Source organism: Ischnura elegans, chromosome 2 (genome assembly GCF_921293095.1).
Source record: "Ischnura elegans chromosome 2, ioIscEleg1.1, whole genome shotgun sequence".
NCBI classification, from domain to species: domain Eukaryota; kingdom Metazoa; phylum Arthropoda; class Insecta; order Odonata; family Coenagrionidae; genus Ischnura; species Ischnura elegans.
Genome location: NC_060247.1, coordinates 46,443,251 through 46,515,339, shown reverse-complemented (window position 1 = coordinate 46,515,339; position 72,089 = coordinate 46,443,251). Strand labels below are relative to the sequence as shown.

Below are 72,089 nucleotides of genomic sequence, written 5' to 3'. Positions count from 1 at the left end.
GATATTGAGATTCGATTTATCAGGGTTCTAATGTTGATCATATAACTCTTCTAAAATGCTTTAAAAAAACTTATAACTCACTACTTATAAAATTTACAGGGGCACAGGGATCCCCGGTTTGGGCCCCCCCAATACTTTTTGTGAGTCGGCATCCCTGAGAAGGAGGATATAGTACACGGAAAGTACAAAATGGTTGCATTCGCCATAGTTTCAATTCACGTTGACGGATGTGTATTTCAATCAGGACATCGCTTTCAATGCACCTGAATATTTCAAGTTTGCGTCTTACAACATAGTTTTTCTACGAATGCTACGCATGAGGAAGTTAATTTCATTCACTGGATCAATTATTCGCTTGCTGAAAAAATAAAGTAGAATTTTCAAGCTATTCATGCCGAATTAGAGAATAAATGCGATCCACGCAGCCATTTCATTCAAGGTCATTTAAAAACTCGAATCAGAAAAAGTTTACGCCGAATCCCTCGTTCCAGCATTCTGCTCTACTATTAGCCTCACGCAAGCTCCTTGCGTGTTTCTTGAGTCTTCTTGGTGTACATCGCGAAAATGCCTCACTAATGTTATTCCATTGTTAAGTGAGCAATCATAACAAGCCACTGACCGTTTGGGAAGCCCTGCGGCAGCGGTCCACGTAATCGCCGGCTCACACTTTCCTTCCAATTCTTCCACCTCCCACCCCGTTCACGTAACCTCGGAGGGGATCCAAAGATGGAAGATTTGATTTTTCGGGCTTTACATCTTCGTAATTCTGATACACGATGCAATTATAAGTCAGAATTAAGAAAAAACGTGATTAAACTTCAAAAGTATACATGAATCGACATGAGAAAAAATACCACTTTCTACAAAAACGCATTAGCTACTATCTTTTTCCCATACGTGAATTTTACCGCCGTTCACGCGGCAGAATTGAAATACGGGAAAGAAAGAGCACTCTTGAGCTCCCGCGCAGTGGAATTTTTTCAATAGTTGGTAACAATGCATGATAGTGGAGGTAGTCTCTGAACACAAAGGGCACCGGCGACCTTCGATAACACCGAACCTCGCGTCGTAGGGGCCGCTTCCGTGAAATACGTCGATAAGGAATCCCGCAAAGTGCGCGCTATCATGAGGTTCATTGCCGCGGAAGAAATTTTTAATTGGTTGGGTTGGGACATTTTAAACCACCCTGCTTACTCCCATGAATTGGAGCCATCAGATTTTCATCTTTTCACCCTCCTGGAGACTACTATGGGTAGAAAAAAATAATATCAACCGCTGTTGACGTGAAAAAAGAGGTCTATAAGTGGACGAAGAAGATGGCGAGAGAGTTCTATGAAGAGGGAATCAAAACATTTGCGCCAAATCTGCATAAAATGGCAAGGCTACTACATGGAAAAAGATGTAACACTATGGAAACATTTCAGACCCATGAATGGTGTCCGACGAATGAGCACCAAGGGACAAAGAGGACCACGTGAAATAAGAATTCAAGCCTAATGGCTATTCTGAATCATTCATCAATGGTCATTCAAGAATTTGGAAGAAATACCCAGCACAAGACTGCGCAGAGAAAGAGAGAGGACGACACCGAGCCAGTCGCCTACACTACCATACCATAAGTTTAGGGGACAATAGGGAAAATTTCTCGCGTGCTGTAGAAAGCAGGAATCGTGACGTGACATAGGGCGTTGAAGAAGATGAGATACCTGTTACCTTCGGCCAAGGACCGACTTAATCCCTTGAACTTAAAAGGTGCTTACAAAATCCCGTGCTCTTGCGAAAAACCCTACGTCGGGCAGACAGGGTTCTCTGTAACGCCCGATTACAAGAACATTAAGTGTATTACATCGAGACACATAGAAGTCAGCGTAAGCATACATTTTTGAAGAAGGACATTACTTTTCAACTGAAAAAACGCACGTATTTTCCCATGAAAAATTTAATTATCGACGACTAAATCGCAAGCCAAGTGAAATTGAAAAATGTACTCAGAATTTTAGCCGAGCGGACGGCGTTAAACTCAGCCAGACGTGGAAGAAAATCTTCCTGAAGCAGCAACGGCCTGGTTGTTTCCATAAATTTTCCAACCATAATTTGGTAATGAAAACTCATTCACTCGCCCGCAACACCACAAAGGGGGATAGTAACCGCTCAAGATTTGAGCAGAGAATTTATCTAATTCCAGGGTCACCCTTACCCCTACCACTTCGGCAGGATAAGGAGGGTTGACGAGCAGTGGCTTAACTAGGAATATTTTGGGGGGAGGTGGAATAGGGGACCCTCCCCAGGCAACGGGAAAATTTTGGAAAAATAACATGCCTGGAAATACATTTTATATCATTTTGGCCCTTAAAATCTAACTATGAGCAGATGCAGTTATTATACGTCAAACCTAGACAATAGTTTGAAAAACTTTGTAGCGCATTTTCTCATGCATGGGTAAAAAGGCGCCACGCATTCCTTTTGTTTAATGTCACGTCAATTTATAGAACACAATGCAATACATGCATGATTTCGATGGCATCTCTAGGTCTGGTATGGAATGCCATTTCCAAAAATATAAGATGATGCCTAGGTCTCAAATTGACGACCTATTCTGACACTATGTTCGATTAGACATGATGAGTTTTTTGCGATTTTCGCGTATTTTTTGCGAAGTAACTTCAGTAATTTTGATTTTTTCTGTTAATTTTAGCATTATACGTATCACAGCGTAATAAAACAATCGCAGCTTAATATACTAATCGCAGTTAAAATACTCATCTGTGCGAGAGAAAATGCTATGTTTGTCACTCCCGGCAGCGAGTACTGATTTTTTTTCTTTCTCTTACGCTTTTGGGCGGGGATATATCCCCTTAATACCCCCCATAGTTTCACCACTATTGACGAGCATTTATTATTGAATACACCTTCCAATTATCATTCATAGATTGATGATACGATCTGCAATGCCTGCTCGCTTGGTAAAGCACAATACGTACCAGCTCCCTAAAGCCTCCAATTCTTATGATTCTCGCTGCGAAAGCCTACGTTTCAAGTCTGATTCCAGTGCCCGTGCGACAATGATGGCATTCATGGGGACTGCACAATGCTATCCCTTAAAAGGCTGATTTCTATTGCCGCTTCGGTCGCATTTTAATCTGTTTTCAAAAATACCCACGGTGCACAGTGGGCTGAAATCGAAAAAAGCTGGCCAAAAATCATATCTTCCATATTTTTATAATAGGCTCGATAAAATTTTTCCTACCAACCTTGGTTAGGCTATATAACATGAATATAATGACATTTTTCCGAAAAATCTATCCGGGGAGTTTTCTTAAACAAATTCGAGGAGACGGAAAAAATCGACTATTTGGACCGCTTCAGTAGAGAGGGAGCATTTAATTGAAATTAATAGTTAGAATTAAAAAAATAAGTAGTTTAACATTAACTTTAATACTTTAAATAAAAATTTTCACATTAAATGCATAAAATTATTTTTTTAAACATTATTAATGATTTAGCCAATTAACTTTACGTCAACATTTTATCTGAGAGAACACACATAAGAGATCACCTAGCAAGCAATTTATACCATAAACCACAAAGCCACATAAAATAATTTATGTACCATAATAAATTAACAAAAACATATAAAATATAAGGGATAAATTAATCAGCCTACTACCAGTTTTCATCGGATTCCCAGCTGTCACTGTGTAGTAACCCGGAAATGTAAGATTTCCATTTCCGAAATATGTATAAATATGTTGCTGTGTGACGTCTCAGAATAGCCAGCTATGAAAAACCATGCCTCGGGATTTACACCTTTTCACTTTCTATAACGCCTAACCTTCCTCTTCCCCTTCCTTTCTCCTTCCTCTTGGACGAAAACATCCTGGTTCCACTTCCCTATATAATGGCACGGTGGAGATGCTATTGGCACTCACGGACTCTCGCACTCAGGGACGCAACCAGTAACACACAGGGCAGTCAGCAATGTAGCCGTCGGTTGGAGTCGAAGCGCGGGCCGTATGGCCCGTGCGACCTATGCACCTCGCTATCCACCCGTGCCATCACCAGCAGCTCCTCTCCTTCCCGAGACTTGGTAATATCTTAACTTTTGGCTATTCTGGACGCACGAATTCATCATTACTTTATGTATATTCATTGCATTGATTTGGATATTGGGTTTTTGAATGGAAATAAACTTTGGGGTAAAAACTTCAAATACTGGTGTGTGATTATTCGCTTCCCGACACCAAGGGCAAGAACACGCTCCCTTACAAATCTCTTTTCATTTTTCCACCCGGGATCGTATTCCTGTTCGTACCATATCAACGTTTGATTCCCCCAAAAATCAAGTGTAGGTTAACAACTCCCGAAAGGTTACGAGACAGTGCGTCTGCATTATAGTGTTTTTACAGGCATGTGTGGGATTTGGAAAATTGTACTCGCTCAATGGAAGGTACCCGCGCCTCACGCTTGCAGATCGGTACTTCAGCGAGAATATCAATTCCAATTTCAATTATCAGCTAACCCATTAAGCCTTTAAACTGAATATGCATCGAAATACTATATTTAGAACACTAGCAAGAGGCATTTTCCTTAGGTGGCGCCGTAGATTCACCTCGCCTTGTTTAATTGCCGGCTGTCGCAAGTGTCTGCATATGGCTTTTGGCATTCTAATGAACCAATACTTGCTTCTAAAGCATGGCTGATTTTAAATGTAGAAAAAAAAGGTTCAATGAAATTGAGGTACCGAAGTACAGGTCAATTACTCTAGAATTCCCTCAATTTCGCAAACGCAGCGACGACTAGCTTAGATCATCTCAATTGCAAACCTTTATTTAAAATAGGCTCAATTCCCGATATAACATTAATCGGAAACTATTATTAGAGTACCTACCCAGATTTCGCTCATTACACGAGCCCTATCTCTAACGGGTTCCAGTTTGACCAATTACTCAACTTGATGACGATTCCTATACTCCTCGGGACAAATAGGGGCTTCGAAATTATTAATACTAACTATCGACTAAGAAAATTCAGAAAACTAATATCTAATTACCGGCCAAGAAAATTCATAAAAAGGCATAGCAATCATTTCCTTGATTTTTTTTCTACTCAAAGTTCTTAGTAAGTCTCGTAATCACCAATGTCCTTTGTTGTCGGTGATGATCTTCCTTCATTCCGCCAACTGCTTAGACTGCTTCAGTTGGTGACTCCGCCGCTCTCGAGGCGAAGTGAAAGTACCCCGGCGACAGTTTGTCTCTGCGATGCCTCCGGCTCTGTAGGCGTTGGTCAGCGGTCGTTGTCCGTCTGGAAAGGTGCCTCCTCCGAAATACCGCATTGTTATGACAGGTATTTCGGTTTCAGCTCTCCCGGACTTCACCTTTACTCGCGAAATATGTTAGCGAGCAATTGCCACTCGCATCCACCGTTTAACACCAAGGTCTACTTCCCGAGAATGTGTTTCTTGACATATCAAATACAGTTTTTCTGGCAATTTAAAGTATTACACGGAATTTATTGCCCAAAAAATTAACTCTAGAGACGCAAAGATAGTAAAATGAGTGTGATTATCGTTCCGACGCGTGTAAGGTGATCATAAATGAGCCTTACACTACCTAAGCAGTAATCCCACAGTCTTTTGGGATGTAATTACCACTCCCTCCCACAGGGGGGGGGCTATGGTAAAACAATCCCACCGCTGCCACCATTGTAATGCGTGCGGGTTCTTGCCCTTGATGTCGGGAAGCGAATAATCACACACCAGTATTTGAAGTTTTTACCCAAAAGTTTATTTCCATTCAAAAACCCAATATCCAAATCAATGCAATGAATATACATAAAGTAATGATGAATTCGTGCGTCCAGAATAGCCAAAAGTTAAGATATTACCAAGTCTCGGGAAGGAGAGGAGCTGCTGGTGATGGCACGGGTGGATAGCGAGGCGCTTCGGTCGCACGGGCCATACGGCCCGCGCTTCGACTCCAACCGACGGCTACATTGCTGACTGCCCTGTGTGTTACTGGTTGCGTCCCTGAGTGCGAGAGTCCGTGAGTGCCAATAGCATCTCCACCGTGCCATTATATAGGGAAGTGGAACCAGGATGTTTTCGTCCAAGAGGAAGGGGAAGAGTAAGGTTAGGCGTTCTAAAAAGTGAAAAGGTGTAAATCCCGAGGCATAGTTTGTCATAGCTGGCTATTCTGAGACGTCCCAAAACAACATATTTATACATATTTCGGAAATGGAAATCTTCCATTTCCGGGTCACTACAACTGTCCTCATCAGAAGTTGGCTCTACCAATACAAGTAAGTTTCGTATATCCTTTGAAACATTTCTTTTAGCATTTATACAAATATAACTATTGCATATTAGAGGATCCGAATTAAGGAGGTGCCTTCGGAAAATATCTCCTATTTCAGCTAAGCGTGAAATTTTTCGCGTGTGGTGCGTTCGGAATCTTCTGATATCTTTGAGGTGAGATTGCAAAGCTTCCTCCGAAAGTTGGCCCATTGGAAGCACTGCTGCCTTGGCAATTGATGGTCCATGAAACATTACCTTGTGCACTGTGGGCGGCATGTAGTACCGCGGATACAAATCCACAAAAAAGGATGCAGTTTTGGAGCAGTACTCGCTGAAATTGGCGTAATCTATCTCAAGTCGAGATGTCAGAGCTTTAAAATTGAAGCAAACCTCGAGATGAGATCCTCGTTAATACCTATTTGAAGAGGAAAAAAAAGTCCTCACCAAATTCTTATTCCAAAAAAATTCTATATATTCATTACAAATTTTGGAAATAATAAATAAAAATGAAATATGAGTTTTTGATGGTAAATATACCGGTAACTTCTGATGTTAGCTTAGGATCTTAAAAAAATCAGCCAGTGCTCCCATCATTAGTTGTACCTGAGATATTTTACTTGGAAAACATACATTTTTATCGTTCCGAGATATCCTTCATTAGTGGTAGTTCCGCCCCAACGCTGAAATTTCACGATATAGGGAAAATAAATCCTGTTTCTTCGCTTCCGTAGCACAAGCACTGTGATCCTTTCGCACGCAAGAAGACAACCTGACTAATTTTCTCGGTAAAATCGTGAAAGAGAATATTTTTCAACCAATTGGAAATAAGCATTTGTGGAAAACCCAGTACGAGCTACTTCGTAGAAAACGTTTGCGCGGATGTCGAAGGGAAGCGATCCTCAACTGACCAAAAACCCCTTCATAGACCGAGGCAATAAAGAAATAAGCGGCATTCCGACATAAAAGAGACAGTTATGAATCGAGTGCAGAACTTCTTTAACACTAAATAAGAATCATAATACCGTGGTTGGGTTTTCGGGTACAATAGGGATTAACGCGGTCGGCAGGGTAGTGCCCGCCGCCACGCGGCGGTGCTCCGCCACACGTGTGCCCTTTCCAGTGTTTGAGCTGATGGGAGTTATAAAAGGCCTAGGAGGGCGTGGAGAGCAAAATATGCGAGTGCATATTGTTTAGAATAGGTTTTCCAAGAATTTATATACAATGCTTTGCAGCCGCCCGCTTCCGAAGACAAGAATTTGACTTGCCGGCGCAATCGTTAGCCCATTATGTCTTATGAAGGAAATCGTCATGTGCCCATAGAAAAATTGGAACAATAAGACTAATGTGGCATGCTAAATGTTAGAAGTGTATGTTTCTGTGGAAAACTGTGATTTCGTCTCACTTTTTGCGAATTATCCTCGACTACAGCCGAGTCTGAACAAATGTTCGCATCTAACCACCGTGTCGGGCGGTGGAACATTCACGCACATAACTTGAAAGAAGAGGCGGGGTGGCAAATTGGGGCAAGATTTTTCAATTGATAACTTAAGTTGACACTTTATTTTATGATGTGGTGCTAAACACTTCGTGAAGCAAAGTGAAAAACATAAAGTTTTTCTCTACATTAGGTTAAAAATACGTGAAAAATAGGACATTTTAATTGTTTAAATAAAAGTAATAAAAATTATCGCTAGAATAAAAACTTTCACTGCGACGGATTAAAAAGTGTTAATTTTTATTATGTAATGATTTAAAGTGAGGCATTTTAAAACATAACGTAAGAGTGGCAAAAAACTTGTCAATTTTTTCAAAAAAAGGGAAAAATATTTTGATATCTTTTTTCATTAAATTGACAGACATCTACCGCCTTGAAAAAATGTGTTATAAATAAAATAATTTCAGAAATTAGGTCACTGATAATTCTTTAATTTGAAAATATAATAGTTTTTTTCCAAATTAAAAAGTGAAAAGAATCATTTTTGGCCAGCTTTTTTCGATTTCAGCCCATTGTGCGCCGAGCCCATTTCAGCCCAAACACTTCCATCCATTATTTTGCTGTACAACGTTTGTCATTGCGAGGATTAGCATTGAAAAGTAATGAATTTGATAATCTCACTATCATATTTATAAATTCCGTTAAAATCGCTAATTTTACCTTATTTCCCCGTGTAACTTGGATCAATTTATCCGTCAGCGACGAGAAAGGCGACTTCTGTAAACCCTTTTTCAATGTGCTGTGGGTGACAACACTTTTAGAGGCCGCCTTCAGGGTCCTCTATTGTAATATTCGTGGCGTGAATATTTGGAACGCGCAGTTTCGTGTTCAACTTTTTTACGTGGTTTTCAACTGCATTTTCCTTAGATCTTACCGCTTTGATCATATAAACTACGGCCTAAGTCTAACCGTGCGCGAATATTACAAAACAACATCCTCAATTCGGTCTCTGAATGTATTGTGACCCACCGCGAATTTTACTGGGTTTACAAAAGTCGCCACTCGCGTCGGTGATGGACAAAGTGTTCCAAGTTTCACGGGAAAATAAGGTATAAATAGGGGTATTAACAGAAATTTTTATACATGATTATGTAATCTATAAAATTCATAACTTTTCAATGATACTCCTCGTAATTACAAACATAATGCTGCAGACTATTGGAAAAAAGGGGATCGCATTGCACTCATCACCGCGCCGCTGACATTTTTGAAAACCGATTGAATACATCTACATAATACCCTGCGAGCCACCTCTAGGGTGTTTGGCAGGGGGTGATCGATCACCAGAATGCAGCATGCATTTGGACTCCCGAATGCACACTACACCGTCCAAAAAACGTCCCGTGTACTAACAAACTATACTACTATATGCTGTTAGAAATAATAATAGAATTAAGAAACATGCATTAATTTTAACAAAGTTTTATGCAATCGAACTGGCAACAGAAATCAGCCTTATACAGGATAGAAGAGGACCTCCTCTGTGCACGTGGGCGTACCCAGCGGGGGGGAGGAGAGGACCGCTCCCCCCCCCCTAGAAGCAAAAGTAATTGTAGTTCAAAGCGGAAGTTTTGAACAAATTTTCATTAAATCCAAGAAAAGTGATATTAGTATGAAGCATGTAGTTAAAATAAAAATATTTGATTTTTGAGCAAACAATTTTAAAAACTTATAAAGCGCTTTTATAATTTTCTCCAAATTTTTGTTTCTTTCAACTTTCCTGTATTATAACTTGGACGACTACGGCTTGCCCCCCTCTACAAGAGGTACGCCCTTGTCTGTGCAGTCCCCGTTACCGTGGATCGCGGAAGAAGACACCACGGAATGAAAAATAACGCGGATACATTAGGGAATTGAGAAGTAAACACTGGAAAAGAAATCAATGCGGCTCAGAAGCAACTCAGCCCAATTTCAGTAACTAATTTTCGACCGTTTTCTGTTGTAGTTTCGGAAAAGAATCACAATTGACGCCCAGTGTGCGCTATTTTTTCTGCGAATTATGACGCTGTTACGCTAATTTACTCTTTAATGATAGTTTGAATTTGTTGTACATTTTTATCTGTTTAAAATAATTTATAACTATATTTAGGTAATGAGGAAGGAACGTAATGAGGAAAGGTCACTCGCACGATTTTCGCACAATTTGTGCATTTGCAGGTTACTCAGTAAAGTTTTCACCGTGGATATACCCAGTTACTTAAATTTGATTAAAGTAAACTCTATTCGGTATAGAGGAAGATGAAAATTATCAGACTTACATTCAGAAAGTGTGAATTGTGCGACGGATTAAAACTAAATGGTTACGAAGGAACTGATTTTTGTCGCAGAAAACGGGAGGACATGATGTACATCTTCCCACAATACGCTCAACATGTATTCGCATAGACCCCAATAGCGCTTTTTTGTTGATTTTCCTTTTTAAAAATTTAAATATGGCTGTTTGACGCGGTTCGTTCCATATCCACTCCTTCCACAGGATGTCAAAAACCGCGAGTAAGTTAAAAATGTTTCGTAGGCAGTGAAGGGAAAGGAGGATAATAGGATCTATAAATAAACTGAAAAGGAATAGGGATAGGATGAATTTCGCTATGATACGGCCATACATTAAACTCACGACAACGTCTCTTTTAGCGAGAAAAACTTGGATATTAAAAGTGAATGTTTAGTGTGGGAGAAGGTATCAACCTCGATAAAAGATCAATATTAAAGACCCATCATCGCATCAATAAGCATGATTGAACCACTACCATTATGAAAACGTATTTCATATCCAAAATGGGAAGCTGGGATTGCGTGTGTTAATAAATAAGCCACAAACACCAATGAGTAGTGTGCAGTTCCACGGAGATGTATTCTAAAACAAACTTACTGCGTTTCCATTAATAAAATATTTGAAAATGCCATTTAAAAAATATGAAATCACTTCACTTGGAAATCGTTTGCTTCAAGCGGAGGCGCGGCTTGAACGAGCATTAAAAATATCAGAGGAAGCGGTCGACGAAGACGTCAGCCGGACGCAACGCGTCAAACCACAGATATACTAGTATTCATTCGTAAAGGATATCGATAGTTCTCGCCTGGTTTTTGGTATTGATAAGAGAGGAGCAGGAAATTTTATCATTGTTAAAATATGTTACTAGTCACCAGCGCGGTTACACTATGGAGCTATTTGAGTTTGGGGAATATCCTTTGATGATGGTAATTACCGAAAATGACGATCAAAGGCATATTCTTTAGAGAAATCGTCAAAAGTGAGTTTATATCAGAATTTCAAACATATCAATCCTCTCCGTCCTGATAACCCCATTTTCTCCATCAACCTTGTGGCATATATGTAAAATAGCTCCTACCTGTTTTTTTACCCTCTTTAATGTAAAATAGTAAATAATTTGATGCAAGTTTTGAAACTAGTTTTAGTCCAGTGGTAACTCTAGATAACAATTACGATTCCACTGATTGTGGAAACAGCTAAATTTCCAAAATAGCCGGTCTGGTCCTATGCATTAGACAATTAAAGCAAATATACTTGTGTTTCATGTGTATTGAAAATGAGTATACACGGTAAATAGTTGAATAGATAAAATAATAAGCATCAATTATGACGACCTATTGGTTGCATAAACTCAATGAATGGAATAAAAATTTTAAATTCTTCAATCCTAAACTTGACTTGGACAAGTAAAAGCAGAATTCATTGTAATCCACGTTTTAAGAATTTCACAGGCACAGGGTATGGAGAGGATCCTTCCTATAGGCCACTTAAATGTTTAAAAGTTCTGTTTCCTTCAATTAATTTTCCATATTACAGGAATATCTCATTCCCTATTGAATATTTTACATACCCAGCGAGCACAAACCGGTCTTTTGCCAGTTCATTGTCGGCAAATGATATTCATTCATGAGCTAAGCCTTGGAAATTGACGTCAAATACTATAAAAGTACCATCATTTTTAGGGTATTTTTTTAAACAGAGCAAAAAATAGGAAGTAGAGGAGCCATCCATTCAATTTATAGCCCACCCACTCCCCATTCCCTATGGACACATCCCATCTATCCCATGATCATCGAAACAAACTCAGAAACTTACAATAATTATTTTTACTGCCACTGTATCAAAGGTACATTTCCACACAGCACAATAAAACACACAAGAAGGTCAGGAGTTAAATATACTCGGGGTCAATTAATGAAAACATCATTTGCAAAAATCCGAACTCATCATGCTTTTTGAACAGTCGTTGTTTTGCATGTCAATGGGGAGACGATCATAGTTTACTTAAAACCACAGCCAGTGAAAGACAAAAGGGCAGTTAACCAAAATTCTATGTTAGCTTTTCGTCTTGAAACCAAAAGTCAAATCAGTGTATTAAATAATAAATAATTGGATACCTTTCCCCTCTCTGGATCTGCCACCGGATTGTAGCATACGAAAAGCATGTAAAATAGGTAGAGATGTGCGAGTAGCACTTTTTGATCTCGAGTCGAGTTGAAAATTACTCGCGAGTATCGAGTCGAATATGATAATTTCTGAACCGCAGGCAATACAGCAATGCATACTTTAATATATTCTACTCCAATTTTCTATGATGAATTTCTAGGTTAATGTAAGAAGGAAAATATAATGAGGGTCGTTGATGGTTAATGTCAGAAGTAGGAGATGAATGAAAATTAATGTGCCTTCAATAGTCCCATAGGCACAATTGAAATTAATTTACCCCGTGTAATATGTCGACCATTTAAGTAATATATGTATCCAAACTACAAGGGAGAGCCCTGAGTAAAGCCATTTTCACAGCTATAATAAATATTACATACTACGTATATAAATCATGAAATATTTGGCTCTTTCAAATTCTCAAGCAGAAAAACCAAGTATTCAACATGCTCAGCCAGCAGGTTTTGACGTCTCCGTGTTACAGTATTACTGCCTGCAGAAAATTGCCTTTTGCTACACACGTGTGACTGGGCAAGTAATTTTCTACCAAGATTGCAAGATTTCGGGACTTTTGGAATTTTTATTAAAAATTATATGAACGATTTTTTATGGAACTTGGATCTTCATGGAATTCAAGTGGACGAAGTGAACGAACTACAGAACTTAGCTTCAGTCTTGTAGAGCCAAAATATTCTATACTTCTCATGTCGTTTAATCAACCTTAAAAACTCTTGTTTTTTTTAACTTCAAGAAAGAAACTTAACGCAACAAATGAATATCACAGCGAACGGACGCAGTTATAAATATGCTATAAGATGCCTTTGTGAAGTGAAAATTCCCCTTTCCGTGCGACTCACCTCGGCGAAAGTGGAAAGGGAAAAGGGTATCGGTTGTTGCCTTTCGCGGAAACAGTTCATTTTTCTCTCTCTTAAGCATGCAAACTTAATCGGTTCACTTTACTTCAATATCCGAGCCATATTTCTTATGCGTGGGATAGTTCCGAAAAATATTCAATCCTTAGTATTTTCACTCGAGTAATGCGTTAAATAGTCAAGTCGATCTATACTTAATCCTTTCTAACATCCTCAGTTTAGTGTTTCAGGTAAATGAAGACGGTATTCCGTGCTTTAAATGACGATTTTCAAGATTAAAGTTAAAAAAAGAACTTGAAAAATCGACCTCAGTTACCGAGCCTCAGGGTCCCGAGGCGTGTAGCTCAACCTTGACGCGCGGTTGAAAATTTTCTCTCATTTCCTTCGTCGCAAACGTTTTTTTCCAAGATTTCTACTTAGTACTCTTTATAAATCTCTACTTTATATTGTGGTTCAAATTTTTCGAGTTATGTTTCCCGTAAACGAAAGATAATGTCTACTTTATACCAAATTTCACGTGAAAAACGGGTCAGCCATTTTGCGATGCAAAACCAGACAGATGCGAGCCAAAGTCTTCAAAAGTCATTGAAAGTATAGGCGAATTACCAGATCAAATAAATATTGCATTTTTATTCCGTAAAAATCATACCAACGCAACACCAAGTGGATAAATTCAAAGATTTTCGAGGAAAAACAATATCGCACGTTGTTTTGAAAAGTTGGTCATGTTTGGGCCACTAAAGGGTTAAAAGAGCTAGGTTATGCAGCTTTGTAGGACATCGTGAGCTGGGATTGTGAGGCAAAAGTAGATGGTCAAAAACCTGAACAGTTAGAGAGAGCTACTCAACAAGGTGAGCAGCACCAGCAGCACTTTAGAGGCCGATGGATACCAAGGTAAGGGCAAGCAGGTAGAGTGTTAGAAAAGGAAGGGTTCATGGACAAGAAGGAGCTTATGAGGGTATCATAGCGTAAGAATTTAAAGAGAATTAAAGAGACGGATCTGAAGAGTAGCGCTTTACCGAGCAGAAACATGGGCACTAGGTATGAATGCGGGAGAAGCTGGAAGCGTTTGAGATGTGGGTTGGAGAAGATTGGAGAAGGTGATGTGGACGGAGAGGTGGAGGAACGACGAAGAGCTGTACATGGTTACGAAGAAGACAGAATTAATATATGTAGCGAGTACTAAGCGGGGAGGTGATGCTGAAAACAGTGCTAGGGACTAGGATGTGAGTAAACGAGGAAGATGAAGGGAGAGACTGGAATTTGTGTATAGAATGAAAGGGTGCAGGCCTTATTGTGAACTGAAGAGGGGAGTCCATGAAAGGAGGGGAGAGTACCAGAATCCTTCTGAAGCACTTCATATAAACCTATCTTATCGGTAGAATACTTTAACAAAATAATAATGCCACAGTTCATCAGTCTAAAAGGCTCTAGTTATCTAAGTAAATTATGTATCGTTATTTAAATGCTTTATTTTTGAAATCAAGACATTGCGGGCGACACATTATGGTGCAAAATGATACTTATTTCCAGAAATATTATGATTTCGTTGGAATATTAACTGGTATACAATATAGTACTTGTACCCGATACAATTGGTATACAATACCTATAATAATTACTGGTATTCCATGCTAATTCTATGACTTCGCTTCGCATTGAGCAATTTTTTGCCTATTATTCGTGTGTTCTAATATTTATAATCTTAATTCATTCGCTATTTACTCTCCATTCGTCCCATGTGAAGGGCATGGCGTCATTTAAATATTCCGCCAACTTGAGAAGCCCCGCCCCCTGCGTGACGTCAACCATGGACGTTCTCGATGAGGTCACTGCTGAAAAAAATCAATTCAATCAACTAGTGTGCGCGGAGAAATATCGGGGAATCACCGGACTTGTGGGCTGAAGTTAGTGTACTGCCGAGGACTGTCGGAAACAAGGTGCCGTATTCTTTGAGATTTATTCGGTTGTAGACTGTCGTCAGTTACTGCCGTTCTAAATAGTGTTTTTGTTTTGTTTACGAATCATTTTTGTTGTGTCGTGTTGTGTTGACCTACAATGACTTTAATATGCGCGACACCTGTAAACAGTAATTATTTGGAGTACGAAAGTGTGTGTGGAGGTTGTTGTCCCTACATTTCGTTTTCATTATAAGTTTTATCAGTACTGAAAATAGCTGATACTCTAGAACCGTTATTCCTGATTTTTTTAGGAGATATGATGAATTACCTGACACCTGTTGATGGCAGAACTTGGCCGCCGTCGATTGAGTCAATGGGGGATTCATCCAGTATTTCTAGTCCTTCAATGTCCAGTTCATATTCTCCTAGGATGGGTGGAGATGAAAGCGGTATGTTCAGTGTTTATAATTTGCGTCTGTTTATCTATTCATCCATTGTCACAATATTGTTTTGCCTTGTATGGCTTTGTGCTTAGATTTTCTACTGGCTATATTTGGTTCTAAAATCGACGTTAAATTTTATAATGGTAATGATGATTTGAAGGCCTTATTTGCATCAACTTTGTAATTCGTTTGTTTTATATGTTGTGTATACGTACGTGGAGTTTAAAGTGTGGATGCAGCAATCAAGAAATTGTACTTATTGTTAGACTATGTTAACATAGATCCTTTGAGGCTGTACTTAAGCTTTCTGATTTATTTAGCTTTAACACGAGTGTGGAAGTTCTAAGTTGAAAACATGCTTTATGTTGAAATGAAATGGGCAGCTGGGATGTTGTCAACAGCCGTATTTTTGTTGGTTGGTAAACCGTTGTATATTTCGAGAAAGAAGTGGACTCGGTAATGTAATGACAATACTAAGAATCTTGTTGTTATAAAATCATTTAAACATTGTCCTACGTGGCTGAATGTTACCAATATTTTCTCTGGAAGCATTTTCATAGACATTAAAGTCACAATTATTTTTCTCCATATCACAACTATCATATAGGAGCAGGCTAAATTAAAGTAACTTTAGGCATTATTGTTTTAGTGATTAACATGATCATGCTTCTTATTAAATTGCTATCAGCGTAAAGAATCCATTAAATATGGAGAGGTATTTGTGAGATTTCTAACATGTTGTAGTCAATCTTTGCATTTTGAGGCCCTGTACATCCTTTGTGTTTTTTGTTACTAATATCGTTGTCCTTTATGGTCAATTATTGAATCATTATTGTTATCCATGTTTCATTCCAATAAAAATAAGTATTGATTGTAATGATTGTCTTTACATTGTGGACTTAAGCATTTCATTATGAACTTATATGCAGATACATGCTTCTTGGAATAATCCACAGTATTTTAAGGCCTGGTTACACAGTACATTAACACGTACAAGTTAATGTACGTTTGTGTGAATGATTTTGGTGGACCGGAACAGAACATGTACGAATGCATGAACCAAATTAGAACAGGTTCTATTTTCCGTTCATACAATCGCACAAGTTGGGTGGTTACACGTTACATTTTCGTGTTCATTCACGCGTTCATACATTTAGACATTAACCCGTACGTGTTAATGTACCGTGTAACCAGGCCTTTATGAATAAATTGTCGGTGACCATTGATTTTGATGCAGATAGTGATCATAGCTCATAGTGATAGAGTATGTTGTACCTCGTGGTGTATATTTCCAGAACTTCTGTTGTGGAAGTATTAATCTTGTGGAAATCATTCTAATTCATGAAATCTTATCGTGAAGTTCTAATTGGTTGTCTGCACCTGTTGAGTGTATTTATAGGTTGTACATACCATGTCATTTTGTTTTCATAGGCGATGGAATGTGTAATCCCAGCTTTCCAGCTTTAAAAATCGTGGAGCAGCCTCAAGATAAATTCAGGTTTAGGTACAAATCTGAAATGATGGGCACTCATGGGTGCATATTGGGGCAAAAGACTGACCGCCTGATGAAAACCTATCCAACGGTTAAGGTGAGATTCATTTCTTTGTTCTTATCAAAATTGGAGCTGCATATGTAAGAAACGAGCAATATTAGTTGTAACAATGCTGTTTCCATGGATCTCATGCATCAACAATAAATAAGGTGCATCTTAAGTGTAAACAAAAGCATGGGAGAATAAAAAAGGGGGAGGGCAGTCCCTGCCTCATCTTCAATAATTGATCTCTAAACGTTAATAGACTCATATCTGGTTATTTAATGCCCATAATTGTCCTGGACTCAATAGATCCTATTAGTCATCCCTCCTCCTTCTTACTTAAAGGCCATTTTACATGGGGCACATAATTGCATAATCTGACGTATGTATGAAGGCGCAGTCAAAATTGCATCATGTAAAGCTGTGAATTGCTAGAATGCATGCGAGGATGCATGGACGTGAGATGGCAAGGTAGCCCTTTTTCTTATTTCTTAGACGCATTCACGCTAATGCACACCTATCCTGCACAATAACTTGCCCTGTGGGAAGTGGCCTTAACAATGTAACAGTTTCCTTAATTTCCTATTTTCATCACTTCTAGCTATTCATCCTCTCCTCTTACCGATAACTGTACCTTTCTCCTTTATCATTTTTTTCCTACTATCCCAAGAATTCATCCTTTCCATCAAATCCTTCTGCTCCTCTGAAGAAGTTGTGTACAATGCGAAAAATGATTGTCATGATCACGTTTAGAAATTTTAGCATTTAAATTGGTGTACCTATTTAGTCACACTTTGCTGCATAATCAGTTGATACTGGCATCATGATAACTTGGTGAATGCACCAAGTGCAAAAGTGCGCATTGTGATTCTCACTTGCTTTCTTCCATCCTGCTCAGTGGCATAGCGAGAGGGTGGCCCGTGGAGTCTGGAGCCCCCTCTCTCCCCCTCGAAATATAAAAACATGTTTACTTTTCTTCATAAAAGAAAACAAAATATTGAAAAATCATGAATTTTCAAAAGATTTCTTTGAAAAATGAAGTTTTTTTCTGTTATTTAAAGTGTTACAATTAGTTTAAAAACCTCTAAGCAATATCTTGTTTTTCAAATAATTTTCCCCTAAATTTTGAACCCTCCCGAAAAAAATTCCTGGCTACCCCTCTGCTCCTGCTCCCTAGCATACAATCATGGTTTGGAAAATTGTGGAAGTTGTCTGGATAAGTCCTGATGTTATTTTGATAAGTGTGCAAATATTTATCTTCCTTAATTTCTTTGAGAATTTATAGAATCCTTCAATTGTAATGCTTCTTTAAAAAGCTTTCTATTTGCAACAATATTTATGCATCATAATTGCTGTCTTGATAGTGAAAAGGTCATCTTTCACTTTCACCACTGTTGTGAGAAATTATTGAGGATTTATCCATGAAAAAATAGTTTTGCTTGTTCCAGAGATGATTAACCAGGCATTCATATTTAAATTAACCGTTGTTTCTCTCTTAACTTCTTTTTCTTAAGTAGAATGGGATGTAGTATTCTTGAATTGGATAATATGTATTTGTCACAATCATGGAGAAGTGTGTATGTAGTCCATGAAAAAGCATACTTATTATATGAAGAAAATAAAAAATAAATAAATTTGTCTCTCGGTCAAGGGCTAAATGTTTATTTTTGTTCTTGTGTATACCTACCTGCAGCTTTTAAACTACCATGGAGGCCCTGTAATTATCAGGTGTTCACTTGTTGGCATGGTAAGCAATAGGAGTGATCCTGTTCCTCACGCTCACCGGTTAATTGTTAGAATACTAGACCATGACAAGGAAGAGCCACAAGAAATCACAGTCGATAAAAATAATGATTACACAGCAGTGTAAGTACCTGAAACTTATTTTTTCAATCTTGTCTGTTTTGTTTACTATTGACTATCTATGTGTTTAATGGACTTGTAATAAAAACCTAAAATGTTCTTAACCCATTAGATTTCAAGGCATGGGCATAGTTCACACAGCAAGGAAGCATGTGGTTGAAGAATTGATCAAGAAGAAGAGACGTGCATTACTTGAACTAATTAAAGGAAAGAGGGAAAATGACACATGTCCAACTGTGCGTGAGGATTTACAGGTAAACCAGATGAATTAATGTTATAACTTTTCACGGATATTACTTGCATTCAGCTTTCAATTCGGTTTAAGTCGCCCTTATTCCTATTAGGAATATGCAGAACAGTCTTTGTTGTGTTTTGAAGCATAATTATCTTCAGTATATTTTTAGTTGTATTAGATGCTTTTATTTTTCGTATAGGAAGGATTTTCTTTTTTGTAATGACTGGATATGCTTTTTTCAAGCTAATTTTGTAAAGGTTTTTTCAAACAACCATATGACATTTTTCTTTGGATTTTACCCCAGAGGATGGATTTAATTTTTGTAATGACTGGATATGCTTTTTTAAGCTAAAATTTGTAAAGGTTATATCAAACAACCATTCAATATTTTTCTTTGGATTTTACCCCATCCTTTTCTCTGTGATATGTATATTTTTTGCTTTTCATTTGGTGTTAATCCATAAATTTGGCCTGAGAAATTTGTTAAAGTAACATAATAAGCTTGTTTATGTATTTATTTCCTTTATTTTGTAGATCAGAGAAGATGCCCAAGCAGAATCTAAGGTCATGAATCTCAACATAGTTCATTTATGCTTTGAAGCATTATGTGAAGATTCCAGGGGCCACCTGCGGCATATTTGTGAAAAAGTAGTTTCCACTTCTATTAGAAATATGAGTAAGAAACTTTGAAATGAGCTATTTCTTTGGTTCGTCAGGAATGTGTGGCCAGTAGAATTGTTTGAATTATGTAATTTGAATATTGATTTTCATGAAAAAGGTTGCTAGGTTTAAGTCCATGCTTGTTTATTACCGACCAGTCATGGTTTGAATACAAATGTGCCATCATCTGGGTACAGTTGTATTGAAATTGAGGTTAATTATTAAAAAATTAAGTAATTTTTATAAGGGATCTTATAGACTGCCAAGTTATGCCTGAGAAAATGATGTACTTACGGCTGTTGATTGAAAGGAGTGCTTGTGCTTTGATACCCTCTCTGAGCAAAGATTTCTAATTATTTTAAGTAGTGAAGATAAGCATCATCTTAAAAGTTATGGTCTTGTACAATTTTATGATTTAGCTCAATCATATTGGAGGAATTTAGTGGTGTATGTTTGTTATATTCACTATGTATTCTTGTGGTGTTGTGTCTCTGCTCTTGTCCATTGACTAATTCTCCTGGGTTGTGGGCGTTTAAACAAACACATGATCATTTAGGTTCTCCTCAAGGAGGTTGGAATATACTGGAGGGGGCACGACTGGTTCCAAGCGTAGAGCAAAGTGTGGCAGGAATGGGGGTGCTTGGGCAGGGTAAGATACACCTACTTCGACCAAAACATTGGCAATCTCATGAGGGTTCATGCATTCATTTTGATGAAATTTTTGGTCATAACTCGTTAATGCATTAAAATACCCCATGGAATGCATGCAGTAAACCTTCATTAATTACTTTATTAGTAGACTGGGGGAAGTTATGTCTCATACATAATTTCCCATGGAAAAATTATTATCCATCACCACGGTTAGATTCTCTAACCTGCTCAGTTGAAAATAAAGTTTCACGAGTGTAAAATAGTCATTAGCCTGCACTTACACTGGTATTTTATTCTATCATAGCCAATGGAAATCTAACAGTTACAGTACAAAAGTATATTTTCAAGGTTAATCCCACTAGTGAAGTGGCTCAGAGGACACAGAGTTTATACATTAATAGAAGTATGGCAAATGATGGGAAAATGCCAATGGCAATCACTGGCTAAATATTTGTGATTATGGTAGCATTTTTCACATAATGTGGTGCTTTTTCTGATCAAAACTTGTCCACCTCAAAATATCAGTCAGAGACTTGGTCCAAAAATTTTCAAACTAACATGTGAAACTTTGACCAATCTTGGAAACAACACCTCTAGATATTCCATCCTCCTTGGTTTTCCATCTTTATTCTACTGACTGGATACGATACCCTGCCATCCACACATAAGCATTGCCTGCATACACATCCATATTGCCAACGCCCACATCTGCATTACTAGCATAACTCTGAAACACCACATGTGGTTTAATTATTGACTCTCTTAAGTTGGAAAGTGTTGGAGATAATTTTTATTTCTTTTTAGAATGTGCCCAGACTGGGGAACTGAAAATATGCAGAATAGATAAGCATGTGAGTTGCTGCCTTGGTGGGGAAGATGTATTTATTTTAGTTGAAAAAGTTGCAAAAAGTAAGTTTTAAATGCATTTTTATGGGTACTTATTCTTCACTTTTGCCTATTTATACTATTTAACAAAAAGAATGGTCTATGCATTATCAAACATCTGTGAAACTGTTTCAATTGCATTAATACTCGGGTGTCAAAAAATAAAGGCTTCATTAGAATGTCTTTAATATCTACACACTAAGATAAATGTGAGTTTTTTAGTCTTCCAAGTTGAAAGTGAAAAATCTTGAGAGTAAATGACTCTATCGCAATTTTCTTTAATTTAAGTAATTTTTGTTTACTGTAGCATTAAATGTTTATCTGGTTTTACTTTTTTGAATTTTCTTGTACCATATATTTCAAAATTAAATAGTGTTTGACCATACTTGTATAGTTTAATTTTTTTGCTGTTAATTAACTAATGCTTATCTACGATTTCATGGAATTTGTATTGATCAATCATCAGAAAACATTCAGATCCGTTTTTTTGAGCTGGATGATGAAGATAATGAAATATGGGAAGACTTTGGGAAATTTACGGAACTGGATGTTCATCATCAGTATGCAGTTGTGTTCAGGTGGTTATTTATTTTCTTCACCAATTTCCTTTTCCCCATTTTGTTGTTTAACATTTAATTTTTTTTATTATTTTTTTTCTATAGAACACCAAGATATAGAGATGTTAATATAGAACACCCAGTGGATGTATTTCTTCAACTTTATCGACCTTCTGATAAAGACACGAGTGAGCCAATCAGATTCACTTACAAGCCACAGCCACAAGGTGAGTGTTTTCTGGCTTGGTAACTTTGTACCAATATCAAGTGATGCCAATGATTAGGCATTTGAACAAGGGTAGAGAGAGATGATGGAAAATTTTGGTTGAAATATTGTTGTGTTGTGTTGTGAAGATTTTTAGGTAATGTCAAGGTCGCTTTGGGTTGCTCATAAAATGTGTTCTTGAATCAATTATATTGTTTGAAATATCCCTTATCTGGATATTTGGTACATTTGATCTTAAAATATGGCAAAAATATTACCTACTGCTATTCGGTTGCTGTTGCAATTTATAGGGGGCATTCGTAGGTGAAGGCTCAAGTTTAGTATGCAGTTGGTTTTTATCTCATACATGCTGAATGAAACTCTGACCTGTGAATGTAGTCTACCACATGGCTTAATTCAAAGTTTGATTAGTGGTAATGGTACATTTTTTATAGTGTCTTGGCTTGTCTTTTACAGTTGGTCGCAAAAGATTAAGGACCCAGATCTCTGAAACCATACCAACTGCTGTGGTACAAGGCTTTGCTCATCAAAATGAGTCAGGTATGTATGTATGTATTATTATTTAGAGGCATTTTTTTGAAATCTTGGGAGCTGGACTGCTTTGCAACATACAGGATAGATGTGTTTCATTGTCATAAGAGAATACTGGGTTTGTTCTGAATGAACCTGATCTTGTTGTAGTGTGATGGTGACAGTGCTCATGATAGTGACAGATTTCATGAATGTGGAACTTAAATTTCTCCCAGGTGAGGGTGACTTTCGCCTTACAAACACACCATTGCCCAATTGCCTGTTGGCAGTGTGGTGTCATAATTGTATAGTTAGTGAAGTAGTTTATGGATGGTGTGTTGGAGCTAGTAATATATGAGGAGTGCAATCTGAGGTACTGCACTTACATTCAGACCTTGCTAACAACTGGAAGCTTCACACAATTGTTGGTTGGCACTTACCTAGCATGTCACAGTGCTGCCATCCCCCTTCTCCTACCACCTGGATTTTTCACTGCTAGTGAAGGCAAATGCAGCTCCTTTGTGAGAGCAGCCCATTTACCATCTCCTCATCTCACTGTGCAAAGTACGCTTTAGCACGCTGCTCACACTGTGGGACTCCATAGAGTCAAAAAAGATGGACTCTAATGGCAAAAGCGTGCAGGACCTTATCACAGGCACATATCAGTTTGCTGTTTTGGTTCGTGGGAATTGAGTAATTCACAGCAGTGATCGACTAAAAACCCCTCAAATGCACTTTCTCTTGTAAGGAGCCTTAGCTAGGGTTGTGACCATGCTAAAGGCTGAAGGTTGAATTACCGCTTACACATGCACAAACACTCAACATAAATCACTTACTGAGACTTGAGTCCTGAAAAAATGCTCAAACTCAAGTGCTAGTATAGGGTACCCAAGATAGGTGGACCGATCTCACAAGCTATGTTTGCCTTCTCTGCTCTGCAGAGGGTTAAAATTTCACAACAACACCCAGTAATCCAATCTGTTCCCATGTCATTCTGTTTAGTGTCATATTCATCTCTCTTACAAAACATTTCTAATGATCAACATTTGATGTACTTTATTAATGGAAAGTTTGCCTCTCAGTGCAAGCTCTGTAAAATATGCATTTTTTGGTAACTGAACTCACTACAGTGCCAAGTGCTAGTGTTGCAAGGAGGAGAGCTACTCAAAGAGTGAGTTGCAATTGAAGGGGTAGTTGCATGCCCTGGGGGAGATGTGACTTACTGCTTGGTTCTTTGGTGTATTGTGTGTTTGTGCAGACTTGTTCGCCCAGTGTCCATTTCTTGTCACCTCGGGACTTCTTGTTCCCCAAAATCACTGTGCTGAAAGGACATTATTTTACATTGACTATAATGTTTCAAAAAGGTTTATGGATCACTCAATTAAGAATTCTAATTTAAAACTTTATAAGGCTCAATAAAAAAGTGAGTTTTAAAAGCTAGGTTACATTCACAACAAACCCTGTTTAGTAGTTATGTATAGTTTTAAGTCTTAAGGATGAATGAAGTTTTTGGCATTAAAAATTATTTTTTTAATTATTTAATATTTCAGCCCAAGTACTCTTTGAGTCAAATCAATGCCTGACTAGATGCTATATTTCGAGTTGATAGTTTTATATCTTTCACTCACTACTCAAGTGTCTACAACTAATACATATGTGTTTTCATTGAGTTGCACGTAGTAATGTAATACATGTTTGTTGAATATTTTTTACAGGTGTAAGTCATTATTCTACCAATGTTGTTGGAGTTCAGCCCTTTCAAAGTGAAAAGTTTCAACTTCCAAACAGTGTTTTGGAAAACTTGCCTGATCCTGGCAACATTCCTCACACTAGTTTCCAGCAGGATATTTTTACGGATATTGAAAAGTTAATTGGAGAAGGAGGTTCTATGGAAAATAATATTAGTTGGGGTGAGTGATTTATTTTTTATTGAAAAGGATCTTTGTCATTTGGTGTATAGTTGAGTGTGTTCTCTATTTTTATGAAATATGTGAGGTGTTGGTTGCGCAACCCTCTATATCAGGAAAAGAAATCTTAAGTCCTGAAATAAGCTTGGATGGGATTGAGGCATATGTATATCATTGCAGAAACGTTCTCCAATAAAATCTATATTTTTGTAATCAGCTCGCTTTCCAGCTCTTCAAAACATGCATCATATTTGTTTCCTCTTGATCTCAAGTACTCTATTGTTTTCAATAATCCATTGATGTCAGATTACCGAGATCACATTGTACTCGACTGTGTGGAAGATTCATGTTCAATCAGCTAGGATATCACAACATAAAACCACGGATGGCAAGTGGAACAAAATGAAAATGTTTCATTTCGTCCTGGAGCTAAACAAAAATATGAGGCCTAGGTTTAGTTTTGTTCCTGCACAAAATTAAAATCACCAAGGAGTGTAGTTTCCACTCGTGATGAAACTTTACTCCCAGGAACGAAACTAAATTAAACGAAACTCTGTTGCTCATAGTTAAGTTTCGATCCCAGAAGTTGAATGGATGGGGATAAGTGGGAATAGTTTCAACCCATGTCATGGTAGAATATAGAGAGGTTAAAACATTGAGCTTGAAAATTGAATGGCCAGTTTGCGTTCACCGTTCTCCTGTTGGTGGTAAAAATATGAGTGCCCCATGCTTCAAATGGTGGTAGGCCGAACCTCTACTTTATTCAACCATACTTGGTACTCGGTGTGTGGGTTGATACTATACTGTTAGAAGGTGAAGCACGTGGTCAGTGTGGTGCGAAACATAATGTGTGTTTTGTTTCATCCCAGAGGTTTAGTTTAGTTTCGACCCAAAGTAGTTTTGAATTCGATTTCATTTCGACCCTAGTTTAGTTCCCCGGGTTTAATTGTTTTTTGTTTTGTTTATACATTTTGCTCTCGGGAACGAAACTATTGAAATATTACTGGTTTTGACTTTTGTTTAGTTTTGATAGCTTTCCCTGCTTAAATCTTAAAGCTACGTATTATGTATATTGTTCTTATTCCCATGGTATTTCAAGTGTGGATTTCTAAAGGACTTATATTACTTTTGAAAATGATAACTTTTTTCTCTCATTTGCAAACTACTTCATCATTCACATACTAATAGTTATTTAATTTTCTGTTTAGAGGGTCTTGATAGCCTAGAAAATGGATTGGCCATGGATGATGTGAGGGCTTACTTAAGTAGAAGTAAGTAGATCTCAAAATTATAAAGATTTTTGCATGCTCCCTTGCACGTTAGAAGTCACTATAATGGATGAAAGAGAGATAATTTTGTGGTGGTGGTTTGAATTATTGATGATATGTGTTTGAACTGTGCACAGTGTTGGATCTTTTTCTAATGCTGATGAAAATATTAATTAATCATTACTTTCCGTATGCTCTTATGTGGCTTAAGATGTGGAATATAATCCATTACTAAGTTGTTATGGCTATATTATGTATATCACCACTATTTGTATTGTTACATTTTGCAAAGAAATAGTTTCCAACTCTGTGAATGATTCTAGTCATTATGGTGCCTCATATGTAATTAATTCTGTAAGCACACAAAGGTTCCATATGCTTATGCATATACATATGTACTTCTAAGGTTTTACATGTGAACGTTGTGGTAGTTCATGGTCAATGAGGAATGTGGTTATTATTTCATGATGAACTCTAGATGCTTCGAGCTATATTACTGAAGAGTTGTGGCTATTCTTTAAAAACTTTCCTCTTTGTAGTTTAACTACTTAAGGTCTTATTAATTTGGTTTTTATGATTCCCCTACATTCAGTGAGATACTTAAACCATCTTCAGACATTCACATCGCAAAACCTTCGTCAAACTGAACATTGTAGATTGTGCAAATATGTTGGTTGTTTTGATTAGTAGCACTAGTTAGATATTATGAATTACCTTTCCTGTTGCTTAATTTCTTCTCAGGATCCACTGGGTATAATGACTTAGCTGTGGACAATTGGAAATTACACTCCATCACAAGTGAGTTTTCCTCATTATTGCTCACTAGTAGGAGTTTTTTGTCTGTTGCATATGTTCAGCTTCTTTAATGTCAACTGTTTTGTTTGAGGCAGAAATTTTTTTAAGTTCTTTTTTGGAATTGAAGAAAATGTAGTTGTAATTCCCAGGTTAATACATAATAAAGTTACGTATGTACATTGAAACGCCCCTGAATTATTTGATGGGACAAGAAAAATCATGACTTCATTAGGATAGTTCATTACATAAATGTGACTTGAATTGTGCTATGTTTTTGGAGTTACGTTGTCTTTATATGATGTATTATTCCTCATTGTTGATTGAAAATTGGAAAATATGGTTTGACTTCATGTGCCAGATTCTGCATATTGTTTTAGGTAGAATTATTCTAGAGTTACTCGTTGCATGTTAAATTAAGTCACCCAATTTACTTAAGTATTCCTTTAGCATAGTAGCAAAATTTCTTCAACCCTGAAGATTATATTTCATCTTTGGTAGTTTCCAGTTTTATAATGTACTTTTTGCTATGCTTAGTTATGTATGCATGGAATGTCTTATTTGTAATATGGATTTTTCTTTTTATTAAAGCTTATTGGTTGGTCAGGATCTGGCAATTCAATCTTGGCAATTGATGATAGTTGGAAATACCTCATCTCTTTTGTTTCTGTTGTTATACCCTAAAGTGTGCTGGTTATCTTGGTGTATTGCATGTTGGGCTTTCTGCATGTACATGTGAATGTTAATTTAATTTGGTTAATTCAAGAACCCCGTTGAAAGGTTCCTTCCTTCTTTGAAAGGAAATTCCTTGATTTTGTGGAGATACATGCAATAGACTCGTTTTTATTCTATTCAAGCTTTTTTTATGCTCATCTTTGATGAATTCCTTCTTTAAGTTTTACTTCTTTCTTTATAATATATCAATCATAATTTCTTATTGACTGATGTCCAGACAACTGTGAAAAAAAAAACAAATACCAATCATAATGGTACAAAATGTTTATTAAACCATGAATAATTTTGTGAAGTCTGCTGTAATGGTCTTCGGTACATGTTCCTGAGAGTTAAGGCCAGTTCAGAGAAAAATTAGTAATAAAAAGTAATTTAGTTCTTATTTATAAATAATAAAAATGATCTCTCAGTTTTTGGGCACTTATAGAAAACAATTATCCTCTACTCGATGCCATCTGTCATTTTTCTGCAGAACTGGCAGCAAAAGTATGTATACTCGGCATTGAAATCGAGTTATTTCTTAGACATGCATCATCTGTCTCATATATGTCTTCAAAATCAATCAAACCCTACACTAATATTTTCTAGGAACCGTCATTAATGTACGGGTACTGGAATCGCATGTTGAGCACTAATTACAGACAATTCATTGCTAATTTTTTCTGTAAACTGGCTAGTAGAAATACAGTTGCTTGTCATTTCTATGACTAAGAACACCCTCTTATCTTGTGTTATTCTGTGTGGTGTATCATAATTCTCATCTACTTCTGTGACTTAGGGAGTCATGCTAAGTCTAATTGCCTTAATTTAATGTTAGTAATTCAGGCTATGATTGATCTTTTCCCATGCATTTGATTCTGCTATCTTTATTCTGGGAATTATGATGTCTGATCAGTATCTTTAACTTCAGGACTTAATCTCATTCTTTATTTGCACTTAAGCACCAAGTATAGCTTATTGATGATGCTAAGGATGTTTAAATAGTGACTTTTTCTTCTTAATGGTGGTGATAATTTGTATTTCAAGGGTTGATGTGACTTAGTAATTGTCAATCATGTTTCAATTAAGAGCTTGTATCAATAGAAAATCTTGGACTAGACAGCAGATCCTTCTGTCCATCTGATGAATTCAATATTGTTGAAAAATAGCAGTAGATGTTTCTTTCAAAATGAAGTAGATATTTCAAAATTGCTTTGAATATAGTTTTTTTTTTATTACAAGTGATTGTAATAACTCCTTAATCCAAAATTTCTTTTTATTATAGTGCCACCTAATTCCAATGATAATGACTTGGCAATGGATTGTGCTGCTCTTCCTGCAAGGCCTGGTGAGAAAAAATTAGACTTACTTTATAATTCATGGACTATATTCTGTAATTAGCTTTTGGCTCTTACGTGAGTTTCTCTGTGTGATCAGTTAGGAGGAAAAATGTGCTACAGTGCAACCTCGATAAAACGAGACCCAACGGTGCACCAATAAACACTTGCTATAGCGAATTATTGCTTTACTGGAGGTGGAACAAATAATAGTCAATACTTGTACCTATTGTGAACACTTACACAGGAACAGGATTGGTGTGGCAATGGAGAAATTTGTATCCGATAAACGCATGCATAAATCCAGATGAAAGGCGATCCTTTTTTCATCACGAAATTTCCTTACTTTAACAACAACTATTTAAAAAATTTATAAGCACCCTACTCAATAGAGATCAAGCAAAGCATTGCTTTTTCAATCACCATACTCATGCACAACTGACGAAGCCATTTTTCTATTTTCTTAATTAGTGCATTAACGTGATCATTCTATTATTTTAGTATATTCTGCTGAAAATTTAAAAAATTACTCATAAAACTGTATCGTGGCTATTTAATGCCTCAAATGCTTCCAATGGTTTATGTTTATGGTTCCTGTACATTACGCAGCAGTTATGTTAAGTAACGAATCGCATTTGTTTCTGCAGACAAAAACAGTGAAGGTGGTAGAGCCATGGAAGAAAATCCTGACCATGGTAGAACGATCCTGACTGGGAAGACCTTTTCTATCATCCAATGTAATATTGTCATTATCTACGTTAAAAAGTTTACTAAGGTTGCATAATGATGTAATTGAAATTGCCGATGTTTCGAAGAAAAGGTCCATTTCGAGTGTTACGCCCACGACGTCATTGAAATAATGCCAATCTTCCAATCTTATTCCATGATAATACATAGTGTATCCATGGCACTGCAATAAAAACGAGAACTGCAATAAGAACGAGATATACCTTGTACTGCAAGGGTTTTGTCGGGGAGAGGTTGTAAAAGAGTTCCGCTTTGTCTGTGTTATGTCACGCGGGGAATGCTTCTTAAGATATTCCGTCCTTTCTTCCACGATTTGGGGTTTAAACCGCAGGCATCACAAAAAATTATGAAGGGAGGTAGCACTTTCGTGCTTTGAATTAGTATAACTAACCTTCCGAACTCTCCAAGTTCTTGATTCTCAATCTATGAATGAAATACTCCGCTTTAGCCTTATACATAGCCATTTGCGAAACCTTAAGCCAAAAGCCTTTCTCAGTAGTTCCCACAGATTGAAGTGGGCAAAACCACCTGAACAAAGCTCCTTCCTACTATTCTTGATCTGCATTCCTCGGGCGCTTTAGTTTTTTTTTAATTGTGAAGAGCGAATAGGAAGATAAATTAACTACGCCCCTCTTGTACTGCCATTATTTTCATTTCAGGCGTATTTTTCATTTTTTGGCTATGGTGTCGACCTTCAAATGCTCTCTATTCATGCAACTCAAGGACGTGCGGGTATTCTGCCGCCCTAGGAACAAAAGAAGATCGAGCATTTGCGAATGTTAATGCCACAATATTTTCACCAAAATGAACTACTTATTTATTGAATGACGGTTTACTACATGGATTTGAGACTGAGCACTCCATGTTAACTTCATTTCTAACAGATGGCCAGTAATTACAGAGATTAGGGACTCCAGGTGAAGGTTTTCCGGCGATGGAAACTCTCGCTATGGCGAGTGCCAGCACCAATAGGGCCTCATAAAAACGAATTTTTTTTTACATGTTAATCATAGGGTCAATTGACGGTGCCTCGGCTATCTCTTGTAATGGTGGCTTGCAATAGCCCGTACTTGCTTTAATGAGGTTCCACTGCATACAAGTTATAATCAGACATGGCCTTCGTACTGTTAATTGAATTGTAAATTATAGAAAGTCAATAATACAGAATGTCTGATTCCAGACCATGTATTACCAGATTATTATATATTTGTGTTTGTATGTTTTGAATGTATATATTATACATTCTGGTGTATAAACGTTACGCAAGTATGCATAATGTTACTTGAAGTGGGCAACCCTGCAACTGATTAGTAACATGGTGATAGTAAGGGAAAACTGGTAAACCTTGTAGATTGTTTGAGATTTTTTTATTTCTGGAAAAGTTTCATAAGTGATGGAAAAGTGTTGCCCAATTTTAGTTAAGATTATGAGGTCAAAAATTGAAAATATACTGGCTAGCGAAGGAGTTGGCTGTGGTTCCACAAAATATGAAGGTGTTTTCATGTTAGAAACAGTCATATTTGACTATAACTTGGAATTTTTTTTTGATAGTGCTGTCATATAAAACTTTGACTCGTAATTGTTGATTCCAGCTCAATGTTGCTAACACTCCTTTTAGAAATTCGAGCCCATGAATCAATTTCTGTGATGAACTGCTAAATTTGATCCATTGGTATCATATATGTATGGTCTAATATCCGATGGCATACTCCTAGCAATGTTTGACACTGATATCTCATTCCAATATTTGCAGCTCTACTTTAAGCTGAATAGAGACAATTTTTCTCTCTTTCTTTTAGCCAACTTCCCCTTCCATTATTGAGTTGGAAGTTGAAGCTATTGCTTGGGTTGACACTTCAGAGCATGAAATGCTCACCATGTTATAAAAGCAGACAACTAGCTACTTGAACTGAAATTCACGAAATAAGTTTGCTTAAAATACTTAAAAGCTTAACAATACATTCTTTAAAATATAGCAAATATTTAGTCTTGAATTACTTTACAAATCCAATTAAAAAATTTTAGTTTTTGCAAAAACACTGAAAAAGATATTGCTTTTACAAAACAGACACTCCAACAAAATTCCACAAACTTCTTCTTTTATGGGGAGCAATTCTACAGTGCTGGTAGTTAGGAATGCTAAAGTTTGCGAAAAAATTCATAAATCTAGGTGTCTCTCTGTTTTTATGAATTACTATGAAGCTGCATATTAAGCTTTCACTTTCATGTATGAAAATAACAAAAGCACCGCAGGATAAAATGTCCAATTATGGGAATGATAGTTGAAAATTTGGTTATAATATTCAACAAGTCATACAAGCCTTATCTGTCAGCAAATGAAATTTCTTTTGAATATAAGATATTCGAAAGAAGAATTTCACACACACTATCGCACATTCATTAGCTATGAGTGCTTCATTGACTATGCTTTAATTTTTCAGCTTCACCTAATCAACAGGAAAGAATATCAGAACCCATAAAGAAAAAGTCTACTAGTGAGAAAAACAACTCACTTAGAGTTTCAAGCTATAAACCCACAAGGTATCCTTTTTCGATAGCCATGCTGAAGAAGATAGTCGATCTGAGTCTAAATAAGGAAATTTTGAAGAAGATTTTGGAGAAATCCACTACAGAAGGAAACATGTAAGCATGAGATTTTAATTATTCTTTTGTATTTCAGCTAATTTTTGCATCGGACATGAGCCATGCACATTACAGTCTTTTTCTTAATTTCATTAAATTTTTCTTCTCTTTTTTGAGTTAAATTTATTTCAATGAAGTACCCGGGATGATACTATTTTTCTGTTTTTTGCTTCCTTATTTTGCATGGGGAGCTCATGTGGAAACATGCAAGAATATAAATAACTCAGGGTTTATACCAGTCTGTGGTAAGACAGAAGTCAGGAAATGTCTGTAAAATTAGATTCTAGTCAGGGAAACACGTCGGAGATGCAGTGTAAAGGTGAAAATTCGACACTCAAATCACTAATGGAAGTGCGGACATAATTAACCAATATGTCTGATGTATCGAGGATAGTGTTGTGATAGTAATATTGGTGCCATAGGATGAATCGTCGAACCGCTGGGAAAATGTCTTGGAAGAGTTTTCTTGGTTTTGAAGAGATGTTTTGGCATGTAGGGGCAACAAAAAATAGCATTAAAGATTCAGGAAGTAATGAAATGTAGCTGAAAAATCCGTTACTAGCTCACAGTGATTATTTATGGGTTCCTAATGACCATAAATGTATGACTTTTATTTAAAAAAAATGGTCTTGGCAGGGTAGAAAAGAAAAAGTTTAACATATACCTAAGTCTCCTTAACCCTTTCGCGCCAGGCTCCTTCATGGAAAGTTGGTTTTGCCTCTACTAGCGTAATTTTTTTTTATTGTTACTATTGCAGCAAATGTCAGTTCATCAATGTATACCTTTCATTTAGCGATGCCTCTAGAACATGCCCAAATCCACACTCCTCGTTCGCTTCTGCTCTCCACGAGCATTCTGAAAACGTGAGAATGAAGCCTTTCGAATTTTTTTCAAGAATATTTTCCAGAAAAATTCTCATAAAACTACTTGAATCTTACAAATTTGTTGTTTGAACTGGCTAAATTATATTTATAAAGCAATTTCACGTAGATAAATATAAATTACGCAGGAAATAAGAAATAGTTTTTTAATTCTGACTGGAATCTGATGCAGTCCTGGAATAAATCAATTTTATTGCATTTTGATACTTGCTGCATTTTTCTCCAAAACCGCTGTACTAAAGTGCTTTGCGATGGATGTAAGTGAGAGAAATGAAAAAAAAATATGTTTAGAAATCAGTGAAAAGCCTGGGATATCAAAAATGGGAAGTTGTTATGAACCCTGAAAGTCCTATTTGTTGTGAATCTAATAATTTTCTGGCTGAATTAAAATATTTATGCATTTCATAAGTTTATTGCTTGATAGGTTCGGGAAATTCCAGTTTCAGTGTTTTCTTGCTTAGGGACAAAAGGAGGAGTTAAATGAAGAACGTATTTATGTATCCTCAAATTATTAGGTATAGTGTGTACCAGTTTCCATAATAGAGAAATAAGTACATATGTAATACATTTATTTGCATGTAAAATAATCTATGTAATATTTTATGCAACTTAGAACAGTAGGTATTGCAGAAGTACTCAGTGTGTCACTTCTAGACAAATATTTCAAAATTTTCAACAATGCAAGTATTAAATTCTACTTTCAGATATGACATCCTCCCATCGGAAAAATCAAAGGGTGGCCCACTATTTTTTAGGTTGTTATATATGTGCTCTTTTTTATGTTAGCATGCTTCTCATGTGTTTCAGCTTGCTCTAGATTCAGTCATTATTTTGCAAAGACAAAAATCATTTTGACAGTTCAAATAAGAAAATTTGTATTTTTTTAATATTCCGAATATACATCTTGCATAGCCTAATTTTGTTTAATGACAATCAATAAGATGGAGCATAGGGCACAGGAATTTATGTACCTATAACTCAACTTTTAAAATTTTCTAAAGAGTATTCTACAGCTCTCCTGATGTTGTGCTAAGAAATGTAGGTTTCACAGCATTAAAAAGGGAAAATCATCTGCTATAAAAACCTTTCCATCACTGGACTATGATTTCATGCTCACTTAATGAGAATGTAGTACTCAAGCCTTATAAATTGGAACTTTGCTGTGTAATGAAAAATGTTAATATCGCAAGAAAAATTAATGAATAACCATTTCTCATCTGTTTCCTAGGATATTGCATCTGCTCGTTACACATCAGCACACTACTCTCCTGAAGAGACTATTAATTCTGCTCAAGAAACACAGCTTAATGCAGTACATTGATTCGACTAATGATCTTCTTGAGGTAAGAAAAAGTTTTTTGTAGCATTTGAAACTACTGATTTTTGTCTTCAGACCAACCACAAAAGAAAGAGTGAGTGATATTAAACTGACCGGCATATGGAATGTTTTTCCAAGGAACAAGTTTTTGCTGCAGTGAGTTTTGTGTTGGATTGGGTATCAGGGTCATATTATTTTTCATAGTTGAATGAAGGCAAATGACATTGTAAGGTGGGCAAATTTATCTGTAAGAATAATGCTATTATGTTAGCTTCTATCAGTACTTGGAATTTCTTTTTCATGAGTAATGATTTTGGCTGTATGTTTTACATTCTCATTGCAGACTCCATTGCATCTCTCAATAATGCACAATGATGTGGAGAAGATTAAACTCTTGTTACAAGCTGGAGCCAACCCAGGATTGAGGAACATTGCAGGAAATAATGCTTTCCATTTGGCTGTTCTAGCCAACCAGAATCCATCTGAGGAGTATATCAACAATGAATCCCTTGTGGAGCTCCTTAATTTGAAGAACTACATAAACTCCAAGTTTCTAGTGAGCCACCTTGATGTTGCTAACGAAGGTTTGTCCTTTCTCCCTGTAACTAGCTATACATAATATTTCACTGCCCCTGTCAAAAATTTATTTTTGAATTAATAGAATTTGAATGTTTTAATCATTAGGGCTTAAGTCCCCTTCACTTTTTAACCTATTTTTGTTGTTAAGTCCATCTTTGTCATTCATTGCCTGAATGGGTTTATCAAAAGTGGTGTATTCACATTCCTTAGGTAACCTAAATTTCATTAGAGTGTAGTTTTTCTTTTATCAAGTGGCAATATTGCATGCTCCTACTATGGACTATAATCACTAAAAACCAATGAAAGTGACATTATTTTTGTCATAATTCATTTTTTAGCTTTATGATTTCAGGTACTGAAAGTTATGATAGGATTATTTTAATTTCTATTTTTTCTTATTGTTACATTATGTATTATAACATATTATAGTATTTCTCCAAATGTAGTCACTCCCTTAATGTATCTTGAGTAGGGCTGTGTGAGACTCTCGACCACCCAAGAGTCTCGATGGTCGAGACGAGAATTTCATTTCTCGGTATTGTCGGGACAAGACCCTCGGCACAGCGAGAGTCTCCCGTGGGTCAAGAGTCTTGATGAGAGTCGAGAAGTCTCGCCCCTTCGAAATTTCTCGACACCCATGGAGGCTCCCGGGTACTCGAAAAAAATAAAACTATTTCTATTTTACATTGAAAATAATTTAACAAAAAGATTATTTAAAGACATCTTATACATTTCCAGGGTTCCCACTCAACCGTGAAAACCTTAAAACTGTGAATTAGCCGTGAATTTCGTCTTTCGTGAAAAAACCTGGAAAAAGCCGTGAATTTCGTCCTAAAACCTTAAAAATCTCTCAATTTTGATAATAATACCTTCCCAGAAATTTTCAACGTCGTTCGTACTGAGTGCACTTCTATTCATTATGGCGAGCATCTTCGCATGTGTCAGAAAAGCGTGGGAACGAATGTTGCCTGAAGAAACAAAAACATCTTTTCCCAGCGCAGGCCTTTTCTCTCCTCCCTCCTGAAATATGACACCACTTCTCATCAGCTTGTTTACTTTCCTCGACTGGCTTGGTTTCCCCTCCCTCGGTCACTGCTTAGTCCCCCTTCCACCCAATTAGGCTACCCACTGGCTGCAGCGACCACTTTCGAAACTAAATCTAGATGGCCTTTGTGTCAAAAAATTTGAACGTTTATTCAACACCCTCAATCCTGTGATTGGAAGACCGCTAACCTTGACAACCTGCTATGCGCTGTGGACACTACGCTCCCTGCGTTTGAACCGGGCGACTCTACTGCTACTAGTACTACTCTAAACTGCAACAAAGTCCTTCCATTTTTCCCAGAGCAACGGTATGAAGGGAACATGATTTGCCTCTGATTTGAGAGATCGATACAGTTATGGTTTCAGAGTATGTATTACGATAGCAGAGAAAAGAAGTCATTACACTGCCGCTTTCAAAAGAAAAGTTATACGGTGGAACCTCGATCTATCGTTCCCGCATTGATCGTTCGCCGTTTCTGGTCCCAAATAAAGTTCCTTATAGACAATGTATTTTTTTCTCGCATCTATCGTTCCCCGAAGTATCGTTTCTCGCATTGATCGTTTGAAGATGGTGGTTCCGACTCATAATTTTCCCGCATCTATCGATTGACGAAAATGAGACGAAATAAATACAATGTGTCATTTATGGCTAATAACGACAAGCACATAGTTGGAATCTTCCTCAAGAGATGGAACTACCATTGGGAGAAGCTCAGTGCCGTGGGAAAGTAACTTTAGCGCATTTCCCAAGATCCGTTATCCCCTACCATTCAGCATTCGCCTCCCCCCTTCTGACGCTTTCCTCTTCTTCAAAATAAAAAAAGGTCCCAGCTCGCGCAGGGATGGTTTTACGAAGACCTTAGCATCGAAAAAAATATCGATTTACACGAGAACAAGTCACCTATTAGCCCAAAAGGTATTTAAAAATGATATTCAGCAATTGCTATTATGCTTTTATTAGATTGAAATGTTAGTAACTTGCACGTAATTAAAAAAAACGAGGACAAACGGACGTATTTTAAGCAAGGAAATAGATTGAAAAATACGATGGTGATTTTTGGCGAAACGCGATATCCTCGTAGCTGAGCTTCTCGGCAGTTAATTCGGCATTTTGTTCCGAAAACATGATATCAGGTTGTTATCAGTTATCAATTTACGAGTTATGATATAAGTCTCACTTGTCAGAGTTACTGACGAAGGGTGACGAAAAGAATGGTGTCTTTAGGGTAAAAAATTTCATTGGCGCAGTCATATAGTCACGCTTAGCCTTCTGCAGTATGCTCTGCGTACCCCCGTACGCGATAGCATCAGTTCCGAAGTTCACCTCGTTCGAGTGGTTCCCTACTTTCCAGGGTGGCTGGACTTCGAACCACCGAGTGTTTTCTATGTGGGTTTAATAAAGTCAGGTTTCATTTTCACTAGTTTAATTTTAATCCATGGCCCCTCCGAAGAAACTATTGAGAACTTTAAGAGATGGACTGAAAATAATTGAACACGAAGAAAGGAATCCGGGCTAGATGCGCGTGAATATTGCAGAGCGCCTTGGGTTGTCCGCTAGCACATGACGGTAGGGGGGTGGGGGAGTAGAGTGAGCTACCTGGAGAAAACAAGTAGAGATATGAAGGCGAAGATCCATGTGGGCGTGCCACTGACGATTAACGCAACATTGTTCACGCTTTACACACTACCTCAATTATATTAAAAATATATTCATTAGACTGGAACAATTCAAGTAATAGACTATTTTTGGTCTTCGTCATCCATCTCACAACCAGTCACTGTGCCGGCGAATGTGGTTGTTTTAGGCACAACATGCACATTGCTCTCTTGAATACATGAGACTGAAATTCATAATAGCAGTGTAAATGCCGAGTGGAGAGCAAACATTTTTTTAGTGAGGTGGCGTTTTTCTTCAGAATTTGAAAGAGATATGGGTCGAATCAACAATATGACCTATGTGTCTTGATAAAGTACTACTATTCCTGTTATTATCTAAAATATTGTTTGAAACCTTTAATGAATATCTTAATTACTCGCCAAAATCCTGCGTTTCCTGGGACATAGGCAACCTACCAAAAAAATGAAGCATTGATCGTTTTTCCGCATTCATTTTATAATCGTATCGTTATAAGGAAAAATATTTTCCCTAGTGGAGTTCCAAAAAAGGAGGGTAGTCTTAGAATCGTGTTCGTCTTACATTTGTGCTAATAAGGTGTATGAAATTGTTTTTCGATTTATTATGATCTATAAACATTTTTCATAAAATATTTTTCGTTACATAAGAAAGAATCAATTTATTATATTCTATAAACAATTTAAATAAAATATTTTCCGTTAAATAAGAAAGATTGGGGTGGGGGAAATTCGGTTACTGTGCAGTAATAACAACGTGCGCAAAAAACAATCTCTCGGCGAGGAATTAAAAAAGGACCTCGGGTGTCCGGACGGAAGAAGGTCCGAAGGGTATTCGGCATCCAGGCAAGAGCGCGGTTGGGCTGGTCCTTCAGTCGGCCCTGAATTTTGCAAACGATAGATCACGTCATAACAGATATCACTTTTCATTGCGGTGTTAACATTCACGGCGTTTGTCGCGTACGTTAATTTTCTGTTGATATACGGCCAGTGATTTTCTTATTGTTGGCTTATTAATGGACCGTGAATTTAGCGAAATTGAGACCGTGAAAACCTGAAAAAAAACCGTGAAAACCTGAAAAATAACCTTGAAAACCTGAAAAATAACCGTGAAAACCTGGAAAAAGCTGTGAATTTCATTATTCGGGTAGAGTGGGAACCCTGATTTCGAAAACCAAAAATAGTTGTTATATAAGATTGACATTGACAACTGAAGCATATTTTAATATTTAACAAACCAAAATTGACAGGTAACCATGAATCTTAGTTACCAAAGATAAACATAGCAAAAAGATATATAAAATTATATACATAGAATTAGACTATGATCTCTTTTTTGTTAATTTACAAGTGAATGTTTCTTTTTAATTATACTACTATAATGAGGAACATTGATGTAACCCTTTAACATGCCTATGTATCAAAATGATATGCTCAATTTCATTTAAAGCCCTGATAATGGTTTGTAAATAAACGGAAACGTCGGCAAAATTTACATTTCAAAAGACCTACACGCCAAGATTCAAATTTTATATTAAATATTGAGGTCAGGAAGAGGAAAATAATTTTTTTTTTAATCCCTCGTTGGGAACTGTATTAGCATCATGTGCACTCTTTAAAAAATTGGATGCAGAGGGTAAATCATTAAATAAAATATTTTTATAATGTAAATAAAACTGTAAAAGTCGTAAGGGATACCTTAGTAAACTCTATCATCGATTGATTGCAGTATTCATCAGAAATTCTCGCTTTGCCTGGGAGTCTCGACCGGTATCGAGAAATCTCGAAGGGGTGAGACTTCTAGACTCTCGACAAGACTCTCGACATAGGCGAGACTCTCGCCACGCCAAGAGTCTTGTCCCGACAATGCTGAGAAATGAAATTCTCGTCTCGACCGCCGAGACAAGACTCTCGCACAGCACTAATCCTGAGCCCTATTGTTGTGGATTCAAGGAGGATGTATCTCATGCACTCAAATCCCCACATATTCTGCTTGACAGTTGGGCATAAATGTTGCGGACTGTACTGAGTTGAGAGCAATGTGGTGATGCGTTTTCTTAGTGCTGTGAATTCAGATAAAGAGACTGGTAATTCAAATATAGGTGGTGCTTTCACAAATGAGTTCATTTGTGTGTGATAGTCTTACCTTGCATTTTAGCCAGAATGATTTGTGTTTTGGTTTCCCTTTTCAATTGCAAAACCAAGATAGGGAGTTTATGGATGCAACAAAACCTTAATAAAATGATTTTAGTGGTTTACAATTGGTTGAGATAGGGAATAATGAAAGCATTAACTAAGGAAAATGTGTAATAAGAAAACTTGACACTGGTGGTGCACCAAAGTAATTAGTTTTACTTTGGAGTATAGCAGAGTGCTGAAGATACTTTTGAGGTCTTCGTTTCTCATCCAGTTGTGATGAAGATGTCTACAAAGCCTACTACTTTTGCCTTAGCCCTAATTCAAGTGCTTCTTGAAGGCTGTTATACAATTATTATATGTACTTCCCACTATATTCTGACAAGGTTTAGGTCCCTGACGGGCACATCAGATTACTCCAGTTGCCCACTCATATTGATATTGGATAATTACATATATTATCTATATTTTTCAATATTTTTAATCCTTTGTCAATGCATGTTTGGGTTTTTGAAGTGGATTTACATATTTTTTATTATGGTACAGCATTTTTTCCATTTTTCACTTTTGCCAATTTTTCTTGGCATTCTGTTGAATAGGGTTCCATTGCTTCACTGTTCATGGTAGCATCCATAGCATTCACTTCACATGGTAGCAGCCAAGAAGGCATATTTTTCTACACTTTGTCATATTTTACATTTGTGTAGCTGGGCTTACCCCCTTACACTTGGCTGTGGATTTTGAGGATGTGGAGGCAGTGAGGAGTTTATTGGCAGCCAATTGTGATGTTAATTGCCTGGATGCCCACGGAGGTTGTTCAGCTTTACATATGGCTGTGGTTGCAGATAACATCCGAGTCACTCAGCTTCTTCTTTCCCATGTGAGTTTCTCAAAATAATTCATAGCAAAGTATATTCTGACAAGGTTTATATGTTCATCAGATTATTCCAGTTGCCAGCTCAGATTGATATCAGATTACTATACCACGTATATTTTTTAACGAAGCAACCAATGCAATGGTTACGCAAGCAGTCAGTTAGAGCCCTTAGTACATGGCCTCCAAAGTTTCAGGAGAGGTGCGGTGTGAAGAATAGAGGCTGGCTCACAACCATTAGGTCATTTTTATGGTCTCCTCGGAAGTCATAGTGTATACCAAGTGCTCTTTCAGCTATTTCATTTGATTCACTTGATGCTTGATGAATAGAATGAACTAGGCAAGAGGACACTGCTTGAAAGCTGTTTACATTGAATTTTAAATTTAGCATTTTGGTTACAACGTGGCATGTTTCCAGTATTTTGGCCAATGTTTATGGATAAACTTATAAAATCAATAACAATGCTGATACAATGAATACTGAATGGAGAATAGATTTCACCTCTCTTTTAAATTTTGAATGCATTTTATATTTTTTCTCAATGTGTTAAAACTAATATTCCAAAATGTTTGCAATGTGGACACTTGTTTTAACACATTCAGCGCGGAGCTCGTCAATTGACGTGATCCAGTCCAGGCGGAGATACAGAGCACGTCAACTGCCGGTCGGGCTGGGAGCCCTTTCTCCGCCTCCGTACGTGACTAATATGCACTTCCAAGTCTTACGATCATGTGCTTGGCCTTCAGCAAACTTCCCTCTTTTGACCCGTGTGTGCCGTTTGCAAATAGCAGTATTTGAATGGAAGTTATGGCGTGGAAACCTCTCTCTATTTCTCTTTCTTATTTTATCGGCCGATTCTGACGACTTTCATGAAAATCAGGCTGGCATTGAATGTGTTAAGATCCAAGGTTTAATGCTGTGTTAAAGAGGTTGTTCAAGGTGATTTATTATTTTTTTTATTTAATAGCCTCAAATCGATGTGGATTACTGCAATAGAAGAGGAGTCAATGCATTGAAATTGGTCAGTGTGATAAAAGGGAAGAATTGTGAGGAACTCTCCAAGCTTCTGAGGGAAAAATTGGTAAGTGGTGATCTTTACTCAGTCAATATTATCCTCTACACATTTTATGCTGGAAGTTAACCTATTATTCTTGTAAAGTTAAACCTCATAACAAAGTTCTTAGTGGTTGGAAGGTATTTTTTTAATGGAGGTTTTTTTTGTACCGAGATTGGCATGTAGTAATGGAATAAAAAGTCATTATTGGCAGAGTTGTATTTTAGTATTCACTCAGCAGATGATGTTGCTCAAATTAAGAATATTCATCTTGATCTCTGAAGACAATTCATAAATTACCGCTTGAAATCAATGGAGCCCTTATTTCCCTTGCCGTGTACTGATCCTATTACTCCAGATGATTTGTATTGGCCAAATTTGATCAGAGCAATAAATTGAATTGCATCACATCTACCACCAAAATAGGAGAGTCATTTTTGCTTAAGTTCCACTTCCAAAAGTTAACCAAATTCATGTGTGTTATCTTGGAAGTAAGAGAGTTTCAACTGTAAAACATAGAAATCTGCTTATAGTAATCTTTAAATGTCTTATTAATCAGCACATCAATATAGATATATCAATCGATATAATGATCAATGAGGTTTCATTCCGAGAACAAATATGTATGGCTGTTGCCGGGATAAAAGAATTAAAGAAAATGTTGCCCAATTTTTCTGATTTTTTTAAAACGGCCAATTGACATGCTCAGGGTTGTTGTCATATTCTGTGAGTATTCTGTGAGAAAGAAAAAATGACTGAGCGTAATTTGTCCTCTTAATGAGTATGTAACAAATCACTAGAGAATGAAGACGCCTTTATGCAATTGTTGTGATTTTCATTCACATGGTATTGTTTTAGCAAATTTGTGCTAATTTTCTTGATTTTGAATGTGAAAAGAGTTTGCATATTTCCTTGAATGTGGTATCCGATTCCAAGCAACCATACACTCTTTTTATTTCAAGTAGTGAAAAATTGTTAGTAGTATTCAGAGACTATAATTATAGAAATCAAAATTTCAGTTCTACTGCTGACTTTACACTTTACTTTATATTTGTATTGTCAATTTGTAGACTTATTTCCTATTCTTACTGTCCTTAGAATATTGTAGGAGATGCAGAAGATAAGAAAGCTGAGAGTGAAAGTGGTGAAGAGGATGATGAAGAGAATGAGGGAATACCAATTCAACAGTGTGAGCAGGAGCCAGTTATCCAACCAAAGGTAATCTTGGTGGCAGCATTTTTATCCTTTTTAGGTGTACATAGTTTAATGAATTGCTTTATTTTTCAGGCTATAAGGCCACAGTGTGAATTGCACATCTTGTGGGCTTTTTCGAATTCATAACTAGAGTATATCTTGGAATATTAGTTCCACATTTTTTTGCCCAAAATCACCATTAGAAAAGTAATTGGGGAGCTTATTCTCTAGAATAAGTGACTAGAGGGCCTAATTGGGAACCGGAAGTATTACCATGAAGGTATATAGCGTGTGAACATAATCATATACCATTCTTTCGCTGTTGAAGCCTATTGAGATGGGTTGAATATCATTTTTCTAAAATTCGAATGTGGAATACGAATACCTAATGTCTTTCCGATTACAGTGGAAGCTCGAAGAAGGTTTAGCAAGCACGGCATTTTACAAGAATGGTGTTTTAGCGAGTGATAGTCTTTGTATCACTACAATTTCAACCCTGGAAGGAAGATTCTGCTCTTCGGCAAATATGTTAATACAAGGGATGGGATGTTCCAATAGTCAAATCACTGAGTACCTGGAATAATATGCTTTTTTACATAACTCAATGTTCGATGAGACAAAGTTACCAATTATTCGAATTTCAAATACACAGCACAGATCGCATGTGATTCAATCAATTTAAATCCATTGACAATGGTTGGGTCTTACATGAAGGTTTGCACATTTAGTTGGCTCAATCTTTAAAAATATTTTAACAGAAACTTATCATTGAAAATAAGCATTATATTACGTATAATTCTGATGACTCCACGAGAAGGACACTAAGAAGAATGAATGTATACCTTTAAATGCATGCACGAAGGCTGTTCCTTTTTTGACTCCCTTTTGCATAATCAAATTTACGTTTACATATTCTAATTTTAAAGTTACTTCCAATTTTACATTTAATTTTAGGTTTTCAAAGGATGCAGTATAGCAACACTAATAACATAACCTTAACGTAATAATATAACCTTCAATATGCATGTAAGGAAAAACAAAGCATTGCAGTTCTTCATACGCGCAAGTTTGATGTAATCGTGGGTTACAGTTGCATGAGGATTTGGGAGCTGTGTTCAAGTAGAATGCAAAGTGTTCAGCATTTTTTTATTTTCATTTTCATTTGTATTTAAAATTTGTGGAAAAATGCATACTCAGTAATATGGAGTATTTGATATTCGAGTGAGGTACAGTAGAAGCCCAGTTTAAGGAGTGCTCATAATCCCTTGGAAATTACTCTTTAAACCGAGTGCTCATTGCACCTGGAGGTGTTGAATAAATCCACCGAAGTCTCATGATAGTTCGTATGTTCAGTATTTCTTTTGTTTCCATGGTATTTAACAAAGTAAAACAGTTAAAGAGTCATCATCAGGCACAATCTAATTATCAACATATTTAAAGAAAGAAGCAGGGGATTGTATAAAATATTAATTCCCCCATTTTAGGTGATTTTATTCCCGTCATTGTATTTTTTGATTGCTGAAGAAAGCTATAAAAACATAAGCCAATGTTGCTTCCAAGCAGCATCAAAAATGTATACATCTTCATATATATTCAGGATGGATTAAAACTACGTGTTATTTTGTGCAATTTTTCGAAAATTTTCACATGCTTAAAATGAGAAGGCTTGAAATTTTTTCTACCAGAAGCAGCAATGGGTTAGAAGGGGTAAAGCAGTCATATATGTGATAAAAAGGACAATATTTTCTCCCATGGCGAGAGACTGCTACTTTGCAAAATCTGTGAGAAATGAATGTAAAATTTTGTATTTTTAGACATTCAGCAAACCTTTTCCTTAGAAGATCATGTAATGAGGGATAATGGTAACCTAGAGATCTAATAGGCTTTGGGCCTTTTTTTTAAGCTTGGTCCATACTTTTTATCAATGGGACAAGTTTTTCTGAATAAAAAGTAAATTCTTTTAACCTGCCTTAGTTTGCCCGCAACCCGAAATGTGATGAGTGGAAGAAAAATTTTAACTTTTTATGAATGGGCTACTTTGTGTATTTTCCTTTGATAGCTGATAAGTTTTATTGAATTTTTTTTTTTATTTTAGAGCAAAGAACCGGAAGAAGTTAGTGAGGATATGAACAGAAATAATGAGTCTGGTAAGTGTCATACAGTGTTATCTCAAGCCTACTATTTTCAATCCCTTAAATAATATTTAATATTTTTGATATATGTGTACTGTATACCTGCTTCCAGTTTTGTGGAATATTATGGCTGGCACTGGAGTAAACGTGTGGGAATTATGCTCCTGCATATGATTGCAAGAATTATATTATATCAAGTGCAAATTTTGTAATGTATGTACTGTAATTATGGATGGGTGGGTTGCCCTATTTTCTCTAACTATCTTGCTAAAGATTGCTTTCATAACATAACATTTTAAAAATAGGTAATGTCAATAATGCAGAAGTAAAGTTTACCTAGAGTTATTTTAGTATTAATTCCTTTTCAATTGATTCGAAGCTCAATCATCTAAGTAATTGAACAGAACCATTCCCATTACTATTTTATTTGTTTAAATCTCCATTACCATTTTCTCTAACTTGCTCTCCTGTGCCCTTCTTATCTTGACAGCCTAACTCAGTTGTAGTTTAAATACTTTTTTTTTACATTTTTGGGGTTTCATTGAACACAAAGGCATTGTTCCCAACTTAAAAGGATAGCCTATACCTATTTTCTGAACTGACGGCAGCTGACCTTGAGCATGCTCGAAACCCACCCACTCCTCTAGCCAATCAGAGAAGAGTGACTGGAGAAAGAGTGTCAGAGCCCGTAGTCTCTCTCCGAACTCCGTGCAGTGCCGATCGCTCTCCAGCTAGCAGCGTTGCCAAATTGAATCTGTGGAGATTGCATAGTGTTCGTCCAAGAATCTTCCACCTCCCCCAAAAGTACAGTTTTTTCCCAAGGCTGGCAACGCCGGTCGGCCGGATGGAGGGGAGCGGAGGGAAAATGGGAAGGGGATGGAGGGGAAGTGAGAGGTGGAAGGGGCAGCGCTTCTGATTGGCTACTTGCTATTTTCCACCCAGCTGCCGTCAGTTCGGAAAAGGGGCATAACTCTTTTTCTCGTGAATGGAATGATTTACAGCCATCTCTTATTACCAAACTAGTCCTTCATATGCCTTAAGTGCTTGCATTCCATTCCCTTGAAGTATTAGAATGGAATGACAGACTCAGCTCTGGTGACTGGATGTGAGAAATTAGATGCATAGAGGAGTTTTAGCCTTTGTGGGTAAACAATCAATAAATTTAATTTTATGGTTTTGTTTACGATCACCATTCTTCAATCTTAGTTTGATCCTTTTTTTATTTGGGAAAATGTTGCCTTTCTGTCTTAAGTCAACATGATTTTTAATATCTGTCGAAAAAGAGAGGTGTTAACACGTTCGCGGCTATCGTGAAATTTGCCGTTTCTTCCCCGTGGGCGTCAATTTTCATAAAAATTAAATTGATCCAATCATGTTAAAATTAATGCACACTTCTTTGGTATAGTTTAAAATGATGAATTGCAATAAATTTTGGAAAACCTATGCACCGATATATAGTAATTAATTAATCCCCTTTTGCATATGCAACCACACATTACACGTTTTATTTTCTTCTGTATTTATTTATTGTCGCCTAAAATACCTTCAAAATGTACAAAATGGAAACAATGAAATAATTTATACACTTACTATTATTATAAGCCCTGAATGCAATATTTAGCTATTAATTAATCACCTTTTGCATATGCAACAACGTATTACACGATTTATTTTCTTCGTTATTTATTTACTGTCACGTAAATACCTTCAAAATGAACAAATAAGTCGTGTTTTTAGATATTGTTAAGTTCCGACTTCATTTTTGCAATCGACTAAGTCCTCATACTCTTTTTGTCAATGCATGCATATTCTTTTGGTCGGCCTATGCATCCTCCTCATCGTCTATTCACCTTTCCTGCGTGGGTTTCTTGAACTTTCCTTTATGCCTACGCGGTGCGGATTGTGCTGACGGCAAAGAATGCATTTTCGGATAGACTGTGCGTGTGCACTCTCATAGAAGGAAAGCCTCAATGTCCGCACTGCGCTGATTCTGCTGAGAGTGGGAACCGCATTTTTAATTGCCGATGCATTTGCATTTTTCAGCAAGGAGTGGCGTACCGTTGGAAGGTTTTCGAACTCACGGAGGGGGAGGGGTGGTCGGATGTGGGGATGCCTTAAAAACAGCACGCATCATCGACTCGGGGTCAGTCATTGTTTCAGTCAATTCGTCATCCGTCGTTCGTGAATCGTCATTTCGTCAAGAGTCGGTACCCGCGTAGCGGGGGCCCACAGGGCCGTGGAAGGGAAGGGTTGACCCGGGGAAGTCGAAGGAGGAGATCACTCTCGCACAAGAGTCAATGGAACTAAATACACTTCTTGTGGCAAACCCGGGGTCTTTCATTTCTACCCGATACCGCCCCTCCTAGAGGACCACCTTCGCTGCTCGGAATCCCTCAGCGTCAGTCCAAGATCCCAATTCTGAGCCGCCCCTAGTCGAGCTGTCCACGGGAGGACACAACAATATGAAAACGATGAAATAATTTATTTACTCTTCTTATAAGCCCAGAATGAAAGCATTCAGTTAAAAGTATCGGAAAAAAATCGGTATTTCATAGTTTTTTGCAACTGTTTCGAAATTATCTTCTGAGCCTTCATTACACTCTTTCTATTTCGCTGTGATGCCTTGCTTCGGTTTTATTGCTTTGGGAACAAAATACAGCGGGAGGAAATCATAAATCCCATTCCTATTGTCATTGTTAGATGTTCTATGCTTTCAGAAAGTTGCGAAAATGATTATCCCCAAAAGAACCGGGAAAACTACCTTTGTGACGCTGGTGACCGACCGCTCAGTCCGTAGCACCCGATACGAAACAATGGCTTTCCCCTTCTCTCGCCTTTCAGGGTGGACGTTCCATGGGATTTCGTATAGACTCAAGAATCCATGCACAAAATATCTTAATAAAAGTGTATTTTACTAATTAGAAACTTCAGTTTAGTGAGTTTGAACTGTATTGTTTTAGACACTGAAATAAATATAAATTTCATGTTTTATTTGTCGGGAAAATATACACTTATTATGAATTTTGTCTGTCTAACTTGACTTTAAAATTAGCTGATTTAAACTAGTCATGTTCCTCGATGAAATTTAATTCTCATTATCTTTTCCTTGCATTTCTATTTTCAATAGCCAACTCTATGCTCTCTGAGGAAGTAATAAGTGCCCTCTCAAGCATTTTGGATGCTTCAGGGAAATGGAAAGATCTGGCCAGCATCTTAGATTTTGATTTCCTTGTGTCAGCCATGCAGGAGCAAAGCAGCCCTTCTAGAGCCCTACTCAGCTATGCAGATGTGAGTGATTTTACCCTAGTATTACCAAACTTCAGCCCTTGGGCCCCCCAATGAAGCTTTCCTTCTCTCCGAGGCCAACCAAAAGGCCCCAGACTCCGCAGACCATGGCTTGAGCAGGGATCATGTTACAAAGACCATAAATCATTAGCTTTGAAAGAAAATATCAACTTACACAAGAAGAATAGAAACATGTTTCATGCCTCCCTCTTTCTTGACCATTGAACTTTTTCAGCCTACCTGCTTCCCATTTCTGGAGGGCAACTGGTTCATGAGTCATGTATTGGCCCTAAAGATGGCCTGTTTACATAATTAATCAACGTGTAAGAGTTTATGTCTGTTTGCATGAATGATTTCTGTGGACCGGAACAGAACATATACGAATGCATGAACTAAATTAGAACAGGTTCTATTTTCTGCACATGGATTCACACAAGTTGGGTGGTTCATACATTACACATTAACTAGTATGGATCAATGTAAACCTTGTAAACAGGCCTTAACAGTGACTTTCGGCTATTGGTGTAAATCCTTTATTGGATTAAAATATTAGTAATGTGCACGTGATTCAAAAAAGAATTAGACCAAAGGTGATGTATTTCTGACAATATTTAGATAACTATTTTAATCAAGGATAGAGTTGGCAAAATAGGACAGAGACTTATCATTCTTGTAAAACTCAATACCGTGCTGTAGAGCTTATTGGTAGTTGATCCGGCATTTTTTTCCTATAACAGAACATCAGGTCACAAATTACAAATTATTATACTATAAATCTCACTTTTTGTCAGAGTCACTGACAAAGGGATAACTTCTTAGGGTATTATGTTATCCTCCCTACTAGCGATTTAAATTTATCTGCTTATCTGTTGCTACAATACTTGGAAATGAGTGGGTAAGTTGGCTTCTCTTTAGGGCAAAAAATTTTGCAGTGCAGTCAAATGGTCATGCTTCACCCTGGGCAGTCGATGCTGTGCACGCTGTATGCAATAGTGTCAGTTCCTAACTTCACCTCGTATAGGTGGTTTTGTATTTTGCACTGTGGATTGACTTCAAACTACAAGTGTTTTTATCAAAGCCAGGTTTCATTTTTATTAGTTTTATTTTTTTTTTCGTTTACGGACCATGGAATTTTGGAAGAAACGAGTGAGAGTTATAATGTTGAAGATCATTCTGTGACATCATTTAAAAGAAAGTTAAAAATTCTCCTTCAAGATAAGAATTATTATTCTGTCAATGAATTCTATTTGATTGTTCCGTGTTAACATTAATTTCTTTATTACTTTGTGTTCCTGCAATCTTATATTACTCCAATGCATTTTTTATGACATGTCATTGTCATATACATCTTCAGTTGTAAGATCTGTAGACAAAATGAATTATTAGTACAGTAGACTCTCGTTATTACGAAGTTCACGGGGCCGAAAAATCGGAGGTTCGTAATAACGAAGTTCGTAAGAACGTTTCTATTAAGAATCGTAAAAAGAAATAGTGTAATATAAACGCTATTAAATTACGCGGAAATATATATAAACAAGAAAATTCGTTTAAGTTTTTCAACAGAAGACTGCGCCATGACGCAATCGAAGGTTGATATCTTCCTGAACACATGAACTCCGATGTTCAAACTAGATGCGTCCCAAGACCTTGTTCCAAGGTTGATAAAATTACAGTCCGGCCACCGAGTGTTGTCCAGTAACAGACAATGGGCTGGGTAGGGGGTATGGGAGCCAGGTAAGAAAGGGAAACGCTTGCAAAGTGTTCCATGAAGAAAATAACCGGAAGGGACGACAAGCGTGAAGGACCTAGAGGGATAATTACTTGTTCTTGTGATTCGAAGAATGGGCTTATTTTGGTTGGTCAGGCTTATTTCGGTGCTCGAATATGCATTTGACAACGTTGTATGACTAGACGAGGGTGTGAGGTGCGTTTGGGGGACAGCGATTGGCTTTAAACCGTGCTGACGCAGGATTATCCACCCCTCCTATTGTGCCGTAATCGGACACCCCTCGCCAGCCGGACTGCATGTAAGTTATCGAGGAGTACGGTTATCCTGCGGGATGCAACACTGCATTACACGTATGCGCTAACTCACGATTTTGGCGACCTGATCCATCGGGGCCTGCGATGCATCCGGAGCCGAAAAAATGTCTCCCCGCGGTAACGAAGAACGGGCGAAACGCTGAACAGTTCCTAAATTCACACCAGATTCAATGATACCTTATTCAGATGGTGATTACAGTGAGAGTTTCACAGCGCCAAACCGCGTAGTATCGGCCAAATCGAAAGGCGCCAAATTTGAAATTTGAAAGTTTTGAATGCTCGTATTTCTGAAAATTCGTACATCGAATGTGCATAGGAAGAGGATTGACTGTACATCCAATTTACTAACGGTTATGAGTGGGTCACCACGACTTCACAGGAATGAAGGCTGTTATATGATGTAGCGCGTAAACTGAATAAAGAACCATAATTGACGCTCTTAAGCATAGTACACGAGAATAACTTAAACGTGGCGCGATTATTAAAACTTAAGTGTAGTGAATATCCACCTAAATGCCGTGACTTGTGCGTGTAACTTCGTAATAAAGTTCATATTGTAACCGCCGGGACCGGGACTTAGGTTCGTAATTTCGTAAAAACGAAAATTTCGTAATAACGTTTCTTTTACTATAGCTTGGATAGGCCTTTTAAACGGGACCAACGATTTGCTTCGTAATAACGAGAACTTCGTAACAACGTTGTTCGTATTAACGAGAGTCTACTGTATTATTAATTCTATCTATGGGACTCACAGAAGTTAGTATTATTCATGTAGGTCTCAAAAGATTTATGTATGTGTTTTCTGTGATTGATTTTCATAGAAGTTCATCGGCATGAGAATGGTATCACTATTTAAAAATTAACAGTAAAGAATATAAAACCACTTTCCTGAAATTTTGATTATTTGCAGGAATGTGACACAATCTGAATTTTTACAACCTTTGTATTTTTGTTACTTCTTGAAATATAACTGGATAATTAGATTTTGGACTACAATTTTTGTGGAGAAGGAATTATTTTGAATTATTGTATCACAGCACTTTTATGGATATGTAAATGACTGGCTGGATAGTAAAATGTTATTAGGTTGGTATACTCAATACTACAAGAGATTCAGAAATCACCTGCAAATCAGAAACACAATGTGTACCACTAATGTGTACTTACTAGCAAGCAGTGAAGTTCATTTATACATTAATTAAATGCTTACAGACTGCATTATTTGTCTCTGTGAAGGGAATTATAATCTACTTATGATTAGTTGAACATCATACCTCAGCAATCAATGCAAAACGTTTACCAACTGTGGTTCTAATATATCTAACACATATTTTCATTAATTCTGAGGTCCCTCATGTTAATAGTGGCTTCCTTTTGGTAGCATTCTTGATAAACTTGTGGTCCGAGTTCAACTTTTATTGCGTTGCAAGGTGAGAATATTTCATTATAAGTACATACAATGTATGTACTTGTTTAAAGGAGGCATTTATATAATACATATGCTGCATTCCTTCTGGGACATTGTTGTGAGATATTTTATGTTGCAGTAGACAGTTTATTTTAACTTTTAAGTAGACTTTCTACTCTAAGATTGCATGAATCCGCTATATCCTATGAAATATATGTCACATAACCATGCCATGCATTATACATGTGTGCCTGGACATCATTCAACATTCTTACAAACTAAATTATCTGAAGTATTGATGCTTGAGTTGCATTGGTTAGGTTTTCTTTGTGTTTTAAAAAGTTAAATTTGAGGTGATTCAAAATCCAAATTGAATGTTTGTGTAATGGCTATGACATGGTTTTCTCATTTCAGGTTAATGGTGGCATCACTGTAAAAACTCTAAAAGATGTGATGGAACTTATTGGAGAAGAAGCTGCTGCAGTTAAACTGCAAAAGCTATTGTTGGTTTAAAATTAATGCCCTGTACATTCCTATTATAAACTCTGGACATTTTGTATTTTTATATGAAAATATGCACTTTTTGAATTTTTGAATTAGAAGAAGCAAGAGTGTGTAGCCTTTTTACGGACCAAAGGAGCCTTTTGAAGGACAAATTAAGAAAATATTTTTACGATGAGTATACAATGTTAACCAAATACATTTGACACCTGTGATACCAGTGAGAAATTATTATTACATTCTTAGAGAATTCATCAATGTCATGTTTTTTTTGTATAATGAAATTATATTTTTAGTCTCAATATGAAGTAATATATTGGTTAAATTTTTGTTTACTAAGGTACTTTTTGCAATAGGCACTTTTGGTTTTGTTATTTCATATTTACTTTTAAAGAAATACATATTATTTATGTATTCAAAGAAATGCGTATTATTTTTTTGTTATGTATTTTGTCACATTATATGTATGCACTTTTAGGTCATGTTAATTTTATTTAGGTATGTTTTGATCAATCTGTTTTTATTTAAGGTTAAATGAAATATAGATAATATTGTATATATTGGTAAAATTGTTTTTTGCATTACCTAAACAAAACCATGCATCAATCTTAAATATAAAAGATCATCATCATCACAGGTCAGCATTCATAATATTGGTTTGACGCAACCCTCCACTCAAATCTTCTATCTGCTAATATTTTCTCACTTACGTATTTCTTCTGTTTCACATGCTTCTTTACCTGCTCCATATATTTCATTTGAGGTCTTCCTTTTCCATTCTTGCCATTTACTTGTCCCTTGATGCTTGTCTTCATCAGACCATCATGTCTCAAAATGTGGCCTTTAAAGTTGTCACGTCTTCTTTTCAAGGTTTCCTTGAAATTTATCTTCTCTCCTACTCTCTGAGGACTTTCTCTTGACTTACTTGGTCGATCTATTTAATCCTCATCATTCTTCTGTTGCACCAAATTTTGAAGGCCTCTACCCTTGATTTCCCAGTGGCTGTCATTGTGTATGCCTCACTTCCATTCAGAAGCATACTCTAAATGTATGTTCTGATAAACTGTTCCCTTACATCTATGTTTAAATTTCCCGCTGTAGGTGGATATCCATTTTGGCAAAATTCTATCTTCACCTGGGCTATTCTGCTGTTAATTTCTTTCTTGCTTCTCCCATCACTAGTTATCCTGCTTCCCAAATATGTACCAGCATTTATCCACCTCTCCCAGTTTTTGTTTCCCTATTTTCTTGTTAGTCTTCACTTCTTCTCTTCTGCTGGGAACAAATAACTTGATTTTCTTTGAGCTAATTTTCATCTGATGTTTACTCATTACTGTCCGTGAATTTCGCGAAACACGAAATCGGTAAATAAAAACGAAATTTTGCATTTTTAGGTGGATAAGCGAAAAAATCACATTTAATGAGTCATAATCTATTAAAGACTAAACCTTCATTGTTTAACGCTGCCAACGTTCATTTGCTCTTTCTCATTACGATTCCAACGTCAATTGGCTCGTTTAGTCTCGTGCATAACGCATCAGCGTAATATCGCGCACTGTAGTGATTTTTCCGCCAGAATTTGCCGTTAAATTTATCACAGCCTCTCTCTTCGATTCCCATGTATCAATCCTGAAATATTTAGAATAAGGCGCTTTCTCACCTGAATAATTAGATATAATGAATTAAAAATGTGCGGAAAGAAATTTAACGCAAAAGAGCGGAAATACAAGCTCATGTGCACGGTACACGTCAATGCCGAGCAGTAATTCCGGTGACTCACCGCGACACATAAGACAGCGTTATTGGATAACTTGTTGCAGGAAAACCTTGAGTGTGGGTCTAATGTAGCAATTTCGTTGACTTAAACAAGGCCGCTGGCTGGGACTGGGCCGCCTTTCACGGCACGGCCCACAGCGTGGCAGAGAGTTGTCTCATCTGAAAGCGGTCTGAATTTCGGCCATGCGGCCGTTGTGACGTGAATGGCGTATTGTCAAAAAGCGGCCTCAATGTAGCATTGCCTGTATATCACGCCGTAGACGGCGCACTGCCGGGTCGGATTGAAATGGGTGCCGTGGTGATCACGGCGGCCGTCAAATGCGCGATTCGATTTGTTTAAAGACGTCCATAGACACGTATGGGTATTTGAACGCCCGAAGCACTAGTAGTTGAGAGAAGGGAAGGAAGGAATGGAAAGGATAGGAGGAGAGGGGGTTCTCCTTATTCGTGAATGGATTGTCGGATATTCAGCCAAATCTGATATCTAATTCTTCAGGTGAGAAAGCGTCTCATTCTGGATTTTTCAGGATCGATAAATGGGAGATTAATTTTTTAAGTTTCTTTGAATCCGATTATGTTTTGCTAAGTGTACTTCTTTCACTGTCTTTCCTGACCGATTGGCAACAGCTGTAATCAAAACTAAGTGATTTTGTTGTATCTAGCTGCAGTCCTACCTTCCCTCAACACCTGGGTGAGGGTTATCGAAAGGGAACCCACGACATTAAACATTTCGGCCAATTTGTAAGATATACAGTACTATGGTTATACCGTAACTACCCAGCAATCAGTTTGAAAACACCATCGTGACAGGTTGTGTTTTGCGGTTGGACTGTTTTTTATAGTTGTTCCAGCTTTAAATATCAAACAAAGGATGGGAATTTTAAAATGCCAAAAGCTAGTGATACCGTTCATACCAGGGCAAGTGAATTCAGCTGAGAAGGATTTTATGTGAAAGACAGAGTATTACTGTGCAAAGTTTGCAATAAAACATTTTAATTTGAAAGATATGACACTTTGTTAAAGCACATCAGTAGTGATACACATAAATGTGCCCAAGAAAGGGGACCCGCAAAACGACAGCTATCATTTGAGCACTCAGTCACTCAGTCAAAGAAAGCAAAGGAGGAGCTTGTTGTTGCTACTACAGAAGCATTTTAAAAGGCTTTATTTAGTGTTGAGAAGCTTGACAATCCAAAAAATCTGGAATGGCTCTCGAAGTATACACATCTGAGGTAGTGGGAATTTGCTGTTTGCCGATCATATTCACCAAGACTACATATTTGAACCATTCATATATGTACCTTGAACCAATAAAAGTTAAACCATTTCTTTCATTTAGTTTTATCAGAAAATTTGTATAATCCAAATTGTGTTAAATGTTATGTGAAATGCTTAATAAAAGTATAAGTATTCATGAAACGTGTGCCATAAAATAATAAAAAGCCTAAAAACGTGGTAAAATTGTAGCATTATAATAACACCGCCAAGATTTTCTATAACACCGAAATCACATGGTTTTAAAACGAATTTTAGCAAAAAATAAAACCACTTTCACGGACCTCTACTCATTACTCAACGCATGTTAATTTTTTCTCCATGGATATTCACTCCAGAAGCCTTTTCTTTAATAGTAAATGGCTTTCTCAATGTAAATGTTGAAAATTATGGGTGATAAAACACAGCCTGATCTCAATCCTTTCTTAATTCTTGCTTCTCACAGCTTGGCCCTGATTTTATAATCGCTAGTTGGTTTTTGTATAATCCAAGAAGCAGTGAAAATATAGCTAGACTCTCTACTCAAAAGATATCAATTTTATATCCCCATTATTACATTTATGTTTGCATCCCATGGGTAATATAAAAGTAATATCATTTAAATATCTCTAAGGACATTAAAATTTGAAAAAAAACTACAAATGATAAGAAGTTATGTCCAAATAATAACCAAGCGTGTCAAAATTCCACATCACTTCTATTTATGAATATGATGCCATGTACCTAAATTTTAATCTAAATTTGGTATCACTGCTAATAATTGGTGATAAGTTGGTTTGAATTAGTTATCTCCCAGTTATGCATATGCATTTTGGGCCGAAATGATAGTCCTGGTAAATATCACTTAGTTGATAAGAATATTATCATTAATGGAAGCATGAAAGATATCATCACTGAAATATTTTGGTGTAAACTGGCATCTAAAAGATAGCACTTTGCTGCTTGGGTAATTTACCAAAGTTGTATGTAATTTTTCTCAGAGACCTCTCTTTCATAAGTGGTGAAAATTTCATAGACAATCATTATCGACAAAGTGAGGCAGATTTCCCTGAGGTATTCCCTTGTGAGAATGGATGGCTTGAGTCTAGTAATAGTTGTAACAAATAACTTAAAACAATAATTTTTCTACCTCTCTAAACCACTGCTAGTTTTTGCTACATCATCTCTGTTTGAAAAGTGAAAAATGTCTTGGACCAACTAATTGTGAGAATACATGAATCAATAAATTTTTCACAACATCATTAGTTGAAGATGGAAAGTATTTTTGAATGGTAATTGATGAAAAAATACGTTTTTTTAAACAAATGGAGAACCATGGGTTACTGGTAACTCCTTTAGGACGTTGGTGATAATAACCTGGTATTGCAACTTGTAAGTGCATAAAAATACTAAGTCAAACTTTTGTCTGCACTGAAATTCATTGATTTAGGTCTCATTTGGTGGAAATGCTAGGCATTAGTAGAAAAGTAAATTTGAAAAATTTTGCAAAACTTTATTTAATTACTAATGTATAGTTATGTACATATGAAAGATATAGAATGAAGTTTTGTGAACACTGCAAAGTTTTGTGCGACAAATGAATTCATATTCTCTCCATATACAATGGCTGGTATGTAAAATCTATAATCTTTCTTCGGAATGCAATCTTAGCACTAGAACTGCCACAGTAGTAACTTTGACCGCTGTCGACACTTTCAACAGTTGCCAATTGAGTATAAAAACAAATAAATGTTTGTCATTTTACAACTTTTCCTAACTTTATGAAAGGAAACTACCTGAAATTTTTCTTTCATTGGTGACTCTGGGTTTAAGAAATTATTCTCATTCCTCCTTAAACCGCAGACTGGTCAAAATGACCTCTATATATATATCGGTACTATGCATGTCATTGCTAATTACATAAGTTTTCCGATTTTGCAGAGGAATCTGTAAGGCATTTATTTTCCTTTTTCTTGAACCTATGATATAAATATTTGCAGATCACATAATTTTCCTGTGTCAAATGTACCAGGAGCAGAATTCATGTTTATTTTTCGTGGGTAAATAGGAGCTATCAAGAACATATCTTGCATCTTTGAGTTAACTTCTCCATGATTTTGCCTTTTTAGCATTTAATCCTGACTACTTTTTATGAGGGAGTACGAATCCCTAATGACCATCATGGTTAAAAATGTAGTGGTATGTTTTTAATGCCTTTGATTTTACGTATTCATGGATGAAAAGGAAATGTACCTTTCGATGCCTCTGAAGGAGCTGTGGCATTGTCGGGTGTGATTGCTCTACCAAACATCATATCATAGAAAAATCTCTGATTTCTTATCTTTATGGGATGATCCACCATTTCTCAAGAAACAGAAAAATTCTGTGTCACTATTGATAACTGGAGTCCCCGCAATGACAGTGTGGTATTTATTCTTTCCCTTCCACACCTACCCATTCCTCAGAGGCATCAATACAATTAGTTAATGCCAAATTATCACCAGTGATACCTATTCTAGATTAAGGTTTAGGTACATTCCGCAAAAATTTTACACAGGTAAGAAAATGTTTGATTCTTCACTTCATTAATTTATTTCTTGACTCCATGAGTTAAATGGTTGTGCCCATGGATACAACAATTACTGTATGAAATATGTATACTTTTAATTTTATGAAGCACCATGTATTCATGGTATTATTTTTTCTTCCTTTTGTCTTTCCACCTCCAGAGGTCTGGGTCTTACAGTCAAAGATTTCTTAACTTGGGGTCCCAATAGTGTATCACTTTTAAGCCAGGCCTTGTGTCTGCATTCCTTTGCTCCACGAAATTCCTTCATCCGTAGACTATGAGATACCAGCTTGTTTTATTTAGGGTTAGGTTTCCTTGTATATTTGTAAGTTTTGGATGCAGCTAATGAATCAAAAAAATCTTAAATCATAGGAAAGGAGACATTTCCTATCCATGAACTAGAGGAAATTTGCTTCTTTACTTCAATAGTTACAATATTAAGCGGGACATAACTGTGTATGTTACGGTAATTGTTTTAATGTTGGGTCCCTGTTAAATCATAAGTTTGTTAGTAGGATACAATTCAATGATGCACTACTTTGCATTGCTTAAGATTAAATGTATTAAAACTGGAATATTGCATTTGATTCAACAGCAGGTATACTTATGTCACATTAACCCAGAATGTACTTGGAGGCACTTCCTTGTTTTTAAAAAATTGATGAGTTTTTCATTTTGGTGTAAGTCTTATAATACATTCTGATGTATAACGTAATCAATTATGTAAATGTAATGATTCTTATTTCATTTATCTTGAGCAGGGCTAGGCTAAAGAATTTGTTTTGTGAGAAGTGGTTCACGTCTTTCCATGGTGCCTTGCTGATATGCGCGCAATACCTCTCATCGTTGGGGCAGCTATGTGGGAATGAGGGAAATAGATCCCCACCCAAAGCCTTAGAGAATTAAAAAATTGCAGTGTAAACTGTTATTATGTTAATGTTACTGTCTCATGGTAATGTTGGATAAATTTTATATTTTGTCCCTTTGATATTTTTTGTATTTGAGTTCAACCGCATTGTCGTTATTTAGGCGATGAATGATTTTTTTAACATTTAAATTGCTTTTGAAAACTTCAATTTTTATTGGTGAGGTAACAGAGTTACCCCATACAGCTATTAGCGGGAAGAAAGAAAGCCTTGTTTGTTATATGAGTGCAGGGATAAAAGTTTGATGCAATAAATTTTATTGTATTACAACTTCAATGACGCCAATATTTTACACGAGTGGCTCGTTTTGTAGTTGTTTTTTCATAGCATGTTAGTCAATGTATAGTAATAGCAAAATATGAAAGATTCCTGCCATATCGCACAAAATCAATGTAAAAACGTAAATGCAGCCTACAATGTACCTATTTATAAAGAATAGAAAACAAAGTATGATATCATTGAAAAAGAGAGCCATGGTGTCGATTCACAGGAAAGACTAAACTACAACGTATAATTTAGGAACTATAAATGGGGTATCTGAAGTACCCCTCACAGTCAGGGTAAGTTTTCTAGGCGCAGTCACGGAAGGGTTAAACCACCCCTGATTTTGTGTTATATTTGCCAGGGCTGGAATAGTCCCTCGTGCATTTACATAGGTCAAAGCCTCACTGTGGTAAAACCTGCAGCTTGTCTTGGGCATCCCTTTTCTCCAACTATCATTTACTGTAAGTCATTTTTCTTTGTAGTTTCATGCCTACCTTTTCTAAATGCACCCTCTTTGATTGACTCCAATTTTCAGCTCCCCCCTATATTGACTGGTCCATTTCAATATTCTGATCTGTTGGAAGGTGATTCTTATAGCAAGTGCCCGGATTATTTATCAGCTGTATACTTAATAATATTTTAAATTTCTACCCCCAGATTTTTACTGGTCGTCTTATCCAGTGGCTGCGATCGATTATATCTTTGGTGGGGGGTGGATATCTTAAATCCCCCCATCTTAAATCATTGCTACACAAAGTGGCCCATGGAATGAATTCCCTCCCCATTACCTTTTTCCATGCAATACTCACACTTCTCTGGCTTAGTCTGGGGAGAACTCTACTCTTACCTAATCAATAATCAATACAAATATGCATTTGGAGCAATGGGTGGATTCAGCATCTACTTTGGGGGGGAGGAAAATGACCCGGGTCTGGGGAGTGTGGAATATCCTGGAAAGAGGGACCATCTCCCATGCAAAATTTTTAAAATACCCATTTTTTACGCATTTTGGAGCCTAAAATTTCGTTTTTATTGCTAAAAACCGATGTAAAAATTAGGTATTTACTTTTTGATATAATTTAGAGGGGGGGGGAATTTTGTTGATGGACCCTGTGCCTTCCCCCCCCCCCCCCCCCATGGATCCGCCACTGGTTGGAGCATTGTCGAGTTAGTGGCGTAAATAGCTACACCACCATGCCATCATTAACCTTAGCGAATACCTGATGGGTTCGAATACCGGTCAAATCGATGTGATGCAACCGATGTTTGAAGCACTGCGCAAAGATGTTCGCGCAGTGCTTCAAACCTTATTGTCTTTTGGACTCCTAAACGTACCAGCTAGTCAACGAATGCCCGTAAAAAAATTTAATTTTGTTATTATATGCGTCGCTGCTTATTTGGAGGCAATAGATGATTTATTATGTTTTGAATTATGTGAAATGCATCTGACCTTGCGGGAATAGCGGCACCTGCGTATCGAGCGAGTAGCGCTTTGTGTTGGACAAGAATCAGTCAACTCAGATGTCTGCCCGAGTTGCCAGCTACCCATCATCCCTGAAATAGGTACCCAATCATCCAATTATACCATGAAGCATTGATGTGTCTTGTAATTGAGGTTGAAATGAGTGCAAAATCATCGCGGCGAGAAATGCTTGCTCCCACCAATTTACACTAGAAAGAATGGTAATTTAGTTCGGATCCCCACTAGTGCTGGGAGATTAGTCACCTCTTAGACTCTCCCCCCTTTTGTCCCCATCCTGGATCCGCCGTGGAACCGGTATAAGGTGCAATAAACACTGACGCTGAGAAATCTTGCAAAATTTTCAATGAAACTCCCGTAATTCTTAACCGCTTCTCACCTTGCGTTAGGCGTGACTTCGAAGGCTCTGGAGTACACCATGATGTCGCTTCAGTGACCGTGTATGGTCATCGTGGCCAATTTCCTTTAATGTCTCTTCGAAGAATGACTCTCTCTCGCATTACACATACTTGAAACTCAGAAAAGAGAACTTGCAGCCTTATTCAATTGATATTTTTTTTGTTGCGACCGTAACTTACGGAGGAATAACCGTAAAAATCAGGACGACGCAAAAAAAGGTTGTCATGCGTCGAAATTTTTGTGCGGCGAGCTTTCAAGTCAGCGAATTTGGGACGAATGGCACGCAAACCTGCTGTGTCCCGTTATAAAGCAATCGAAGTAACGGGGGGCGTGGAATCTGCTTTAATTATCCTTCTTTTCTGCCCAACCCTCTTCCGGAAGAATAAAAAATTAGTCCTTCAACAAAATATTCAATTACTGAAGGGAGGTAAGAAACCTGCTTCTCACATGGAGAGAGGTAGTGGTATCCGAAGGGTGAATCATTGATTGTTAATGGATTACTTGAAGGAATCACTTGGATAATCAGAAGATTACGGACGATAACCGTGGCAACCTAGTTCTCGGAATCCTCTGTGCATATCATTAAATGAAAACATTGGAACGCAGTCGGAAGATTTCTTGCGATAGTGTGGTGTTATTGTGCTGTTACCTACTTAGAAATCAAAAACTTGCCAATTCCACGAAATAAAAAAATTCAATCACGACCAAGGTTTCGCATTTCACAGCATCATAATGTCGAGTACTGAGATACCACGAAGAATAGCCGGGTCTGTAATATGATTTACATGGGATTCGTCAAAATATTCAATTCAATAATTTGAGTAAGCGTGATTTCATTTAATCTTATATTTACTATTATTTTTCACTTTTGTTTTTATCAATATTTAATTTACTGTAGTATTTAATGACTTAACATCATTTTGAGATTTATTGTCCACTTGTAATGTAAACGTTTGTAATTAGAGGTACCAGTAGCGGCTTTAAATGAATAATAATTATAATTTATTCAATTTTTCCCTCGTATTTTACATTATTTTTACTTTTGCATAATTTTCCGTCGGTTTTTAGACGAGGTATGCAATAAGTCTGGCACTCACATCTTTTTTACTTAGATTTTTCTGCATTTTCTGGCAGTTCGCCATGTGTTTGAAATTATTGCCTTCCGTTATTATTATATTAATATTCGAGATTTGCACTTTCTCAGCTTTAAAATAAATAACTACTGTAAATATTAAATTATTTATGTCCGCAGTACGGTGACGAGTGGAATTCGACCCCTTTTTTCCAATATTTTGCAGTGTAATGTTCGTAATTGCGAGGAAAATGGTTGAAAAGTTATGAATTTAATACATCACATCATCATGTGTATAAATTTCGGTTAATACCCCTAATTATACCTTAATTGCCCGGGAAACTCGGATCATATTGTCCATCAGCGACACGAGTGGCGCCTTTTTTTAAACCCATTTAAATGCACGGTGGGTGACAACACATTCAGAGGCCGACTTGAGCATCCTCTTTTGTAATATTCGTGTCGCACACCTTGCACTCTTTGTTTTAGTCTCTTAATTTGCTGCCCTCAATTCTCTAGTATCCAATGAGTGTGAAGGTTGATGAACCTTGCTTTTGTGACTAATCCATCGTATGGTAGTTACGGTGGCCTCCAGCAGGTACCTTGAATTCGGCCAAGGTTAACTTCGTCGTGTCCATTCGAACTTCTTATCAGCGCCCTCATTTTCCTGCTCCCACCTCGTTTCCTTTCACCTTGTTGCCGTCTTGAAAATGACATTCCCCATCATGATGACATCTTCCAGCTTCTTATGTTGCGGATAAAATGCCTTGAATGGCCAGATTTCGATTACACGTTTTGCGAGTTGGGTGGTGCCTCAATGAATCCTATAGTTTTTTTATTCATTTACTTTTAGTTTTTGATGGTCATGTTTTTTGTTACTGTAATAACTGCATCGCAAAAATGGCAATGATTCGCCCCTTCGGAAAGACTACTGTTACTAAAAAAACGAGGACAAACGGGCCTGATGAGAAAATATAACCGTCGATATTGCATATTTCTTAACGGTGTGAATGTGAAGGACGCGAGGCTTTACGTAAATTGCCATATCAATTCATCATCTGCGTAAATATGCCTTCCTGAACATATTATGAAACTGCATTTATGCTGAAAACTGCCAAATTTTGAGCTCAGCCCGATATATTCGAATATGAAACTTGAATACTTTTGAACTAGTTCTCTCTCTTGTTTACTCGTCCGCTGCGTCGAAGTTGTTTTCCAGATGACGTTTTGTGGCCGATGGTGGCTACATCTTCACATCTGGTCTAAGTCACTCAGGCTAGCATAGGCTACGAAACGTCACCTAGAAAACAACTTCGTCAAATTCGAAAACAACTTCAAAACAGCAGCAAATCCAAAAACAATAGAGAGAACTGCAATAGAGTGCCTAGAAAGCTTCAAACAAAAATTTTAAAATTGTTTTGAATATATTTATTTATATCTATTTGTACGCCGATTTCGTGAATACGGCTATTATTCCGAATGAACAGTGCTTTACAATTGTTGTAAAGCTGCAGGTTAATTAGAAACATTTTGAAATCTTTCTGATAATGTTTTGATTCGATTTTACTAGGCGCTTCCACTTCATGCACCCATAGCCGACGTAATATTTAAGATGATTCAGCAAAGGAATTGAATACGAGTCCATAAATTTTTCATGTTTTACTTTAGCGTAAAATAATTCTCTTGTGAGTTTTAATGAAGGCATTATAAGTTCTGTGGGATGGTCTGAGTCAGTACTGGGAATCAGTGGTTATAATTAATTTTTTATCATTCTTATTAATTAGTTACTTTATTAATTAGTTACATTATTATTAATTAATTTATGGGAATCTGAGGCAAAGCTTACTTATTTCCACTTTTATGGCAATATGTTTTGATACAATTTATCTCATGAGGATATTTCACTTCCATTCCAGTATCTGTGAAACTTAAGTATGGATAATTTAAGAAAGATATTGATCGAGGTATTTGGCAAAAATTCTTGGAATTAAATGGAGTACTTGCCTTGTTATCTCCCTGGACATATTCGAGGAATTGGTTCTTCCCAGCTATCACTATCTTAAATAGACGTCAGAAATTGAAAGATTACAAGCCAGTGGCTTGTACTTTTTTGAAAGTCAATATAAATTTATTTAAGAGCGTCAGCAATGGCTTAGATTATAAGCCACTGACTTGAACTTGCTTGAAAGGTAATATTAAGTCATTTTAGAGCGACAAGAATGGCTTATTTTTTATGGTAGTTGAAGAAATAACTTTCTAGTTTGCCGTGATATTTTTAGCTGCCTTTAACGTAGTAATTTCTTTTTAACTTAACGGCTGTAAATCCGATATATCATACCTACAATAGGTGATTTCCGGATTTATATCATGGGAGTGTTTCACATAAATTTTGACCAGTAAAGATTTTCTTCTCCGTAAAATTGTGTAAAAGTACAGATTGAATTGTACAGTGTATTGAGTGAGTACATTGAAAATGGATGGTAGAGGGTAGTTAAGAAATGTGAAAAAAATGAAGATGACACGATGAATCCGTAATTCCATCGAACCACTGATAACGATTGAGGATATTATCAATATTCAATCGGTTAATGAGAAATTTCAACAATCGCGACTTATTTCGACGGAGATCCAGTACAAAGCCTCGCCCTATTGGATGTGATAGAAATATCTACTTCGTAATGTCTCCTAATTGTTATCACGCTTAATAAATAATCTGATTGGTGAATCTCACCTCCAAAGAGTCCTAATCTTGTCGACGGAATTTTTTTCTTCTTCATCACATTGTTACGGGTCACTGTCCTTGATCGAACGTATTATTAAATTAAAAGTTATCGCCAATTTATCTCAAATATTTTAATTTCACCTCACGACTGATTTTCTGTACATTTTGGAAGATATTAAAAATGTATAAAAAGTGGTCGAGAAACGGAATAAATTATTTTTGGAAAATTGTCAGTAACTTTAAGTTCACTGATATGTGAAAATTCCACGAGATGAAGCCTTGAAACAATTTTCTATATTGACTGAACCTATTGGATGTGATAGAAATATCTGCGTCGTAATCGCTCTTCCACCTTATCATGTCTAATATGTAACGTGTTTCACCGCCAATATTATCACGTCGAGGTATGTTTATTACTCCATCTCATTCTTACGGGTCACTGTACTTGTTAATTGAACCAGTTAGTAAATTATAATTCAAGGCAAAATTATTCAAAATATTTTAATTTCTCCGAACAACCGGTTTTGTTTTACCTCACGACCGTAAGATATTACAAAATGTATAAAAACCGGTCGAAAATCGGAGTTGAAGCATTTTGGAAAATTGTCTGTAACTTCAAATTTGCTTATACGTTACAATTCCACCAAAATGAAGCCTTGACACAACTTTCTATATTGATTAAACCTGTAGAAATATCTACGTCCTAATCTCTCCTCCTTCTTATCGCGTGTAATGTATAACCTAATATCTCTTAATCTCACCTCCAAGTTTGAATCCTAATCTCAGGATTATTACAAAAGAGGATCCTGAAGTCAGCCTGTAAATGTCTTGTCGTCCACCGCGTATTTAAATGGGTTTCCAATAGTCGCTACTCGTGCCGCTGACGGACAAACTGATCCGAGTTTCACGGGGAAATTAGGCGTTAACCAAAATTTATACACATGATGATGTGATGTATCGAATCCATTACTTTTCCATGCTACTCCTCGCAATTAGAAACATTATACTGCAAAATAATTGAAAAAAAAGTGCATCAAATTGCACTCTTCACCTCGCTACGGGCATTTTTGGAAGTCGATGAAAATGCGACAGAAGTGACAACAGAAATCAGCGTACTATGTGATGGAGTGGAGCCTCCTCCATTTAAGCCCCTTGCCTAATCTTGTCGTCGGACGGAATTTTTTTCTACTTCCTTGCATTCTCACTGGTCACTTCAGTCGATTTTTTTACTCCACATCTCATGCGAATGGAACCTCTGTTCAGTGGCGTAGCGAGGTGGGGTTTTGGGGGTTAAAACCCCCCCAGAGCTCTGAGAATGCTTACGTTTAATCCATTTTACTTAATTGGATTGGTATTAATAGTAGAATAGTGTAAGGATTAATAAAATATCCCTCAGAAAGCCGTAAAACTCACCATTTTGAACTATTCATCTTAAAATTCCGCAATTTATTAATCTCGCACCTACCGATTATCCTGGTGGGTATTCCACACCTCCAAACACCCCGGTATTAGTTGCACCTAAACCCCCCCCCCCCACAGCCTTAATTTCTGGCTGCGCCCCTGCCTCTGTTTACACGGATTTGCACCGAAGGTATTTGGAAAATATGCCTATTCATTGGGGTGGAAACAGCGAGAGTGGACTTCCTAATAGGGCGGTGGTTCCCTTATATCCTCCGCACTTCGCACTCGACCCGTGAACATGAGCGCCTGTGCACGTGCAGACGTCGAATAGGCCGACAAACCATCTTCGGAGCCTCCCCCGTCCTTCCTCCCAAACTCTTCGGAGGAGGTTGAGGGAATATGGCGCAAGTCTTCGAGGGATGCTTCGGACAGTTGGGGAGACCATTTCGGGGTCGTCGACACCTCCAATATTTGCATACTGGTCCCCCTCGCTTAGTGTGGACCACTGGTCCCACAAGGTTACTTTTTTTTGGGGTGGAGGGGAAGAAGAGAAGCCGTTCCGTCATAATATCTTTTCCCTGAAGAGATACGTGATGGCTGGCAAAAGGGGAGGGGTAGAAGAGGTGTGGTTTTTCGACCGCGCGTTGTGCTCCCGGGCGGAGATGCTCCTCTCTTGAGAGGATTTTTCGGGGAGTAGTTCTCACCCCTTTCCATATCCAGTCTCACGCTCATTAAAGCGAGCCGCTGGGTTGGGAGGAGGGAATTCTAGAGGAAGTGGAGAGGAGTGAGAGAAGGAAAAAAATTACTGGTAGCAGTCGGGGCATAACAAGTTTCGTAAATCTACGCCCCTTCCCCATTCCCGAAGTTGGGAGGTGGGTAAACAGGAAGAAGATGGGTAAGGTGGGAGGACGGCCGCCTCCTTTAAAGAATAGTCGCACGGCTGGACTGACTGGGGCGGGGGGGAGGGGGGGGGGGAAGGGGCAACGGCAGCAGAGGAGCCCACACGAGCCCCGAAAGAGTTCGGTGAACCGAAGAGGACGCTGGCTGGTGGGTGTGGCCGAGGGAAGTTCGGCCGATCGCCGCGAGATGGTGGTCCACGGGTCGTTTTTTGCTCCTCCGCGAGGCTGAGGGACCAGCATGACCGAAGGCACTCGTCAGAAGGGCAGTACTAAAGCTAATTGCCTTCGCAAAGAGGGCTGAAATACAGAAGAGTGGCGTAACGATGGGAGAGGTTCGGGGGGTCCGGATCCACCTCGAAATATTAAAACCTCAACTACTTTGCTTTGTCATAAAATAAAACAAAATATTGAAAATGCATGAGTTTACAAATATTTTCTTGGAAAAATGAAGTTTTTTTCGATTATGAAAAGTGTTAAAATTTGTTTCAAAACCCTCTGCTTTTCCTGTTTTTCAAAAGTTTTCCCCATTGTTTAAGACTCCCTCTTCCCCCGAATTAAATTCCAGGCTACGCCACTGATACAGAAGATGGAGTGATTTTTCGAGCTGGGAAATTTGAATAGATGCTCACAAACTGTTGGAAATAAATAAAATCGGATGTCAAATATTGTGAAAATTCACCATATCTTAAGACTCGCGTACGTTAGACAAAAATTACAAGGAAAGCACAGTATTCAGAATAGTTGAAAAACAATACAATGTTGGTATATCGTGACAGTATTGGATTATTTTAATGAAATGATAAACAACGCCACTTTTAAAATATGGCACTTTTATTTACCTTCGATGAATTTTACCGATTTTCTTTAGCGTTTGGGGGCTGTTGCGTTACAAAATGGGGGCGTTATTTTCATGCATCCATGTACTTCGAATGCCAAATGAAAGGATTGCAAAACAATGGAATATCAACCAATGGGCAAGAGAAGTGCTGGAAGACCAAGAAAAAGATGGTACTGTGTAGCCGGAACTGGCTTAGTATCCTAATTCTGGAAGCAAGAAGAATACGATTTTCATGCATTATGTTTACGCTAAGTTACATAAACTTAAGCGTTTAATTGTACACACATAAAATTATTCATACCAGGGCATCGATTGGAGAATTAACAAAGCGAATTGTAGTACACAGTCCGATTGTGATGCTGAAAGATAAGTAAATTTTTGAGTGCATGTCCAAGGCCCGGTTTCACGCTCAGGTTTGCCACTTAAGATGAATCCTGATCGTCGAGCGTCGAGGATAATGCCTTGGAACGCGAGTAGTACATCACACGAACACATGTGCGCCCGAGTCCACTTGCACTTTGGACTTAGTGAAAGTGTGAAAAAGTACGAGTTTATCGAACAAGTTCAGTCGTACACTTCTTCAGACCGACTTTCCCAGCAAGTGCAAAGTATGAGGCATATTCAGAAAGTTCGAGTACTTCTCTCTATTACATTTCACATCATCCTAGAGTAGCATAGAATTTCTTCCGCAATCCTCGGAACACAACCGACGCACAGTGGGCTGATATTTACTGAACATGCCATGAAAGGTTGGTAGCCAATGTTATTGGTAAATGATCGCAAATGTTGACATGATGCATTCTAAAAAAAAGTCAAGTCAAGAAAAGTGTGGTGCAAAAATTATTTCAGCCTGTGTCATGTGTAAACAGCAAATAAACCTCTTCATGAGGTTCCTGGTTAGCATAAATTGACGAAACAAAGCACTTATGTTTCCAAATTAGTGTAGCCTATGTTATGCCCTCCATTATTATAAACGTGACATATACATATACCCGTAATACATTTGCAGCAAAAGTCCATGCATTTTTTCGGTTTAACACTCTCCATGAATTCAAAATGAGCATCAATCAAGTGAGTCAAATTATTGCCATATTATTGCTGCTTTTTTATCGAACAATAATCTGCAAAAAATAATCTTATCTTAAAATCGAATTGGATTATGAAATTTATCTCTGCCAAAGTCATACTCAAACTCATACGAGTTAAACCAGGCAGTAGACCGAACAGTCTCATATTTAAAAAAATGTAAAATTAATCCATATCTTGTCAAGCATGATAACGTACAACTTTCCATCACATTCAACGTTCCAGAAACGTGCATCCCATCACGTAATCTAAAATTTGACCAACAACGTTGTCATATCTCATATAAATTGATGAAGCGGTTGAGGTGAAACCTATGATGAAACTTATAGATTTTCTTGACCAAAACTGTAAACGTAATAGGGAAAAAACAGCAAGAAAGATAAAATATTCATAAAATGACAAAACCGATTGCGTAATGAGTCAAAAATGTTATCTCTATCGGTGGAGATGCAAGGACTCCCTGTGATATTTCCGGTTGAAACTGGAAGTTGAACCTTGCCTAAAGTAGCCGTAAGCAATGTTAGAAGTGTCAAGATTGTTGATGATTGAACTAGGTGGAGTTCTGTGCCGATTTCATGATTTTGCTGTGCTAATCAGTGATGGTTTTCTGGTCAATCAAAGTCATTGATACTCCAATGCATGTCGGCATCCATAAATGGGTACTGCATCATTGAAACCAACTGTTATGGAAGTTGCGAAAATTCTATGGGGTATTGTGGCATGCATTTTAGCTACGTATTTTAAATAGGGAAATGAAAAAATATTGCCTCAAATCCCATCATGAGCCACATTACTTCAGGACGAGGTTTCTATGATCTTCTAATATAGTACAAGAAAATTAATGGTTTCCTAAGAAAAAAAAGGTATTCTGAGGTGTACTCACAGTGTTTATGGGCTTCCTAGATCGTGACACTGCGGCACGCAATCGTGTTGCATTGGAATCCTGTTCCAAGATCTCCTAGGTACAAGGACCGCGCATCCGCAAGAGATCACAACAAAGGCACGCATTCGGAAATCGCAATAAAATCGTTATTTTCTCCACTTGTTATAAGACATGGTACCGGTTTCGTCAATGACGTTGGTGGAAGCCCATGGCATCTCTCAGTGAAAGTGTGAAAAAGCACGATTTATCGAGTAAGTTCAGTAATGGACTTTCACAGAGGGACTTCCCTTCCTCAACCATCATAAGGTACAATCAAAATATGGGGCATGATATTGTATTCTCGTGAAACGCTATGTGAGAGAAATATGTTCTGTATTTTAGCGCTAAATTATGCACCTTGGAATTTTAAAGACCCTTGCTAGCTTATCCGGTGATAGTAGTGGTTGAAACACAATGAATCTTTCTCGGCTCCAATATGGCTTCTATTACCTCAGGATAGAAATGAAGCCGAGAGTCAAATCACACCAAAAGTCCATTGGGCGAAGTTTTGAAACTTCAATTTCCATTAAACATTTTCAAAACTATTTGAGCCATCACTTTTATTTGTATCCATGGATAAATGTGTTACTTCATGTGATATCCACTCATAGAAAACAATTAAAGCAAAATCTCTAATAATACCTTCTACGTAAAAATAAACTGATCATTCCAAATTCATGCCAGGAAGTCTTGTTTGTTTTGGGAATCGTTGCTTCGATTTTGAAGAATTATATTATTGCTCTGTTACGCTTTTGTTGATTGAGAATTATTATTATTTATACATCATCCATAGTGTTTTTTGTACTTCAATGTCGCTTATCCAAAATATAGCACCCTAAATAATGAACAAGTATATCTCATGCCATGGCATCGAGGAATTAAGCTTTTCTGAGACTTCCAAGACACTTGATGTAATTACAAGTATATCGAACGGCATGCGTAGGGGGAGTTAGTGGGTCATTTTACTGTTTGAAGTAGAGATTAGAATATCTTTCGCTCTTAAGAACTACGTTATATTAAACCAGGCTCCAACAGGAGTCCGTCAATTGACCTCGAACGTGGGCCTACACCTTCGCCCTCGCCCACAAGATGGAACCATCAAATGCGATTATTTACTGAACCTCTGTGATAAATTTTGCTGAAGGCGTGAAGGAGAGGTGGAGCGAAGTTTACCAGACACGTCGGGAAAAATAATGGAATCAACCTATGGTGGGATTGCTCTATGATTCATTTGATCGAAACCCATGCGGCTTCTAATACGAAGTTGTACGCCATTAGACTACAGTTCGCATGACAACGCGAACCACTTTATCCTAAGTCCTACCATCCATAGTATATGAGGATCTAGATGAAAACCCACACTCATTTTTGTCGTCGAATTTCCTCAAATATGTTGTGCAGTAGCTAAATATTCCTATTAGTTTATTATTGAAACCGGTCGGAACAAGCCCATTGGCGGAAAGAGACGGGTGACAAAGAATAGAGTTTTATCAAGCATTTTTATCAAAACAATTAAGTACTTGATTAAAAGATGTAAGATTGTATTCTGGATAAAACATTGGATATGCGCGTCCATTCGAATGATTTTTGCTCAAAATTTGCAAGCATTACATTGACTATTTGGCTTAAAAAGCCTTCTAAGTTATTAGCGTTTAGTTTAAGTGAAAGGCGAAGTTAAATGATATTGCTTGAAAATACATCTTTGAACGATAACATTTTAGAATTTGGAAAACAGATTATTAGATATCAGAGAGTTATTTGATGAAATTATTGTTTAGTTTTCTCAAACACTAGAGGCTTTAATAGCGTTATCTTAACTTCGATTCTTGTTTAATGCGTCGAATGTAAAACGCACTTCAATGCACTGGAAAGATACGCTAATGGATGCAGTATACCTCTCTGAATAAGCGCAGCAATGCCAGGTGAACCGAATCAAATACATGTCAGAGGAGCTTTTAGCTGTGTGGATTTTAGCCCATTTTTCTTCTTCAAACGAATTTTAAAAATCCAGAATAGCTTATTGAGATATGTAATCATTTTTGTTGCCCGAGTTTTCTTGGTTATCTTTGATAATTATTTTCATTAATTATTCTTTCTTTATTGCTTTCCGAAGCCAATTATTTCCTGTTGTTATTTCAGGTCTTTCCCCCGTATCACTCTCACTTTTTTAGGTCCACAGTTGGACTTCATAGTATCATTTCCATCATTTCAATTTTGAACACGGCCTTTATCATATTTTTGTTTCATATATATTGTTTCACATTTTCATTGGTTCCAACCGCCGTTTCATACCATGTTGTCAAACAAATGTACTTAACTCCAGCGGCGCCGACTCCATGAGGCCTGAGGGGGCCCAAGCCCCCTCAATAATTCGTTATTGGTGTGAGGAAAAAATGTGTCGGGCTTATTAATTTTCCTCGGAATGTCCAGCTAT

The 72,089-nt window shown here is 37.2% G+C and overlaps 1 protein-coding gene across 5 annotated transcripts; it reads left to right on the top strand.

Annotated features, from left to right (window-relative positions):
• Positions 1–14,938: 14,938 nt before the first annotated feature.
• LOC124153676 (nuclear factor NF-kappa-B p110 subunit) lies at positions 14,939–52,233 on the top strand. 5 transcript variants are annotated; one of them, XM_046526980.1, is made up of 23 exons: positions 14,939–15,034; positions 15,307–15,444; positions 16,870–17,027; positions 18,667–18,839; positions 18,949–19,090; positions 19,606–19,747; positions 21,187–21,291; positions 21,734–21,845; positions 21,930–22,051; positions 22,507–22,590; positions 24,276–24,470; positions 25,676–25,738; positions 26,477–26,533; positions 28,524–28,586; positions 31,764–31,965; positions 34,075–34,189; positions 34,508–34,748; positions 40,263–40,435; positions 41,398–41,511; positions 42,583–42,702; positions 44,774–44,825; positions 47,938–48,098; positions 51,961–52,233. In XM_046526980.1, the coding sequence occupies exons 2-23, from the start codon at positions 15,312–15,314 to the stop codon at positions 52,057–52,059; spliced, it is 2,826 nt and encodes a 941-aa protein (XP_046382936.1). In that variant the 5' UTR covers positions 14,939–15,034; positions 15,307–15,311; the 3' UTR covers positions 52,060–52,233. The 5 variants fall into 5 exon arrangements, with proteins under 5 accessions (XP_046382936.1, XP_046382934.1, XP_046382933.1 ...); XM_046526978.1 differs by lacking the exon at positions 14,939–15,034 and adding an exon at positions 15,045–15,204; XM_046526977.1 differs by lacking the exon at positions 14,939–15,034 and adding an exon at positions 15,045–15,216.
• Positions 52,234–72,089: the final 19,856 nt, after the last annotated feature.

What these genes read in the sequence shown, in the direction of transcription:
- LOC124153676 (XM_046526977.1), top strand. Translation starts at nt 15,153, where the DNA reads ATGACTTTAATATGCGCGACACCTGTAAACAGTAATTATTTGGAGTAC. An exon ending in AGTTGAAAAAGTTGCAAAAA is followed by an intron (nt 21,292 to 21,733) that starts GTAAGTTTTAAA and finishes ATCAATCATCAG; the next exon opens with AAAACATTCAGATCCGTTTT. An exon ending in GGAAAATAATATTAGTTGGG is followed by an intron (nt 24,471 to 25,675) that starts GTGAGTGATTTA and finishes TTTTCTGTTTAG; the next exon opens with AGGGTCTTGATAGCCTAGAA.